This window comes from Bos taurus, chromosome 24 (genome assembly GCF_002263795.3).
Source record: "Bos taurus isolate L1 Dominette 01449 registration number 42190680 breed Hereford chromosome 24, ARS-UCD2.0, whole genome shotgun sequence".
NCBI classification, from domain to species: domain Eukaryota; kingdom Metazoa; phylum Chordata; class Mammalia; order Artiodactyla; family Bovidae; genus Bos; species Bos taurus.
The window spans coordinates 47426348-47487295 of NC_037351.1; the positions used below are offsets into that span (position 1 = coordinate 47426348).

The window sequence follows — 60948 nt, forward strand, 5'->3', positions numbered from 1 at the left end:
GCTTGCCTCCTGGCACCCAGGGATAGCTGGGATTGAGCCCAAAAGGAGGAGGAGGGCACGACAGAAGATGAGATGATTGGATGGCATCACCGACTGGATGGACATGAGTTTGAGCAAGCTCCGCGAGTTGGCGACGGACAGGGAAGCCTGGTGTGCTACAGTCCATGGGGTCACAAAGAGTCAGGCGCAACTGTGCAACGGAACTAAACTGAACTGACTGAGCCCAGAAAGTTCCGACCTGCTCTTTCCCAGGGTTAGGGAGGCCTGGGCGGGGCATCTCGGGGGTGTCCCAGGTACCAGAGGTTTTGGAGGTCCCCAAAGATGACAGTGGGCTGGGGAAGACAAGCCTGACTCCACAATCTGGCCTCGGGGCACCCTGAGGATGTCACTCAAGACCACTCGCCTGGGGAGGGGGGGTCTCAGATTTCTCACCCATCAGATGTGGTGAATCATTCCTTCCCTGCTTACCTCCTAGGTGTGTTCTGGGCACCCTGGAACACAAGGTTTGGGAGGAGTCTAGAGGAGTTACAGATGTCAGAGAGGTGACTGTCCTTCCCTCGGCCACGGGGGTCCCCATCTGTCCACCCCACCCGCCAAAGCCCAGGAGTTTTCCCGCAGCCCGCCTGAACGTTAACACGCAGGGAAAACTTCAAGGAAAACATACAGCTGATAAAAATTTAATGCTATATGTAACAAAGCAGAATGAATATTTAATCCCTGCTTTTATGCGAAACCACATAACCAACCGGCCCCACGCGGCGGCGAGGGCGGCGCGGCCCCTCCCGGCTCGCGGCGCCCCGCGCCGGCAGCGAAGCAGTTAAGCTGCTGGCAACAAGCAGCTCCTAATAAACACTCGGCTAATTCTGTAGGAAAAGCACTAATTAGAAAAGCAATAATAATCGGTGTAATTGCTCTAAATTACCCTCCTAACAGAGAAACTGCGCTCGGAGCCGGGAACGCAGCTGCCGCCGCCCAGCCCGGCCCCGCGCCCGGCGACGGCACCCGCGGCCCCGCGCCGTGCTGCCCCCTGGTGGCCGCCGCGCACCGCGCCAGCCGGGCCTGGAGGCGCCGCCCCCGCCAACCCCGGCGCTCGGGCGCCCCCTGGTGTCCGCGTCGCCGCGCGGCCCTGCGTGCACGGGGCAGGGGGCCCGGGAACCGGAAGAGCGCTTCTCCTTCAACTTTCTCCGCTCTCCGCTCTTGCATTAGGGAACCAGCGTCACACGGGCCTCGTTCTAGGAAGAAGAGAATGAGGTCAAAATGATATTGGAATGAGGAGGCCTCTGAAGAGACCTCAGGATGGTATGGAATTGGGGGAGTGGGGTTGGAACAGACAAGTTCTAAGAATGGGGACCTTCCTCAAAGTGGGAGCGTAGGATTCCAGGGGAGAGGGCAGGACAGCCTGAGAGCCCAGCCTCCCTGGAGCCATGGGCGAACTCTGAATGAGCAGGCCGGCTTTTTGATCTGGCCTGAAATGAATAAGGGTGCGGAGGGGTCCTTCTGCTGGGTTTATGGAGCCCTGACAGGTTTGCCTCAGAAATCATGCCACTCCCTGAGTCAAGCGCTCCCGGGGTCAGCCATAGTTTTCCGGAGTGAGGTGGGGCCTCGGCCTGTGTGTCTCTCCCAGCCCTCCTCAGACCAAAGCCCGTGCCCTGTCCTGTGGTCAGGCTCTCTGCTCAGTCCCCTCTTCTCCCCACTCCCCACACACTGGGGGCTGCCGGACGGTGGGCTTACGTCAGTGATGCTCCATGAACACGCCGGAAGCTAGCATGGAGGGGAACAGAGCATCCTCTGGGTATAAACCTGTAACCGAAGGTGCCCGCAAGAAGCAGGGCCTCCAGGGCTTAGGGGACAAGCACGCTGCTGGCTAGGGGTCAGGGAAGACCTCGGGAGGAGGCCCCGGTTGTTTGGATGGATTCTGGTACCGGCTTCTCCTCAGCACGGGGACAGCAGGGGTATGCGCCAAAGAACCCCGAAACACTGCTCCCCTGGCCCCCAGCCCTCACTCATCACCAGAGCCCATCCCATTGTCTTCTGTTCTTAAAGCGAGCCAAGGGTGTATGGATGTGAGAGTTGGGCTGTGAAGAAAGCTGAGCGCCGAGGAATTGATGCTTTTGAACTGTGGTGTTGGAGAAGACTCTTGAGAGTCCCGTGGACTGCAAGGAGATCCAACCAGTCCATTCTGAAGGAGATCAGCCCTGGGATTTCTTTGGAAGGAATGATGCTAAAGCTGAAACTCCAGTACTTTGGCCACCTCATGTGAAGAGTTGACTCATTGGAAAAGACTCTGATGCTGGGAGGGATTGGGGGCAGGAGGAGAAGGGGATGATAGAGGATGAGATGGCTGGATGGCATCACTGACTCGATGGACGTGAATCTGAGTGAACTCTGGGAGTTGGTGATGGACAGGGAGGCCTGGCATGCTGCGATTCATGGGGTTGCAAAGAGTCGGACACGACTGAGCGACTGAACTGAACTGAACTGAAGGGGGAAAGATTGAAGGCGGGAGGAGAAGGGGACGACAGAGGATGAGATGGCTGGATGGCATCACCGACGCAATGGACATGTGTTTGTGTGGACTCCGGGAGTTGGTGATGGACAGGGAGGCCTGGCGTGCTGAGGTCCATGGGGTCTCAGAGTTGGCCACGACTGAGCGACTGCACTGAACTGAAGGGTGAGGCAGGGTGAAGGGGGCCGTCCCTCCCGCCTCACGGTTGCCCCCACAGCTGTCTCCGCTCGACCTCTAGTCCCTGAGGCTCTTGCTCCTCCTGCCTCCTCCCTTCCAGCTTGGCACCCTCAGGAGTTTGGTCTCAAAGGAAACCTGAAGACCAAGGAGAGAGGGGCCCGCCTGCCGACCTCCACTCACTCTCACCTCCAGGCCTCGCACCCACCGTTCTCCGCTCCTCTGTCCAGCGAACTCCTCCCTGTCCTTGTCTCACTGGGACAGTTCCCACCCCAGGAAGCCTCCTCTCCCTGCTGCAGGCAGAGGCTGTCTGACGCCCTCCCCACAGCTCCCAGCTGACTTCACATAACATTCTCCTCCCGTGGTCATCTGTCTCCTTGTCCCTCCTGCAGGAGCCACGGGCACCAGGAGAGCACGGGGCTCTCTTTCACCTCCCCCGCACGTGGCCTCATTCTGTCCACGTGCTGATTTTACAGATGAGCAAACTGAGGCTCCGAGCCAACGGCTAGAAACAGCCAGTGAGTCAGAGCCAGAGGAGAAACCTGGACTCCCCGGCTGGCTCTGTGGCTTCCTCTCTCAACGGGCGTCACCGCCTCCAGTCCAGGGCAGGTTGAGGGGCAGCCAGGTGGCCGCATCTCCACAGAAGATCGCTGAGAAGGGTCCCTGATGAGGAACCCCTGGATACACGTGCACACACTCACATACAGAGGTACACAGAAACACACACACAGATACACTGACACACATACACAGACACTGAGATAGACACACACTCACAGGCACACATACACAGATACACACACACACAGAGACATAGACACACACAGAGAGACACACATACACACAGATATACATACACACAGAAACACAGACACACACACAGAGACACACATAGACACAGATATACATACACACAGAGACACACACACAGGCACACACAGGCAGTGACATTTCCAAGGAGGTCTGTGGGCACAGCTCACCTCTGGACCATTGCAGAAGCTTCCAATTGGCCGGCCCACCCCCATCTGTGCCCCTTCTCCTAGCACACCCTCCACAGAGCAGCCAGTGTCCTGGTAAAGCGGGAGTCACATCATGTCCTTCCTCACTCAAAATCCCGATGGCCCTTCTCATTCAGAGTTAAAGCCAAGTCCTTCCTTCCAATGACCCCAAAGGCACTGCATGCTCAGACCTCAACCTCTTCCTTGCGGCTTTGTTCCTGCAAAGAGTGCAGGAAGTTGGCCTGCTTGATATTCACAGACACCAAGCACAGTCCTACCTGGGCCCTCCCCTCTGCCCCCAGTGCCCTTTCCCCTGATAGCCACGTGGCTGACTCCATCCCAGCTTTTCGATGGCATCTGCCCCTCCTTAGAGGGGCCTGTCCTGACCACTGTGTCTAAAAGAACATCCTCATCATGCCTTATCCACTTACCCATCTTGGTTTCCTTCATAGGACTTTGTCATTTGACATGAAAAAAAAGGGAAAATGAAAGTCGCTCAGCTGTCAGACTCTTTGCAACCCCATGAACTGTAGCCAGCCAGGTTCCTCTGTCCATGGAATTCTCTAGGCAAGAACACTGGAGTGGGTAGCCATTCCCTTCTCCAGGGCATCTTCCCGACCCAGGGATCAAACCCAGGTCTCCTGCGTTGCAGGCAGATTCTTCACCATCTGAGCCACCAATACACATCTATTTACTTTTGTCTCCCTCACTGGACTGCAGGAACCATAAAAGCAGGCGTTTTGCCTTTTGTTCACTTATGTATCCTCACTTCTGAAATAGTCCCAGTCATAAAAGGTGAGTTTGGTTAGTGCTTAATAAATGCTCAGTAAATTGAACAGTCATAAAATCACAATGAAATGAATTTCTACTGGTGGAATTTCAAACGGTACATGAATTGCTATTAGACACAACACAGTAAGGGGCATACAGGAGGTACTAGAAACAATTTGCAGAATGATGGGCCTTCTTGATGTTCCTGTATGTGCCCTTTGTGTCCATCTTAAAGCAAGTGGTTGGCTTACCCCCTCGTCACTGGGAAATTCAACGTATTGTACAATTACCGTTTTTTGTTATTAGATGATTCATTTGGTTGTCTGTCTGATCCTGACAGTAGTTCCTATGGGCTCTTCTCTGTTTTCTCTCCCATGCGAGGTTCCAGGAAGCACCCACAGTTGCACCATCCCTCTTCGCAGCGGTCTCTCCTGACTTTAGGGGCCCACCCCAATTGTTCCTGGACCAGTCTAATGCAAAATTTAATTTCCAGCTAATTAACCCTGAATTTGGTGACCCTCCTCAAGTTATGGGACTGCCCCACTCCCAAGAAAGGCAGGCTCCCCACCCACATGTGGCCAACATTTGACACTGCCTCTGCAGGGAGGGAGACAAAAGCCCCCAGCCCCGCCATTGTCTGCGCTCGGGGTTCATGGGCAGGCAGACACAAAAGCCTGATGAATTCTTCATGACCCTCTGAAAGGGCGGTTCCCCCAGGCCCCTCCTGTCACTGGCCACAGGTGAGCCCCTGAATGGAAGACATTATCTCCTGAACCAACCAGTTTTCTTTCTTGAGTGTGAGCAGGGCTCCCTGAATCTCCTCTCCTTGGTGATGCCAACCCTGCAGTTTGACTGAAACCAGAGTCCCCACCATCAGGTCAAGGCAAGGTCACATCAGCTTCCAATGGAACTCCCCTTCCTTCCACACCAGCGCACCAGAGGGTGACTGAAGCTTCTGGGGTTCACAGGGTGAGACCCTGGTTCTTGGTAGGGCTGTTCCCTCCCTGGATCCAAAAAGGGTCTCTAGAAAGAGATCTGCCTCTCCTTCCACAGAGAGTCCTAGGGAGGAGACAGCCCCCAGGAGTCCTGCAGGACTGGGCCTGAACTGAACGGGCAGCACTCTGACTTGGCGCCCTCTGCTGGTGGATCCCAGGCCGTGCGAGGACTGCAGGTTTCACGCCCTGTCCTGATTCTTGAGTGTCCAACCCACACTGTCTTCTGACCTCAGGTTTCTCCCTCACCTAAGAAGATCCTTGAAGGAAAGAGGCAGTGGTTCTCTGGCCACGTCCCTTCTCCAGAAATAAGTGACGGGAGGAAGGATGAGGCCTGGGGGCGGGGCTGGATTTGAATTAATGAGCTATGTACTTTCCTTACCCTCCAACCCACAGCATTTGATGCTGCAGCCAATTTAACTTAGCCGTGGGATAATTTGTCATGAGGTTGTTAGGATGGCGAAGCTGGGGTGGGGAGAGGAAGGTGGAGCAAGGTAGGGCCAGGCAGAACAGGAGACTTTCCCAAGTCCCCTCTAGAAATCCTCTGAGGGGAGTCCATTCCATGTGCCAAGAGCCCGAGGGAGAGCGTGTGGAAAGGGCAGAGCTAGCACAGGATCAGAGAGTGGGGGGCAAGGCTCCATGCATCAGAGCGCCCCGGCCAGGCAGAGGGAGCCTTACCTCTCCTCTGAGGGCAGGAGTCCATGTGTTACTCTCCAAGGACTGGGGCCCACATAGAGTTATCGGATCTGTATAATCTAGGGATTGATGATTAGATGGATTGATTGACTGGATCCAGGGATCAGTGAGTGAGCTCCACCCAAAGCTTCTATGCATCTCACAGTGAGAGAACCAGAGCATCTGGCCTCGTTTCTGTTCCAGCCTCGTGCTTCCCTCAGAGGGAAACTCATCTTCAGATAGCTGGATGATCACAGGTCCTGCTCCACCCAGGGAGCTGCCCCAGTTTCCCCTGTTGTCCCAGGGAAATTGTCAATAATACTCCCTTTTACTCGGAAGACTGTCCTGGTGTGGACAGTACACTGCATGGTCACCAACAGAAGAGGAGGCAGGAGAGATGCAGTCATCACCCACAGCTCATCCGTGGTCATGCTCAGGTCTCTGGAAGTCCTTGGTTCTTCCCGCTAAACTGAACCATCCAAGCATCAGGGCCTGGCACTCAGCATCACAGAATCAGAACTCACCTGCCCTCTAGGACATTCCTCCTCCAGGAAGCCCTCCCTGCCAGGGCAGCCCTCAGGGATCTGCCCACATCTGAGCTTTGCCATCCCAACCCTGGGCACTGACTGTTTCTCCACCAAAACATGACTGGGACAGAGTGGAGAGTTTGCTCTGGAGGGGTGCAGGAGAGGAGCTGAGAAGGGCAGCAGGGGCCAGACAGCCAGGATCTAGGATCAACCACTGCACATTTCTCTCCTGGGACCTGACACTCAACAGTATCCTGAAAGCCCAGCTGAAAAGACAAGGATTCACACATCTGTGGGTGCAATGCTGTCGCTTCAGTTGTGTCCGACTCTGTGCAACCCCATGGGCTCTAGTCTGCCAAGCTCCTCTGTCCATGGGATTCTCCTGGCAGGAATACTGGAATGGGTTGCCATGCCCTCCTCCAGGAGATCTTCCCAACCCAGGGATCGAACCTGCATTTTTTATGTCTCCTGCATTGGCAGGCGGGTTCTTTACCACTAGCGCCACCTGGGATGGTGCTGGAATTCACAGGTTGATTGGGCCTTTTGCATTCCGTGGTCCTGTGGGTGGAGGGTGGGTGGGGAGGCAGAGGGGGTGGGAGGTGGCAGGCCCACTCTATTAAGAGTGCTATACATCGCTTTTCTGATAACATGTGGTCCTGACTTGTTTCCCCCACTCTCTGGTCATCCCCTTCTTCTGACTACCTCCTTTCTGGTGGGTAGCATCAAACACAAGATAGGGTGATGAATTTTCTCTCCTCCCGTCTCTTCTCCAAAGGTTTGGAGTCGCCCTCCTCACCTGCCCCAGCCTTTCCACTTCTGAACTTTCCCACTGCCATGAGTTCCAGGAAGCTTGCCTCTTGTAAGCTGAACTGGCCTCTGCCGCCCTGCCGTCCACTCTCTGGAATGTAGCACCACCTAGTGGCAGCCTGTGGCCTGACAATGCTACGGCGAAAATTCCAAGTCAACAAGTCTTCGTGGAACGTCAACCATACAGAGGCGTTATGCCAGGCCATCAGGGGCGGGCAAAGGATCGAAAAGAAAATCAAAGACACACAAACAAACACACATCTAAGCTGTGCTCCCTGTACCTGATGGGGCCTGCCTCGCAGTGAGGAACTGAGCCTAATAAAGGGGCAGTAGAAGCAGTACAATGTGGTGGTTCTGAGGGCCAGCTTCTGAACCGGGCATCTGGGGCTCAGAGTGTGGCTCCAGCACTCACTGCTTAGCTCCTGCGCCCGATTTCCTCTTCTGTAGCACGAGAATAATAAAAATCTCTCTCGCAAAGGGACACTGTAAAGATGAACCGAGTGGAAGGATGAAAGCACTTAACACAGTGCTTGGCAGACAGTACACGGGTTTTTAAGTGGATGCTATTATTATTGCGATGATAAAATGATTAATTCAGGCTAAGTGTTGTAAGAATTCAGGGAAAGGTCAACCCAATTAAGAACTGGAATTATGACAGAAAATTAATGGACAAGATAGAGCATTGAATTGCCTGCAGGAAATGCAAGGCCTGGGGCCATGGGCAAGTTGGTTAACTTCTTTTGGCCTCATCTTTAAGTGGGAATAAGGCAAGTACCTGGAGGTAGAGAACGCAGACACGGGGTAACATCCCTCAGCCATTAACACATATGGCACCGCTAGTGTGCGCCAGGCTTTGGGAGTTCAGGAATGAAAAGACAGTCGTTGGCTTCACAGTCACAGTCTGGTTCGTGTCACAGAGAGAAGTGGTGAGCTTCCTTGCGCCACCCTCTTACCCCAACCCAAGACCTACACCAAACTCTGAAGGCCAGGGTGAGGGCCCTTTGTCAGTGCTCTGCCCAGCAGGCAACACCTCCAGGGTCCCAGCCCCCAGAGGGGGCCAGGTGGTGGCGGAAATCAGATGGCAGCTCATCACCAGGTTGCAGACCCAGCTCCTCCCTCGCAGGCTGCTCCCCTGCAGGGCCTCCCCAGCCTGGCACCCTCCTCCTCCCCACTCTAGTCCAGAAACTATGCCTGAAATGTAAAGTTCCAACTTGTTCACCAATGGCCAGGCACAGCATTCAGCGCCTGGGATACTTGGTGTTCAAAAACATTTGTCATGTGGATGAATGAATGAATGAATGCTTTAAGAAAATAACTCATTGCACGACCCCGTCTTCCACAGCTTTTCCAGCCCTTAGAGTCTTCATCTAGAAATCCGGGTCCACTCAGAACCTGTGTTTCATCACTAGCCCCCAACTGCATACTTTTACTATGCTCTGTTAATCACTTTCCCTTGGGTCCCCCAAGTTAGATAAGTTTTCCTTGATAGGGAGGAGCTTTTTCTTATATGCTGAATTTACAGTTCACGGATTTTCCACCATGGCTGCACCATTCCTGGATTCCACGCTAAATTTATTTTTCAGAGTTTGTGTCAGAAGAGAATAAAGTTGGCGGTTTGTTGAGTCGGGGTTCTTTCTCCAGACCTCCTGACCTCCTTTTACAATGACAGGTCAAGTGATGATTGCAAAAGACCTGAACATTTTAGAATGATGAGCAAAAACTAAATAAATAAGATACTAAATATATGTTTGATGTGCTTTATATTCAGAATATTAACAGTATAAGTACAATGTGGTAGAGAACACAGTTTCCAGTAAGTCAAGGGAAAGGCAAGAATGCTTTTATTGTTCAATAAGGTAAAGATAAGATTTAGGACTTCAAAAAAAAGAACAAAAAAAAATTTTTAATTTTAAAATAAAAATTGTAGAAATGAAAAGTAAAATAACCCAAATTAAGAATTTAATGTATGAGTTTTACAACTGACTGATAAAGGTAAAAGAAGAATTAGCTAAAAGAAACAAAGGTCAAAAAAATTAATCAGAAGAAATCATAAAGAGACAAAAAGTGTGAGATACACATAGGAGTGTAAGAGAAATAAGGAATACAATGAGAAAGTCAACCACACACGCAAGTAGAATCCCTGAGAAAAGAGAACAGAGGAGAAGCAATATTTGAAATCTCAGATGACTGAGATTTTTCAAAAACCAGTGAAAGATTTAAAGCCACATAGTAAAACTGATTTAAAAAGAAAAGAAAAACCAAGGATAAAATCTTTAAAAGGAGCCAGAAAGAAGAGGAAGATTATCTTTGAAGGATCTCTTGATAGAAAGATGGCAGCCAGAAGACAATAGGAAGATATCTACTAAGTGCTGAAAGAAAGCGCTGCAAGTCTAGAATCTGTACCCAGAAAAATATCCTTCAGGGATTAAAGTGAAATATTATTTTTTATTTCATATATTCTTAAATTTAAAATGAAAGGCAAATGACCTAGAATTGCTAAATCAATTTTTTTAAAAAGAATAAAATGGAAGTAATTACTTTAGCCAATGTAAGGTTTACTATATTTCTACAGTAATCAAGAAAGGGTGGTATCAGTGGAGGGATAGATGCACAGATCAATGGAACACAATAGGGAACCCAGAAATTGACCCATGCATGTATGCCCAACTGACTTTTAACAAATATGTCAAACGAAGAAAGGATGATCTTTTTAACACATGGTGCTTAATTGGACATCCATAGGCCACACACATACAAACAAAAGAGAACCTCAAACTAAACCTCATACTTCATATACAAATCAATTTTAAATGCACTGTGGACTTAGATGTAAGATATAAAACTCTTATGGGAAAACATAGGAGAAGATCTTCAGGACCTTGGATTAGGAGAAGAGTTCTCAGACATGACATCAAAGCAGGCTTCAGAATAAAAAAAAGTTGACAAACTGGACTTCATCAAAATTAAAACTTTTGCTATGTGAAAGACTCATTAAGAGGCTGAAAGATGTGTCAAGCTGGGAGAAAATATTTGCAAACCACATATCTGACAAAAGTTGTGCAAAAACTCTCAAAATTCAACATTAGGATGGGCAAAATGAGTGAAGGAATCAAGGGGCCCAAACTTCTAGTTATAAAATAAATAAGTCATAAGGATGTAATATACAGCATGGTGCCTGTAGTTATTGTATTGCATATTGGAAAGTTGCTAAGAGAGTAGATCTTAAAATTTCTCATCACAAGAGAAAAACTGACTGGACTCATTTGAGTGGTCATTTCCTGGTTCCAGGAACTCCATTCACGGTTAGATACTCAAAAGTAGAAACACGTAGTAGATTTACGAAAACACGTGCAAAAGAATTTTCATTTTTCTATTCATTTTCTGTGCTAAAGACTGGAAATAACCTAAATTTTCATCAGTGGAAAATGGATAGAAAAACTGTGGCATATTCATACAATGAAATATTATTCGGCAAAACAAAAGGAAGAAAGACATAATAGCCTGGATGAATCTCAAAACAGACATGCTGTGTGAAAAAAACAGATGCAGAAGAACGTGCAATAGGTGACATTGTTTATATAAATTTGTAGAACAGACAAAATTAGGTGTTGGTGATAGATACTGAAACAGCAGTTGCCTTGAGCAGAGAGGGAGAGGGATGGAGGTGGATTGACTGGAAAGGAATATGAAGATTAAATTGAGATGGTGGAAATGTTCTGTATCTTAATTGCATTCCTAGTCTTACGGGGGTATACTTTTGCCCAGACTGATCAAACTACACTGAAAGTCTGTACAATTTATTGTATGTAAATTATAACTCAATTTTAAAAAGAAAACCAAATTATGCTGAGTATGTTTCTAACCACAATTAAATTAAGCTAGGAATTAATAATAAAAAATATAACTGAAAAGTCCCCATATGAATGGAAATTAAAGAAATACATTTCTAAAACACCCGTGAGTTAAAGAAAATAATTACAATGGAAACGTGATAATATTTTGAACTGCATGATAATAAAATGCTTAACACCAGAACTTGTTGGGTACTGCTAAAACGCCAGAGGGAGATTTAATAGGTTTATATGCACCAAAAAGAGAAAAAAGCTCAAGGAAAATCTGAGCTTCCCAGGTAGCTCAGATGGTAAAGTGTCTGCCTGCAATGCAGGAGACCCAGGTTCAATCCCTGGGTGAGGAAGATCCCCTGGAGAAGGAAATGGCAACCCAGTCCAGTATTCTTGCCTGGGAAATTCCATGGACAAAGGAGCCTGGTACAGTCCATAGGGTTGCAAAGAGTCAGACACAACTGAGTGAGTTCACTTTCACTTTCTTTCACTTTCAAAGGAAAATCTATCTCAAAAATTTAGAAAAGCAATAACAAAGAAAATCCAAAAACAAGAATTAGAGTTTAATAATAAAAGAGCAGAAATCAATTTAATAAAAATCATATTCAGTATAGATGATACAACTAAAAACTGGTTCTTTAGAAAGAAAAATTAAATTGATAATCCTCCGGTGAGACTAATTAAGAAAAAAGAGACAAGGACCAAATAACCAATATAAAGAATGAATACATTACTACATGTTGTTGTTGCTGTTCAGTCACCCAGTCGTGTCTGGTTTTTTGCGACCCCATGGACCGCAGCATGGCAGGCCTGCCTGTCCCTCACCATCTCCCAGAGTTTGTCTAAGTTCATGTCCATTGCATCAGTGATGCCACACAGCCAGCTCATCCTCTGACGCCCCCTTCTGCCCTCAATCTTTCCCAGCATCAGGGTCTTTTCCAATGAGTCAGCTGTTCACATCAGGTGACCAAAATACTATACCTCAGCTTCAGCATCAGTCCTTCCAATGAGTATTCAGGGTTGATTTCTTTTAAGATTGACTGGTTTGATCCCCTTACCGTCCAAGGGACTTTCATAAGTCTTCCCAGCACCACATTTCAAAGACATCAATTCTTTGGCATCCTGCCTTCTTTACGGTCCAGTTCAGTTAAGTCGCTCAGTCGTGTCCAACTCTTTGCGACCCCATGAATCACTGATGCCAGGCCTCCCTGTCCATCACCAACTCCTGGAATTCACTCAGACTCATGTCCATCAAGTTGGTGATGCCATCCAGTCATCTCATCCTCTATCGTCCCCTTCTCCTCCTGCCCCCAATCCCTCCCAGCATCAGGGTCTTTTCCAGTGAGTCAACTCTTCACATCAGGTGGCCAAAGTATTGGAGTTTCAGCTTTAGCATCATTCCTTCCAATGAACACCCAGGACTGATCACCTTCAGAATGGACTGGTTGGATCTCCTTGCAGTCCAAGGGACTCTCAAGAGTCTTCTCCAACACCACAGTTCAAAAGCCTCAATTCTTTGGCACTCGGCTTTCTTCACAGTCCAGCTCTCACATCCATACATCAGTTCAGTTCAGTCACTCTGTCGTGTCTGACTCTGTGACCCCATGAACTGCAGCACGCCAGGCCTCCCTGTCCATCACCAACTCCCAGAGTTCACTCAAACTCATGTCCATCGAGTTGGTGATGCCATCCAGCCATCTCATCCTCTGTCGTCCCCTTCTCCTCCTGCCCCCAATCCCTCCCAGCATCAGAGTCTTTTCCAATGAGTCAACTCTTCGCATGAGGTGGCCAAAGTATTGGAGTTTCAGCTTTAGCATCATTCCTTCCAAAGAACACCCAGGACTGATCACCTTCAGAATGGACTGGTTGGATCTCCTTGCAGGCCAAGGGACTCTCAAGAGTCTTCTCCAACACCACAGTTCAAAAGCATCAATTTTCGGCGCTCAGCTTTCTTCACAGTCTAACTCTCACATCCATACATGACCACAGGAAAAACCATAGCCTTGACTAGATGGACCTTTGTTGGCAAAGTAATGTCTCTTGTTTTGAATATGCTATCTAGGTTGGTCATAACTTTCCTTCCAAGGAGCAAGAGTCTTTTAATTTCATGGCTGCAATCACCATCTGCAGTGATTTTGGAGCCCCTCAAAATAAAGTTTGACACCGTTTCCACTGTTTCCCCATCTATTTGCCATGAAGTGATGGAACCAGATGCCATGATCTTCGTTTTCTGAATGTTGAGCTTTAAGCCAACTTTTTCACTCTCCTCTTTCACTTTCATCAAGAGGCTTTTTAGTTCCTCTTCACTTTCTGCCATAAGGGTGGTGTCATCTGCATATCTGAGGTTATTGGTATTTCTCCCGGCAATCTTGATTCCAGCTTGTGCTTCTTCCAGCCCAGTGTTTCTCATGATGTACTCTGCACAGAAGTTAATTAAGTAGGGTGACAATATACAGCCTTGATGTACTCCTTTTCCTATTTGGAACCAGTCTGTTGTTCCATGTCCACTTCTAACTATTGCTTCCTGACCTGCATATAGGTTTCTCAAGAGGCAGGTCAGGTGGTCTGGTATTCCCATTCTTGAAGAATTGTCCACAGTTTATTGTGATCCACACAGTCAAAGGCTTTGGCATAGTCAATAAAGCAGAAATAGATGTTTTTCTGGAACTCTCTTGCTTTTTCCATGATGCAGCGGATGTTGGCAATTTGATCTCTGGTTCCTCTGCCTTCTCTAAAACCAGCTTGAACATCTGGAAGTTCACGGTTCACGTACTGCTGAAGCCTGGCTTGGAGAATTTTGCGCATTACTTTACTGGCGTGTGAGGTAACGCTAGTGAGACGGTCCAGCTCTCACAAATGTACATGGCCATTGGCAAAACCACAGCCTTGACTCTTGACTCTATCACTCTTCTCGTCAGAGTGATATCTCTGCTTTTCAACACACTGTCTAGGTTTGTCATAGCTTTCCTGCCAAGAAACAGTTGTCTACACATCCTACCCATATAAAAAGATAAAAAGAGTATACTGAAAAACTTTGTGCCAATATATTTTAAAGTTTACAGGAAATAAATTTCCCGTAACTCCTACTAAATTTCCATACAACTACTAAAACTGACTCAGGAAGAAATAGGAAATCTGAGTAGTCCTATCACTCTTTAAAAAATTGATTTATTTAATTGGAAGCTAATTACTTTATAATATTGTGATGGTTTTTGCCATACATCGACATGAAGCAGCCACGGGCGTACCTGTGTCCCCCCTTCCTGACCCCCCTCCCACCTCCCTCCCCATCCAATCCCTCTGGGTTGTCCTAGAGCACCGGCTTTGAGTGCCCTGCTTCATGCATTGAACTTGTACTAATCATTTATTTTACATACGGTAATGTACATGTTTCTATGCTATTCTCTCAAATCATTCCACCCTCACCTTCTCCCACAGAGTCCAAAAGTCTGTTCTTTACATCTGTGTCTCTTTTGCTGTCTTGCACGTAGGGTCATCATTACTGTCTTTCTAAATTCCATATATATGCATTAATATACTGTATTAGTGTTTCTCTTTCTGACTTACTTCACTCTGTATAATAGATTCCAGTTTCATCCATCTCATTAGACCTGATTCCTATCACTTTTATAATAACTAAATCTGTAATTTAAAACTGTCACACATAGAAAATACCAGGTTCAAGTAGCTTTACCAGCAAATGTAGATAAGACATTAGAAAAATTATACATATGTATATATATGTACTAATTTTTTATTACTGAATAACAAATTACCACAAACATATCATCTTAACACCCATTCATGATCTCACCGTTTCCATGGGTCAGGCATCCCAGCACATAATAACTGGGTTCTAGATCAAGGTCTCACAAGACTGCAGTCTAGGAATCAGGAAATGCGGCCCCATCAGATGCTTGACTGGGGATAATGAGCTTCTGGGCTCCTTCGGGTTGTCAACAGAATTTACCTCCTCAAAGCTGTAGAACTGAGATCCCATTGTTCTGCTGTCTTTCAGCATTTAGAGGTTTCCCACCACGCCCTGCCACACTGCCCTATCTGTAGATGTGAACACATATGTTTCTTTGCCTCTTCAAGACTGGCAGGAAGCTCTTTCTCTTCAGTCTGCTAGGACAGAGTCCTACGTTACGAAACATACTCATGGGAGTGACATGACATCATCTTTGCCGTATTTTTTGGATTAGAAACAAATCACAAGTCCCACTCATACTCTGAGAGGATTATACAGGAATATGGGTCACTGGGATGTATCTGCCACAGTAAGTCAGACAGGAAGTGATTGGGATTAAGTCTATGGACCTTGAACAGGAGAGTAAATATACTGATCAGCTTTTATTTTTTTTAGATTAAGGATGCTTATCAAGGTTTCTAGGGTAACCACTAGAAGGGTAGGACTAAGATATATATTTCCAAACTAGTGGGGCATGAGGGATGGTAGCCCTCAGTACACAAGAAAAAAGAAAGAGGAAAAAAGAAATGAAAATTGGGGAAGTAACAAATGCAAAATAAGGTAACATAAATAAATCCACATTTATCAGTAATTATAATAAATGTTAATTAATTAACTTACCCATTAAAAACATTCATAAAACTGAATTTTTAAATAATCTAGCTATAAGCTATCTATGGGCTTCCCATGTGGCCCAGTGGTAGAGAATCTGCTACTGATGCAGGAGACCGGAGTTCAATCCCTGGGTCAGGGATATCCCCTGGAGAAGGAAGTGGCAACCCACTCCAGTATTCTTTCCTGGGAAATCCTATGGATGGAGGAGCCTAGCGGGCTACAGGCCGTGGGGTCACAAAAATGTCAGACATACTTAGCGAATAAACAACAAAACTGAAACTAAAAGGATGAGAAATATATGAATTTATATACCATCAAACTATTATTAAGAAGAAAAAAGAATGTATAAATACATTGTGATTTGGTCATAAAGTGGAATACCATCCAACATTGCAAATGAGTAAACCACAGCTGCATTTACCAACATGGACAAAGGCTCCAAAAATGTTAAGTAAAAAAACAAAAGTCAAGTCATAAAAAAATGTGTGCAATAGGATTCCACTTATATACATTTTTTTAAATATTCAAAACTAAATTGTATATTATTTCTGATATATACATATATGATAAATTATAAAAGGAAACTACAAACCTAAATTTTCCCTGGAGATGAGAAAGGAATTTGGAAGGCATACACAGGAAGTTTCAAAGATATTACAATGGAAAATTGGTGGTATTTTGAATAAAATAATAAGTGCAATATGTAAAAACAATTTCTTAACCTAGCTGCACAGTAGATATAGATTCATTTTACTTTTATTTTGTACATCTTTTATATGTTCATATGTATATTCCTTGAAATGAATTTAAAATCCAAGGACGGAGGAGCCTGGTAGGCTGCAGTCCTTGAGGTCGCAAAGAGTCGGACACGACTGAGCGACTTCACTTTCACTTTTCACTTTCATGCATTGGAGAAGGAAATGGCAACCCACTCCAGTGTTCTTGCCTGGAGTATCCCAGGGACGGGGGAGCCTGGTGGGCTGCTGTCTCTGGGGTCGCACAAAGTCGGACACGACTGAAGCAACTTAGCAGCAGCAGCAGCAGCAGCAGCAGCTATTTAAAGTTTACTGAAAACCTAATAGCTAACTGTTTTCTTGACCTAAAGAAAAGGTCCAGCAATGGCACCATGAGAAGAGAGGATTTCCCTTGGAATTGCCGTGAACTTAATGAGCATTAACTTGTAGCATCCAACAAGGTCATGTCTCCACTGACACACCCCAGCAACCTATATTGCAGCCAGGAGCCCTACTCTTGCTGGGGACTTAAGGCAAGACCAAGGGATCCTTGCTGCTTTTTGTCATTTCAGTGACCCTGACAGATATCAGCTCCACTCTGGTCACCTCAGAATTCTTGTCCAGGTAGGAAACTTCCCCATAATCCTATATAATACTGTATGATTGAGTCACTTTCTCATATAATGGGCTTCCCAGGTGGCTCAGATGGTAAAGAATCCACCTGCAATACAGGAGACCCAGGTTCAGTCTCTGGGTCAGGAAGATCCCCTGGAAGAGGTAATGGTTACCCACTCCAGTATTCTTATCTGGAGAATTCCATGAACAGAGGAGCCTGGCGGGCTACAGTCTATGGGGTCACAAACAGTCAGACACGACTGAACAAATAACACTACTACTCACTTAATATATTTTTTATAACACCTCCTATGTGCCACACTATGAACTAACTGCTAGGGATACAAACAGACTATCACAGTATCACGGAACCAACACGGTCCCACCCTCAGACACTCAGAGCCTAAGAGGGCTGCAGACAAGCAAATGGGCACACACAATAGAGAACGTCAAGTGCAAAGAGGAAGTGAATTCTGTGCATGAGAAGAGAAGATGGAAGGTTTCCAGTGGGCAAAGGAAATGGCCTCTGAGCTGAGAAGGCAGAGGACTCTGTGATGCCTTCCTCCCAACTCCAGCTTGACTTAGCTTCAGTAACATGTCACAGGATTCAGCGGAGAAGGCAATGGCAACCCACTCCAGTACTCTTGCCTGGAAAATCTCATGGGCGGAGGAGCCTGGTAGGCTGCAGTCCATGAGGTCGCTAAGAGTCGGACACGACTGAGAGACTTCACTTTCACTTTTCACTTTCTTGCATTGGAGAAGGAAATGGCAACCCACTCCAGTATTCTTGCCTGGAGAATCCCAGGGATGGGGGAGCCGGGTGGGCTGCCGTCTATGGGGTCACACAGAGTTGGACACGACCGAAGTGACTTAGCAGCAGCAGCACAGGATTCAGCCTTTCCTGGCTCCTATTGTATTCTTATAATATATTCAAGCTGGGGTGATAAACCCTGTTGCTGTAGGATTTTCCTACAACAGGTAGGATTATTCCTTGCTTTGGATTGTCCTAAAGCAACTACCTTCCAGCTTCAGAAAGGACCACAGTTTCCTGCTCTGCCCTGGCCAAGGCCCCTAGCAGTGGATCCTACTGACTGGCTGCCTGGCAAAAAGAACTGAAGAAAGTAGAACTCTTGGCCTTTCCGACCTGAACATCCTTCATCAGAAACATGCAAAGCCAGTCCAGGCTCCTGGCCTCAGTCAACCCAAGCTGTGGGTACCAAGAGAGGAGTCAGGGATACTGAGAAGACAGAGTGTTGATCTCCACCGGGGAGACTGGCTCCACAACTGTCTGTGTGGTCTTTGTGTGGTCTCTAGCAAATCATGTCACCTCTTGGGGCCTCAGTTTCTGCATCTTTGAACTGGTTGTAAACAGTGCCTGCCTCTCAGGATAGAAGTGGAGTGAAATAATTAGTTCAAGGGCAGTCCCCTGAAAGATGCAGAGCTCAGCCTTTATTCTAAAGTCAGGGTCAGGGTTGCTCAGCCCTTCCATCCCCACTTAAGCCTGGAACTACTGCCCTCCCACCCAAGGCCTCTCTTGGCACACCCTCTCACCCGACTAGACCCAGGCTCACTTGGTTCCTGAGTCTGGACTCCCAAGATCCCTTCCAAGGGGCCGCAGAGGAAGCTGAGTGCAGAGCAGGTGGGTGGGGAGGAGGTGATCCGATGGCCCAGGCCTTTCCTTCCAGCTTTGGACCAGCGCTGTTCTCAGCCCTCTGAAGGGGAAGGCAGATGCACTGAGATTCCAAAACCTCCTTTCCCGACCCTCTCTTAGGACTTGTCGAGCTGGACGTCAGCCCAGGGATTTTCCCATTGCCCAGAGGATGCTATGCACCCCAGCACCACCAGGTGGCCTCAGGGAATCAGGCCCTGCCTGTATCTCCACTCCTGGGTCTCTTGAGACTACTGTTTCAAAATTGCAGAAGCCTGGGAGTTGGACACGACTGAGTGACTTCGCTTTGACTTTTCACTTCCATGCATTGGAGAAGGAAATGGCAACCCACTCTGGTGTTCTTGCCTGGAGAATCCCAGGGACGGGGGAGCCTGGTGGGCTGCCGTCTATGGGGTCGCACGGAGTCGGACACGACTGAAGCGACTTAGCAGCAACAGCAGCAGCAAGCAGAAGAGACCTCAAGAGAGAATTCAGGCCAGGCTTCTCAACTTCTTAAAGAAACTGATGAAAACCACTGACCAGTCCCCAGGAAAATGCCCCAGCATGTACACTCAGTACTGTCGTACAACTTCAAAACAACCTTGGACACCCCTTCCCCCGCCCCTCCCACCAAACACCACCATGGGGCCAGTAGAATTTCTCACAACTCAGCCTAGGAGGCCCTGCCCGGATCGCAGCCACCTCCCTCATTATCTGGATGATAAGAGAGTCCCACTGCCTCCTCTCCCCAAGATCAAACCCCATGCCCACGTGCATCAGTGAAACCTGGGTAAACTGCTCCACTATGGAAACTGAAAAGAAAGTCACCAATGCTTAGCCCATTTGAAAGGAGGAGTTTAGAAAAATGAGGAGGGATTTTGGTGGTTTGGGGAATTATGGACTAATTGACTGTCCAGGAGCCCCAGGCATGAAAAGTTTTTTAATCAGTAACTGACACTCCTTTTCCCAAGAGAAACCATGGTTTCACTGCCACCTGCATATGAGAGCACAGAGATGGGGGTTGAATGGAGAGGGAGGAGGAGAAGGACATGGGGGAGACTCCCCCTTCCTGAGACCCTGGGGTCCCAGGGAACGAGTGCACTTTGGAGAACAGGCCCTAACTGTGTCAGGTCCACGCAGATACACCACCATCCCAGGTTGGCTGGTTTATCCCTAATAAAACTGTAAACTGACTAAGAGTCTAGGAGAAGGAAAAAAGCACAACAAAAACTTAAACACTGGGAAGAAGGTGGATGACAGAAGTGAAGGCCAGTAGAAACAGTTCCCAGTCACCTCCCCTCCTTCTCCTTGGCACCTTCCACAGCAGGTAACCCGGTCCAGGAGTCAGCTCCTGAGCAAGCAGGCCCTCGGGGCTGCGGGGTGTCAGGGACTGGTCCCTGTCCTTCCAGAGCTCCCAGCAGAGTGGGGAAGTCAGACACTAACAAAGAAAGAGTGTGGCGTGGCAGTGGCCGTGTGAGTCATGCCAGAGGAAGGAAGCCTTCCACCTGGGGTGTCAGTGAGCCCTCCAGTGGGATGTGACTTGAAGAAAGAAGGTCCAGAGAGGGTGGTGGGTGAGACTAGGGAATGGCGGCGCAGAAGCTGGAAGACAGGAGGTGCGAGCGAGTGCTGAGGGCGCCAGGAAGCAAAAGACAGGACCCAGAACGCTTTCCACGTTACCAGCCACCTTTGGCATCTTTCTGCCATAGAATCTTGACTGTACTCTGGTCCACATCTTTCACTCTCCCCATCCCCCAGCCACCAGTACCCCTCACAAAGCGTGTGTTTGGAACTCACTGGAGGACGGAAGCCCGCCCACTTCACGTTCACTCTTTACGCTTCTCACATGCGTTCACCACGTGCCCGGCACCACTGGGGGCGCTGTTCCAGCACAAGACACACCGCAGGGCAAAGGGAAACAGCGCTGTGCCTCTTCTGTTCCTGGCAGAAAGCTTCTTAGAGCTGAATCTTTGTTCCCAGCTCCCCCTCGGGTTCCCACCTTCCGCGGTCTGTTATCAGATGAAGGAAGGAATCGCTGGGTCCAGCCTGAGTCAAAGTGCTCACCCCTGGGCCTGACAGTAGCTGAGATCAGGATGAGACCACGAGTCCTAACACGACTTCATGGATGGAGTTGAGGAGAAGTCGTTCAGAGCAGACGGCAGTCTGACCAGTGTCCAATGTGGGCCCTCGGGGAGCTAGTCTAACCTTCCATGTTTCAGTGAAATAACTGCACCCATAATTAATCCCAGTTGGGACACAGGCCAAGAAATGTGACGCTCTGGGGACATATAAGGGGGGTCGAAAAGAAAGGGGAGGAAGAAAGGCTTCTTTGAGGAAGTGATGTTTAAGCTGCAATCAGAGGGGGAGAGTAGGAGGAAGCAGGTGGAGAAAAGGGGAAGGACAGAGCATTTGGGGAGAGGGAGCAGCAAGGGTGAGGCTGGCCCCATAAACAGTGGTCATCAGTCTGCACCATTTCAGAAGTGCTCTCCAGGCTACTGAAGACATTTAGGGACCAGGCAGAAACACTACCACCTTGGAAAAGGTGGGCAGATACCTGCCCTGCCAAACCCCAGAGAGACATCCACTATTCGTGGAGTGTTCCCCAGTGTGGGTAGCAGGTGACAGAACTCGCATGGGTTAAGAGAACGATATTCTGTCAGGCTTATGCTATTCAGAACTGCCAAACCCACAGAACAATAGTTCTGAAGAGCAGTTCTAGGGCAGGAGTTGTGGTCCTGGCTGTACAAGTGAATCACCTGAGACACTCGGAAAAACACTTGTTTTTCCAGACCAAGCAAATCACGGTAGCTGAGCACAGGACTTGGTCATGGGGACTTTGAAAGTTCCTGCATGTGTGCGTGCTCAGTCATGTCCGACACCTTGCGACCCCACAGACTATAGCCCTCCAGGCTCCTCTGGCCATGGAATTTCCCAGGCAAGAATACTGGAATGGGTTGCTATTTCCTTCTCTATGGAATCTTCCCGACCCAGCGATCAAATTTGCATTTCTTGCATCTCCTGCATTGGCAGGCAGATTCTTTACCACCGCACCACGTGGGAAGCCCTTGAAAAGCTCGTAAAAGATTTTTATTTCTAATGAGCAGCCAGGGTTGAGAATCACTATCCTAGCGCAGTCCTTTTTTAAAAAACAAATGAAATAACTAAGACCCTTCTACATATTTATTTTAGAAAATGTACCCACATTTCTAAATTCACATTACACACGTGTAGAGAGTGAAGACGTGGCAGTGGTCATAGAAATCTCATGTTTAAAATAGGGTTGAACTTCAGGGAAAGTGGGTCCTACTGTCTCTTTCTTAGTCCAGGAAAACAGTATATTAAAAGTTGATCTATAAGGTTTATCATTTAAAAGAAAATAGTGCTATGGATTACCACAAGCAAAAGAATGAAGTTAAATCCCTTCTTTACACAAACACAAAAATTCACTCAAAATGGATCAAAGACTTAAATGTAAGAGCAAAAACAATAAAATGCTTAAAGACAAAAAACACAGGAGTAAATCTTCATGGTCTTGGGGTCTTGGGCTGAACAAAACTTTCTTAGCTATGACACCAAAAGCACCAGTAACAAAAGAAAATATTGATTAAATAGACTTCATCAAAATTACTAACTTTGTGATGCAAACAATATCATTGAAAAAATGGAAAAAGCACTCACAGAATAGGAAAGAATATTTGTAAATTGCATATATGATAAGGCAGTTGTGTCCAGAATATATAGAGAACTCTTACAACTCAACAATTAAAAGATAAATAACCCAAATAAAAAGTGAGCAAGGGATGTGACTAGACATTTCTTCAAAGATTTATAATAGCCAATAAGAACATGAAAAGATGCTCAGCATCACCAACCATCAGGAAGATGCAAATAAAAGCCAAAATGAAATACCACTTCACACCCACAAGTATGGCTAGAATCGTAACGACAGAGGATGTGGCAAAGATGTGAAGAAATTGGAGCCTTCATACATTGCTAGTTGGAATGTAAAATGGTGCAGCTGCTCTGGGAAACAATTTATCAGCTTCTCAAAATGCTAAACACAGAGTTACTTACCATATGACCCAGCCATTCCACTCATATAGATCCAAGAGAAATGAACGCATATGACCACATAAAAACCCGTATGTGAAAGTTTATATCAGCATATTTGTAATAGCCAAAAAATACAACAGCCTAAAAGAGCATCACCTGATGAATGGTTAAGTAAAATGAGGTATATCAAGGCAATGAAACATTATCCAGCCATTAAAAGGAATGAAGAACTGATACATGCTCCAGACATGAATGAATCATGCAATCATTATGCTCAGTGAAAAAAGCCAATTACAAAAGCCACATATTGTATGATTTCATTTATGTGGAATGTCTAGAACAGGCAAATCTGTCTGAGATAGACAGTATATGGGTGGCAACCTGTGGCTGAGAGGTTGGAGGGAGATGGAGAGTAACAGCCGATGGATACAAGCTTTCTTTCGAAGGTAATGAAAATGCCCTAAAATTGACTATGGTCATAGTTGCACAACTCTGTGAATATACTAAAAAACATTGAGTTGCACAATTTAAGCAAGTGGATTGTGTGGTATGTAAAGTATATCTCAATAAAAATAAATCTTTTTAAAAAAAACAGCATTAGTCCTCACTTCCTTATTCCGGGTAGGCCTGGGCCACTGCTTTCTTACATCTCGTGTTTTCCATCCCTTTACTCTTTCTGTATTCTTATCCCACTCGTCTGTCTGGATTTATGCCTGCTCTCTCTCTGATTTTCTGTCTCTCCTCCCTCTCTTATCCCTCCCCTGCTTCATTTCTCACTCCCCAAGAATTCCAGAAAATTCTCAGAAGTGCTGCTTTTGCAGGTTTGCTCATGCAGAGAGTCACCAAGCTGGTGGCTTTCCAGTGAGCCGACCAGCTTCACAGTTGTCCCCTTGTCACAGTTATGAGTGACCCCGGTATGCTTTGCACATCACCTGGTTGTGTCTTCAAAGGAAAAGCAAAGCGGGGGACCAAGTCCGGGGAGCTTCCTATGTCAGATAGAGCCTCTGGCCACGTTGAATCCCTGGGAAGTGGAACAGTTCAGGAAACAGGCTTTTCTGAAATCTCTTAGCCAGTTACCTCTAAAGGGGACCAATGAGAATAAGGCAAAGCATGACAGAGGGGACACCTGAAAAAACCAGGAAGACTGAGTGCCCCAAGCATGAAGATCGCATTTTCAGAAAACGGCTACGGCAATAGTTCTGATCCTGCCGGCTTGTCCAAATTCTTGGTCAATCTTCTTACAGAAGATAGGGTCTAATTCCCCTCCTTTTCTTCACTTTAGAATCTTTCTTCTAATGAATGGAATCCAGAGGAAGTGATGCTGTTTGATTTCTGAGGCTGGGTTAGAAAATGTGACGTCTTCCACCTCTCCCTCTCTCTCTCTCTCTCTCTCTCACTCTCTTGGAAGCCTGGGCCTCCTAGAAAGGCCACGCATGTGTTTCAGTCAACAACCCAGAGTCTCAACCCAGAGCCAGCATCAGGGAGGGTGGGAGGGAGGGAGGAAGGAGCCTTCACATGCTTTCCGTTCCCAGAGTCCACACCCAACCAGCTGACAAGTCGAAGAGGGATGAGCTATCTCCAAGTCCTCCCCATACTGCAGATTCTTGAGATATTAGTGATCTATTAGTGCACAACAAATTACCCCATAACTTTGTGGCTTGAAACACCTATTTTTCCACAGCATCTGTAGATCAGGGGTTTGGGCATGGCTTGGCTGAGTTCTCTGTGTCAGAGTCTTTCAAGGGCTGTGATCAAGACATTGGCTGGCATCGTGAGGTGCCACTGGGGAGGCTACACCTCCAAGCTCGTTCAGGGGGTTGCTAGCAAGACTTGGTTCCTTGAAGCCTATGGAATTATTGCCTTCAGTTCCTGGACAGGCGGGCTTCACGTCACGTGGTGGCTTACTTCGTGCAAGCCAAGAAGGCAACAGAGTGAAAATGGAGCAAGCAACATCACAAGTAGCCTCCCATCATGCTTGCCGTATTCTGTTCGTTAGATGCAAGTCATAGCAGAAAAGGCTTTCACACTAAGCAAAATTAATGTCTTGTTATTTTAATCCACTGAGCCTTGGGATGGTTTGTTACACAGTGTTAGGTAATTAGAAAACACCAAAACACAGGGAGAGGGGAGAACTGAGTAGGAAAACTGTATTTATTGAATATTTGCCATGTATCAGGATCACTTGGCAAGACTGAGGCTTAGACAGGTTCAGGGAGTTGCCAAAGCTATTAATGGCATAAGGAAGATGAAACCAATTCTTTTAGATTCCACAACCTTTTCACTTTTCCACTCCACTTCTTGTCCTTTGAAGAGAAACTATCTCAAACCATTTGAATATCAAATAGTGTTTTACTGATGGCTTTTGTGTTTTCCAAATTCCTAAATTTAACCAGCAGAGACTATTTCTAGGTATACTTCCCCTCTCCCACCCCTTCAATTCTCAATTATGAAGAACTTTTCCTGTTAATCTGTATTTTCCTCAAATTCTGTATTTTATAAAGCTGGCAGGACCAGCCCTCCAACCTTAGCTAGATTTTCCTCCATAAAAACAAGCTTTCTGGAATACTATTGCTTGCCCGTGGTGAGGACATAGATTCCAGGAAGTTGCTTTTAATGCTAAAAAAAGAACATGAGGCAGACATCTGCTTGAACAGAGAAGAATGTAAAATCCAACTGCTCCCACTGCTGGTGTCTCTGTCAGCACCCACAACCCCCTCCAGTCCCGCAAGAGGGGCTTCAGGCTGAACGCATAAAAACTGTGTGCTCACTGATCAGGGACCCAGGATCGGAGGGAGGTAAACTTTTCATTGCAAACCTTTTTGCATGGTATCTGCACACATAGTGTGCATATAAATTACCTTAAAAAAAAAACTGCTTAAAAATTAATCTCAGATGAGAGATTTTTGTTAAGAGAAATGGGGGTATTTATCAGGATGGATTCAGTGATCACTGTACCCTCTCCCCGGAGAAGGCAATGGCACCCCACTCCAGTACTCTTGCCTGGAAAATCCCATGGATGGAGGAGCCTGGAAGGCTGCAGTCCATGGGGTCGATGAGGGTCGGACACAACTGAGTGACTTCACTTTCACTTTTCACTTTCATGCATTGGAGAAGGAAATGGCAACCCACTCCAGTGTTCTTGCCTGGAGAATCCCAGGGACGGGGGAGCCTGGTGGGCTGCCGTCTATGGGGTCGCACAGAGTCAGACACGACTGAAATGACTTAGCAGCAGCAGCAGTACCCTCTCCCAGGGCCTGCTTCTGGGCCACCACATGTGTGATTAAGACCATACTGAAAGCTTCCAAAGTGAGCTCAGGCCTGGGAACACAGCAGAGATGGAAAGAGCGTAGAAATGTTCTCATCAGAGTCTCCTGCCTGTTGAGGAGACAAGGAAGGTTTTTCCAAAAGCAGTGTTGCATTAAGGGAGACCTCTCCCAGGGCCCAAGAGTGGACTCTTGTCTAACACTCGGAAATGAATTATCCGAGGAGACACTCGAGTTAATAAAACACAAGACTTTATTGGGAAGGGACACCTGGGCAGAGAGCTAGAGGGTAAGGGAACCCAGGAGAGCTGCTCTGCCACGTGGCTCGAAGTCTTGGGTTTTATGGTGATAGGATTACTTTCCGGGTTGTCTTTGGCCAGTTATTCTGACTCAGGGTTCTTCCTGGGGGCTCACACACTGCTCAGCCAAGATGGATGCCAGGGAGAAGGATTCTGGGAGGTGGTAGGACATGTGGTGTCTCCTTTTGACCTTTCCCAAGTTCTTTCAGCTGATGATGGCTTGTTAGGTCCATGTTCTTTACTAAGACCTCCTGTCATAAAATAACGCACGCAAATGGTTACTATGGTGCCTGGCCTGGGTGGGTGGCTTCAGTCAGTATGTTTCTCCTAAGAGGAGCAGATAATTCACAGCCATACCCTAGATGCTCAGGGGTTGAATGATAATCTGAAAGAGGAGTCAAATCAAAGGATGGTCCCATTCTTTTACAGTCTAAGTCATAATGACATTAATGATAATGAGAATTACTATTGTGAGTGCTTAGTCCATTAACATTTAATTAAATTAATGATAAGATTGGAATTAGATCTACCATTTTATTATTTGTTATCTGTTTCTTGGTTTTCTGTTCCTCTCTTCCCCTCTCCCTCCTAGTTTAGACTATTTAAAATATATTTTAGAATTATTTTATGTACATCTTGGCCTTTTAACTAGAACTATTTACATCATTTTTAAAGGTTACACTAGGGATTACACTCTACATCCTTGATTTTTCACACTGTTATTATTGTACCATTTCATATAAAAATGCAGAAAATTTGCAGCTGTATTGTTCCATTTATCCCTCATACTACTCCACGCACAGCACTTTTCACTGTTGCTGCCGTGTGCATTACAACTACATAACTGTAATCTGTCAGCAATATTATAATTTCTTTTTAAAGAGTCATAAATATTTCAAAGAAATGGAGAGAAAAAACAGTTTTATATATTACCCAGATATTTACCACTGCTAATGTTCTTTAATCCTTCCAGGCAGTTCAAGTTTCCCTCTGGTATAGCTTCCGTTCAGCCTGAAGAAATTGCTTTGTCTTTCTTCCAGTGAAGCTCTGTAGGCAATGTAAAAGAACATCTACTTTGCCTTCTACTTTACAGGATATATTTACTGGATATAGAATTTTGAGCTGACAGTTCTTTCTCTTGACACTTTAAAGATGTTTTTCCACTATTTTCTAGCCTCCATGTTTTCTCTTAAAAACTTGGTGGATGTTAAAATTATTGCTGTCCAGTATGCCATGTGTTGTTCTCTGGCACGTGAAATTCTCTTTTGAATTTCTCTTTATGTCCAGTTTTAACTCTAACGAACCTAGATGTGATATTCTTTGCCTTTGTCCTACGTGGGCTACTCTAGGGTAAATCTCCAAATTTATGTCTTTTACTAAATATAGAAAATTTTCAGTCATTATTTCTTCAAGTATTTTTTGAAATATTCTTTCTTTCTTCTTCCTCTGAGACATTTATACAAGAATTTTTGATATTGCCCTAGAGATCCTGGAGACTTTGATCATGTTTTAAAATCTTTTTTTTTTCCCCTCTCTTTCTTCTTCAGATTAGATCATTTCTATTGGTATACCTTTACATTCACTGACTTTTTTCTGTCATCTCTATTTATATTAGTCCTGAGAGTTAGATTTCTCATTATTGGAAAATGAACATACAAATAAGCAAGAGAGGAAGGCTAAAATGAACAGGTTGATTCCTGTCACACTGAATTAGTGTTGGACATCAGTAGAAACTCATTTATTAGGATGATGGGAAACAGAGAGAAATAGATGTGTTCACAAAAGTTAGTGTACATACATACATTCCCAAATCTATTCACTGACTTAGAAACAATGACATCCTCATAGCAATGAGTGCACCTCGTGTCCAGATCTTAGTTTGAAAGGAACAGGACCCCTTGGAGAAATGGTTCATTCCAGGCCTAAGGCAGAAGAAATAAAAGATGAAGTTCTGAGCATCTTGTGAAATAAGGAAGTGCTCAAAAAAAAAAAAAAAAATTATGGGGGCTTCCCAAAAGACACAAGACCCTGGAAGGGCTCCTAATACATTAGTTTTGAATTATATCCCAACTAACAAAATAAATATGCTTTGTCCCATAGTAATATAAATCAGTTGCTGACTAAATAAACGGGTGGAGGATGAGACAATTTCTCCCTCCTAAGAATTCCAACTAATCAGTGTAGAACAAAAGAAGAAAACGGAAAACCACCGTGAGACATTTCAGTAACAACGGTTGCAGGCAAGATTCAGCAACGAACGCTGAAAAAAATGGGTGAAGGCTTAAGAAAACACAGGGTGTGCCTTCAAAATATCTTCTTCAAATATTTATTAATTCCTGTAGTGGAATATGTTCACAAATTCTTAAACACTTCTCCCGCCAGGAAGGGGACTTTAATTTTTCTCTCTCTGAGTATGGGCTGGATGTAGACTCTCGGTTAACAAACAGTTTAAAATGAGAAAAAGATTAACAGTATAGCGGAGAAACCTTCAGGCAGCCCTAGAACAAATTGCTCAAAGTCAACATCACCAGTAATAAGACACATTGGCACCACGTACCCTCTGAAATGATACAGTGAGGACATGTCACCTCGGCGGTAGTCCTTCCCAAGTTGTTATTTAGTCGCTGTCATGTCTGACTCTTTTGCAACCCCATTGACTGTAGCCCAGCAGGCTCCTCTGTCCATGGGATTTCCCAGTTAAGAATACTGGAGTGGGATGCCATTTCCTTCTCCAAGGAATCTCCCCAACCCAGGGATCAAACTTGTATCGCCTACATTGGCAGGCAGATTTTTTACCACTGAGCCACCAGGGAAGCCCCAGGCCTCCCTAGGATCTAATCCTGAGAAAGCTTTAGACTAATCCAAATTGCAGGAAATTCTGCAAAATATCAGACCAGCACTCCTACACAGTGTCAAGGTCATGAAAGACAAGGAGAGAGTAGGAGTCTACCACAGATTGGAGGTAACTAAGGTAAATGTGAAGATTAATGCAATGTGGTGTCTTGAATTGGATCCTAGAACAGAAAAGGAACGTTAGTAGAAAATTGAGATAAACCTTCCCTTTAAAATGTATAACTTCTTGAGCATCAGGACAGAGTTATTCAACTCCCAGGCCTTAACGTAAAGCTTTCAACACTGACTTTTGATGTGTTCAAGTCAGACATACCGATAATAATAACAGTGCCATTTATTGCCTCTTAATGGAGGCCAGATACTCAGCTCAGGATTTTACATACAGTGTGCCATTTAATCCTCCAAACAGCATCATCAACATCATCAACTCCATTTTACAGGTGAGATGTTGAGCACAAAGCAGGATAGTAATTTGCCCAAGGTCACACAGCTAGTAATTGCAGGAACCAAGATGTGAACTCAAGGAGTTTGGCTTCAGCCCTCAGACGCTTTAACTACTATGCTTGGTCTGTGGGAGTGTTTACTAAATTATTGCCTTGAGGAATTAGGAAACTCCATTACAGGGATACTGTGAATCATCCAAATAAGAACCATAAAATATTGGAGGAAGAAGTGTTTATATAATTCTTTCTGAAGCAGCAAAATCTATACCCTTGTTTTCCAAGCTTTAGTCTTCCTCCAGCCAGCTCCCCGATTTCTGCCATGGCTGACATAACCTGTGCTCTTAGTCACTTAATATCTTTTAAATTGACTCAATTGTTTTCGCTTAAGTAAATTATTCAAAAAGGAAAGTGACCTCATGCCACTATTGTAAATGGAAAAGCAGTATCATTTACCTTAAGTAAATGGTAACCTAAAAATAAATACCATAGAAACAAAACAATCTCCATAGATTACAGTTAGATACTGGCGCTTGCCAAGGGCCTGAGCCTGAATGAGTTGTGCTCTCTCTTTGCTAAAACAAGGAAGATTTAACGAATGTTGGAGACCTGTCCATGGCAGACCAGCACCTAAAGGTAAGCAGAATTACCAAAAAAACTGAAGTCTTCTTTGTCATTTTGGAATTCAGTGACAGAGACCCCACAGAAACTTAAACAAAGTAGAAACTATTGGTGTCTCACACAAAAGCCCACAGGCAGGAGGACTGGCCAGTATGGCACCCAACAGCGCTGAGAAGAAGCATGCGCCAGCTTGTGGTCCCATCAGGGCAGCCTACACAACCACTTCAAGGACCAAGATTGCTGTTGCAATACCAGCCATCACTTCTGCTCTCCAGGGAACAAGAAGGAAAAGGGAATACCTCTTTGAGAATACGTCTCCACTTTCGCTTGCATCTCATTGGCTAGAACTTATTTACATAGACTGGGAGACAGGGAAATGTAGTTTTTATTTTGGGGCAGCCAAGTATCTAACTTCAAAAAAAGGAATGGGAATTCTATTATTAGAGGAAAAGGGGGAAATGGATAGAGAGTAGCAATGTCTGTGATTTTATGAGTCTCCATGCCCCACCTATTTTCTTCCAGGACTCGTCTTAGGAGAATCACCTAAGTGATTCCAGCCCAGGCCTTCAGCTGACCTCTCCACTTGCTTCTGAGGTTGACCTTGACCCTGCTGCTCCTTTGCCCATCTTCTGAGCTAAGGAAAGTACTTCTCTCCCCCTACTAAGGTCACATTTTGTTATTAGGCACCTTAAAGCTGCCCTGCCTCTGAGCCCATCTCTTACAGGGCTCCCGTGCTAAGTGGGCTGTGAGAGGAGCACTGCTCAGGGCGTCACCAGACCTGGGGTGCTTTCTGGCTGCCCCTCTCTGGCTGTGCTGCCATCCCTGATTCACGCTCAGAAACGTTTCATCACTGAAAGTGACACTGCAGAGCCAGAGGCAGAGTTCCTGGCCGTGGGCTGGAAGAATCCATGGCCCCAGACTGAGCTGTGGGCTCTGATAACTCTGCCCTGAAACTTGAGAAGTTTCACACATTATAGGAAAGTTACACCACCTCCAACACAAAGACATACACAAAAGGCCTTCTCAACACGAAGACAGAGACAAAACTTGCCAAGGATGGTGTTGGCAACCACTAGCAAGTTGGAGATGGAAATCCTCTTATATCAAATGACCTTCAATTATAGTCTGAAGAGGAAAGATGTGACCTGACCAGGGAAAGGAGGGAAGTTACGGGCACTGCCATTGACAGCCTCAGAGATGAGTCACAGATGCTGGGGTTACCATCCACCTGGACCACTGAGACCAGGACCACCACTCCAGGCAGGGTTGAGATCATAGGGTTTTAGAGCAGAAGGCCATCTGAAGACTCCCTGGCCCTATAAGTCTCCACATTTCCAAAATCAAAGACATTTTTTAAAAAGCATCAACCCAACAGACTTTTGTTTTAATAGTTCTGTGACAATTAAGTTGTACAAATTAATAATTAAATCACGTTTCTTGTATTTTGTACCTAAGACCCATATCTGCTGGTCAGAGGGCCTGGTGAGCATGGGAAAAATGATAAGACCAAGCTGAGCTTCCAGATGCTTGACATTTGCCTCCCACACAGGCTCAAGCTGCAGAAAAACCCATCGCTTTAGGTGGGAGGTTGAAAAACACCAGGAAAGAACTGGTAAGCCAACCCCACTCTTGGCATCTTTGCTGGTCTCCAGGCTCCTACCAGGTTGAAAAGAGCTAAACCTCACAGTCAATCTCTTCAACTTACTGGTGGGAAAACTGAGCCCAGGAGGGGAAATAGCTCAGCCAAAGTCACCCAGTTACGGATGGTGAGCCATGTCGCACACCTCCTGACTCATGACCACTGTCCTGCCCACTTCTATACCCTCCCAATTGCTCAATCCCCAAACTCCAGCCAAGAGTCTCAGAGCACAGTGTGGGAACCAGCTTAGCAGAGTCACAGGGAAGAGAGGGGTTGCTCCCAAAGAAAGGTGAATCATCCACACCCAAGTGTACAAAGTAGCAGGGACGCCTGGATCAGAAAGCCAAGCCTGTGCCAGAATGCCACGGATGCCATAAACAAAGCAGCCAAACGTGCCAGACTCGTTGTGATTACCCAGCAGGCTGACGGTGTATCTGAAGGCTGCAGTCTGTGACGGGTCCCAGGACACTCACCTGGCTTCTTAGATGGCTTCTTAGATGATCTTGTGCCAGTGATAAGAGAAAGCATTGTTTTCCCCAAACACTATCCAGATCTAACTCAGGAACAGACCACCCAGAAAGTAGTTGAAACCTGTCATGCCTAATAGGAGAATAAATTGCGATATGTTTGTATTCCCAGGGCCTGATGAAGTCACTGAGTCTCTCAGATAAAGTGTCAAACCAGCCTGCGACACCAGCCGAGAAACCAAATGTTAGCCCAGTTTTCTGAGTAGCCGTGCAGCCTTGAGCTGGCTCGCGGGGGTCCTCAGTGCCTCAATCGTAAGTGGGAAGGTTTGTCCCTGTAGTGGTTTGCTAGGACTGCCAAGACAAAGTAACCACAGATGGGGATTTAAACAACAGAAATGTATTCTCTGTTTGTTCTCAAGGCTGAACGTCCAAGGTCAAGGTATCAACTGAGTCGGTTCATTTTAACGGCTGTGAGACAATTTCTGTTCCTTGCCTCTCCCCTAGCTTCTGGCGGTTTGCTGGCAAATTTTGATGTTTCTCCCCTTGTAAATGCATCACTCTGACCTCTGCCTTCATCTTCACATAGCATTCTTCGTGTTGTGTGTGTGTGTATGTGAATCTGTCTCCAGTTTCCTTTTTTGGTAAGAGCATCAGTCATTTGTATAAGGAGTCCACCCTAGTGACCTCAACCTAATTCATTACATCTGTAATGACTCCATTTCCAAAGGAGGTCATGTTCTGTGGTGCCGGGAAGTAGGACTTCAACATATGAATTAGGGGAGGACCCAACCCAACCCAGAACCGTCCACAGCCCCCCATCTCAGTACCAACTGTAAGGGTCACAGAAGGCCTCGCATGTGAAAGCACCTAGAGGCAGATAAGGCCAACAGGATGGAGAAGTCTGTGTGGTCCCTTCGGGCTGTGGGGGCCACTGAGATGTGGCTGTAACTCTGAGAAGCAGAAACCTGGAAGTCCAAGGGTTTCCTGGCTACTCTGGACAACTCGGCAGACAGGTGGTGGCCGTGTTTCCATAAAGGCTTGGTATAAAAAGGCAAACCCAGGCAAGCATTTTCACAGAGGCAGGGCCTCTCGGCTGGTCTGTGACTGAGGAAACTTTGGTTTCTTTTCTGCTCCATCCAAGGGTCTGCTGCCATCCACAGCAAATTTGCTCTAAGTGGGACTGCCTTTCCTCCATCCCACTCATGTTAGAACTGAAACAGAAAGAACTGAGGCTAAAACTCAATGCCCTACATGGTTTGGGGTGAGTGGACAGAATGTTGCCATTTCCTATTGCCGTGTGTAAATAAGCACTGATCACTCTGTAGGAAGCAGCAGATTTCCACACAAGACGAGAATCACCAGCCCCGCGGAGCTGCCCCTGTTCACCTTGCCAGCTGCCTGGGCCACCCTCTCCTCCACCCATGCTCCCTCCATCCTATGGCACAAAGAATTGGAGTAATTCATCCAAGGCCCCTCAGGTAAGTAGCAGAAACAGCATTCAGACCCAGTCGGTCTGGCTCCGAAACACCATAATTCCTCATGTCAGACTGAAGCTGGACCACTACCCAGACCAAAGGCTCAGATGCACGATGTGGTATTGACTCTGGAGACAAGCTTGGCCCGGGGGGCGAGTAGAATTTTCCACATTGTGCTTTAGAGTTTTTCACCTAAGTGTCTTGAAGAAGGGAGGCCAGTGGTGGATGCAAAGTCTGGACCATCTGGAGTGAGAGGGAGCCTTCATGTCCCCTTCCCTTGGGGAGGCCTAAGTAGTTTTTTTCATTAATTGATTGAACCTATTGGAAAACATATCAAGCATACAGACAAGGGTAGAGTATTAAAATGTACATACTATTTGGCTTTATCAAATTTAACACTAAGCCATTTTTGCTTCAGATGTTTTACTTTTAAGAAATAAAACAGGAGATGAGTTGAAGTTTCCTGCACATTGTTCCCCTTTCTTCAGAAGAAACCACCATCATAAGGTTGTGTTATCATTCCCATGAGTATTTTATACTCTTAATACCCACGTGTGCATCCATACATATCTTACAGTACTGATTTTCAGGTCCTAAAACTTTTTCCCAGTGAAATCATACTGGACATTCCTTACTCACTTCTTTCCACTCCACCATTTGCCTTTGCTTATATCGTGTTGATCCCTGTGGCTGCAGTTCATTCATTTTAACTTCTATAAAAATATGCCACAATTTTAAAAATTAATTTTCTGGTTGCTTTGCATTTTTTTTAATGTTAGGAATGACCTTGTAAGAAGATTCTTGTACCAATGAGGCTCTCACGCTCTTCTGAAGCATAATCTTAGAAGTAGAATGCCTGAGTCATGGGGGAGGAGCATCTTCAAGTCTTCAGACAGTCACTAGACTTCCCTCCAAAGTGGTTCTACCGATGTGTCCTCCCATCTGTAGAACTTTGAACTCTCCACATAGTTGCCTACACTTGGTATCATCAACCTTTAAATTTTTTGCCAAGCAAAATGAAATGGTATCTCCCTGAGATTTTAATTTGCATTTTCTTTTACTAGCAGTGAGATGCAGCATCTTTTCATGGCTTTATTTTATGGGCATGAGTCTTTGGGTGTCTCCCCTAGTGAGCTTCAAGGGGAAGTGCAGAGTAGCCAGAGCTTAGATCTCGGGCCTGGTGCTTGTTAACTCTAGAAGCTCTCCTGACTCCTGGGTAAGAAATTCACTGTTGCCTGAATAGCCTGGAGTGCCTTGTGAAGGGTGAAGGGAGAGAGTAACGGAAGAAGTGGCCTGTTTTACCCTAGATCAGATCAAATCAGATCAGTCGCTCAGTCGTGTCCGACTCTTTGCGACCCCATGAATCGCAGCACGCCAGGTCTCCCTGTCTATCACCAACTCCCGGAATTCACTGAGACTCACGTCCATCGAGTCAGTGATGCCATCCAGCCATCTCATCCTCTGTCGTCCCCTTCTCCTCCTGCCCCCAATCCCTCCCAGCATCAGAGTCTTTTCCAATGAGTCAACTCGTCACATGAGGTGGCCAAAGTACTGGAGTTTCAGCTTCAGCATCATTCCTTCCAAGGAAATCCCAGGGCTGATCTCCTTCAGAATGGACTGGTTGGATCTCCTTGCAGTCCAAGGGACTCTCAAGAGTCTTCTCCAACACCACAGTTCAAAAGCATCAATTCTTTGGCACTCAGCCTTCTTCACAGTCCAACTCTCACATCCATACATGACCACAGGAAAAACCATAGCCTTGACTAGACGGACCTTTGTTGGCAAAGTAATGTCTCTGCTTTTCAATATGCTATCTAGGTTGGTCGTAACTTTCCTTCCAAGGAGTAAGCGTCTTTTAATTTCATGGCTGCAGTCACCATCTGTAGTGATTTTGGAGCCCAGAAAAATAAAGTCTGACACTGTTTCCACTGTTTCCCCATCTATTTCCCATGAAGCGATGGGACCGGATGCCATGATCTTCGTTTTCTGAATGTTGAGTTTTAAGCCAACTTTTTCACTCTCCACTTTTACTTTCATCAAGAGGCTCTTGAGTTCCTCTTCACTTTCTGCCATAAGGGTGGTGTCATCTGCAGATCTGAGGTTACTGATATTTCTCCCAGCAATCTTGATTCCAGTTTGTGTTTCTTCCAGTCCAGTGTTTCTCAGGATGTACTCTGCTTATAAGTTAAATAAGCAGGGTGACGATATACAGCCTTGACGAACTCCTTTTTCTATTTGGAACCAGTCTGTTGTTCCATGTCCAGTTCTAACTGTTGCTTCCTGACCTGCATACAAGTTTCTCAAGAGGCAGGTCAGGTGGTCTGGTATTCCCATTCTTGAAGAATTTTCCACAGTTTATTGTGATCCACACAGTCAAAGGCTTTGGCATAGTCAATAAAGCAGAAATAGATGTTTTTCTGGAACTCTCTTGCTTTTTCTATGATGCAGCAGATGTTGGCAATTTGATCTCTGGTTCCTCTGCCTTTTCTAAAACCAGCTTGAACATCAGGAAGTTCACGGTTCACATATTGCCGAAGCCTGGCTTGGAGAATTTTGCGCATTACTTTACTAGCATGTGAGATGAGTGCAATTGTGCAGTAGTTTGAGCATTCTTTGGCATTGCCTTTCTTTGGGATTGGAATGAAAACTGACCTTTTCCAGTTCTGTGGCCACTGCTGAGTTTTCCAAATTTGCTGGTATATTGGGTGCAGCACTTTCACAGCATCATCTTTCAGGATTTGGAATAGCTCAACTGGAATTCCATCACCTCCACTAGCTTTGTTCGTAGTGATGCTTTCTAAGGACCATTTGACTTCACATTCCAGGATGTCTGGCTCTAGGTCAGTGATCACACCTATCCGTCTACTAAACAACTGGAGTCCGGCACAGCACCCCGGTTGGTGACTTACTGTATGACTGCCACAGGGCCAGTCCAGGACGGCAGGTGCCCTCTTCTCTACAGAAGCCTTCCGGGGAGGATGTGAGCAAGAGAAAAGGTAAGATCAAGAGACAACTGCCCTCATAAACCACAAGGTCATATTGTACAGCCCGGGAACTGCCCTGATCGTTCTGTGACAACCATAATGGAAACGAACATGAAAAAGGGACTCAGAGGGCGAGACTGAAATGAATGAAAGTCACTCAGTCATGTCTGACCCTTTGCGACCCCATGGACTGTAGCCCGCCAGGCTCCTTGGTCCATGGAATTCTCCAGGCCAGAATGCTGGAGTGGGTAGCTGATCCCAGGGCTGATGGATGTTTAATTTTGTCCCATAGATTTGGCAACACACAGGTCCTGGGAGAGCTCCACAAGGCAGTGCCGAGAGAGCATGTTCAGGGTCAGGGTCAGGGTCAGAGACCCACCCGGAGTGAGCTGAGGGACCCGAAGGGTGTGCAGATGCGTCTCTTGACAAGCTCAACTGCGAATGAGAGCAGAAGGGCAAGGAGTTGAGGAAAGGTTTTCTTTCACAAAGAGACAAAGCATTTAGATCCGAGAGAAAGAGATGCAAGGATGGAGCTGTGAACTACTGGAGTGAGGCTTCGGGTGAGCCACCATCCACCGTCACAGGAGGTGGGGGAGGTCGTGTAGATGAGGCTGGAAGGCTTGGAGGCCAGTGCCCATCTGATGGCTGTTCTGCCCTCTTCTTGGGGCAGGATGCTTGGTCATCAGATGCTCAGGTAGGGGGTCACATAGGAAAGTTGAGACTGAAGCCAGCTTGAAACAGTCCTGGAGAACAGGAGGGTGAGCTTGTTAAAGTCTGCCACCTCCCTGTCGCCACCTTGCGAACGCCTGTTCTAATTCTGCTGTCCTGACTGTGCTTGGATGCTCAGGAGGGCAACAGATGAGGAAGCCACGAAGTAAGGCAACCCTGCGCTCAACTTGGAAGTCCCTGAGACACTGAAGAGAGAGGAGAACTATCTCCCTCAGAGCTGCAGGCCACCTCTGAATAAGAGGCAAGGTCAGGACTTGAAGCAAGGACCCAGGAGTGGCCAGTGTTTCTGCGTGAAGATGCCTTCATGCCATAGGGAAGACATGGAAGGATCAAGGACCAATGATGACAGGCTTGATTCAATAATTCAGTGGTTTGCTTTCTCTTGATTCCACAAGTAAACATTTTTAATGTGTTCTCTTTTTCCATCAACTGAGTATATAGTATGGCAGAAGAAAAAAAAGTGGCTGATATTTTTTGGTTAATTACTAACACTTCTCTCCTGATTTCTCTTTATTGCTTAAAAAATTAATGTTGACTTAAATATTTTTCACTGCCTCTCTGTTTAAAGTTTTCTCATCCCCTCGCTAACTGTCAGGAGAGACGGAGCAGCGGTTTAAAATTTTTTTCTTTTTCATCCCCATTTAACAGACAAAGAAGCTGGGGCCCTGCAGGAGATGTGATTTGCAAAGACTACCCAGCTTGTGAAGGGCAGGGTTTCAGCTACAGGCTATCATCTCTGGCTCGCAGGGCTGGGATCCGACTGATGAGGGACTGGGAGTTCCAGCGCTGGCAGACAGGATACCCGGTGACTCCTTGGGCGCCCTCTCCTGGTGGTCGGTGTTCGAGCAGGATATCTTCTCCAAAGAGGGCGGCCCTCTCAGGGCAGAAAACTGTGGAAAGCACCTCTGATGCCAGAGAAAACCAGAGGCCTGCCAAGCTCGGCCTCTGCTTAGACGGCACCAGGCCAGAACAGAACTTGGCTTTCACTGAGCCATGAGCAAAGAGCCAAAGAAAACAATGAGGGGACCCACAGCCCCTAGAAGCCAGCCCCCTGCCCCCAGCCCCTCTGCAGACAGCTCTAGTGACTCACTCCTCCGCAGGGAGCGGCCTGGGAGGAAACAGTCCAGGAGCGCATGGGAGAAACTCTATGGACGGACGTCAAACAGGTCCTGGTCTCCAGGAAGGAAAAACACCACTGAAATCACCACGGTTGGCAACGGTGCTGCTCTCCAGGGTCCCAGGGTGTATGGTGAATGGCTCGCAGGAAGGACAGTGAGAGAAGGGGGCACAGGCTCAGCCACACCCAGGAGCCAGCTCCCCGGCCACGGCTGGACAAAGTGTCTGCTGCGACAAGCCTGGGATCGTGGACCGTCAGCCACCACAGGGCCAGGCATGATTAAGATGCTATGGAGAGAATCGTTTAGATTTTGCCTGCGCCAGGCTAACGGTTTTAAGGACCATCATTTTGAACTTCTCACCAAAAGAAGAGTCTGAGGCCTGATTCTCCTCTGTATGAAATGCCATCTTTGCAGCAAATAACAACAACAACAAAAGATAATGAATCAAACAAAGAAACAATGAAGATATTCAAACCCATGCTCTCTTATTGCTAGAGCCACAGAGCTTCAACCCCTGATGCTCAGAATGTTACCTAAACACACGTTTTTGCTTCTCAGTGTTGGCACAGTTAGGAAAGGAGAATGACCGTGCTGGCAGACCAGGCTCCCTCGAAGCTCCCAGGTGGTCAGCTTCTGGCTGGAGAGAAGGGTGTCCAGGGTTGGAGTTCCTGGGATGCAGGGCACTTGGCTGAAACTAAAGGCTCTGCTTTTACTGGGGCACCCAGGGACTGACTCTCTACAGTGTCCAGCACAGGTCCAAAAATTCACTCTTCACTCCCTTGGTCCATGCATTCATTCACCTGCCATCCTACAGGCATGTGCCAATGGCCCTCTTGTGCCTGATACAGAGTTGGGCTCCTGGGTGGATTCAAGAGCAAAGAGATGGTCTCCGCCTTGAGTAACTGCAACGTGATGCAAAACAGGCCACAGAGCTGTGCTGTGGGGACACACGCACACCTCGGGTTCCTGGCCTCCAGCCCCTCTGCCGGGACACCTGCTCCCTCACTTCCTTCGGGTCTCTGCTCACATTCCTCTGTCCCGGAGGGCTTCCCCCATCACACGCCATCACTCCCTGTCCCCTGACCCGGCCTTATCATGGCACTTACTCTTCCTGATCTCGCATGTATTGATGGTCTTGCCCAGAGTGTCGGCTTCATCGAGGCAGAGACCTTGTCCTGCTCTCTTTCGAGTTCTCAGCCCCTATACAGGGCTTCTCACTGACACTGAAAAGTAAATGTTGCGAGGAGAAAGAGCGGGAGGGACGGACACTGCTGTGACTCACCAACCGTGGCACATGTGAGAGGGCTTCCAGCTGGAGGTGTCCTAGGGCCGGGACTTACAGGAGGATTTGCCTGGGGTGGAAAAGAGAGGACCAGACAGCCAAGCAAAGGAAGTGGTACCTACAGGACTAAGGAGGTTGGAAGGAGGCGAGGCTGGGGGCAGGTGGGAATACGGCTGAAGGCCCTTGAGGCCAAAAAGGGGTCACGGCCTCGTCCCTGAGCTGTTGGGAATGATCCAGAGTGATTAAGCAGAGGACAAGAAAGGGACGGGTGTGCTGGGCTGGGGAGAGATGGAAGGAGGCCTGTTGGCCAGGAAGCACTTGATTTCGCAGTTTTCAGGTGGCGCCAGCAGGGAGGCAAGTTCTGGGGAGGGGGCAAGGGGTCCCCAAGTGCAGCCCAGTTGGGGCCTGGAGGGTTTCATGGAGAAGGTAAGCCCGGTACAAGGCTCTGGAGCCCACACCAGATAGTAGGATGGCCGGAAAGGGGAAGAGAGCAGGGCAGGACGCCAGGCCAGCTCCCCATGGCTGACATGCCCACTCCTCCCACCTCTGCCTCCCCGTGATCACCAGCACGTTCACTCCAAACAGTCAGCATGGACTGAGGCTAATTATCCAGCCAGGAAATGCCTGCGTGGACAAGGCCACGTCTCCTGACAGCCCCAGCCCCGCCCGGGCGGCCTTGAGCGTTCCCTGCCTGCTCTCCTCGTCTGGTGCCAGCCCAAGGCCGGGGACTCACCCTAGACACAACTCGGCCCTCACCCTGCTCCGGACCTTCTTAGCTCCACCCTGACCCTCCACAACCCTGGCCCCCTCCCCATGACTGACCCTCCCCACCCTCAGAGGAGGCTTGGGGTTTCAGTCTCTCTGGGACCAGCAGGGCCTGAGCGAGAAGGGATGCAGGGCTGGGCTCCTCCTGCTTCTGCCCTTCAAAGGCCCCGCTTGGCTCCATCTCCCTCTCTGCCCTTCCTTCCACCTGCACTCAGGGAAGGAGGGCAAGGTACACCCACACAGGGCCCCCTGGTGACCCACCAACAAGCCCACGCCAGGCCTTGAGGAGGGAGATGAAGTCCGAAAATTAGCACGTCCAGAGATGCCACCCACCTCGCTCGGGGCTGGGGGAGACACATCATACTTACACAGCACTGCTCCTTATAGCTCCAAAGTCACTTTTTGGTGCAAAAGCATGAAAAATGTATTATGTATGACTTGGTATCACATTTGATATATTTAGATAATTTTTCAGAAATGAAAACTAGCAAAACCTCTCTGGGAAAAGAAATTCCCATTCCCCGCCCTCCCCCCCCACCACCACCACCAAACTTTCAGGGTATTTTTGTGCCTTCCTGGCTCTGCTCTGGGGAGGGGAGGAGCTGGAGACACCACCACCACCCCTGCCAACCCGGGAGCCCACCCCTGGGAGAGGGAAGCGTGCAGCTAGCTCTTCCCGGGTGTGTGGCCCCACCAGGGATGTCAAATTGATTAACTTCATCATGGTAGTGAGCTCCCTAATGTTTTTCTTTGCAGTATCTCGGCTCTAAACGATCGTGACCCAAGGCAATTTACAGTTACTTCCATTTTTTTTAATGAAGTCTGATTTAATAGTCGGAATGGTTAATGGCCTCGTCTGTCACACATAATAAAACAGAGCCTAATTGTATTTTAAAAAGGCCCTTTTGGTATGAACAGAAGCAACAACTTGATTGCCTTGTGAGAGAGGGCTTTGCTGTGCGCTGAGATGCCTTCCCAAGGGCGCCACTTTCTCCCTGGGTCACCATTTCACCCTCCCCCACAGTTTTTTCTTCTAAAAAGGAATTCCTAATTCCCCAGCCAGTTAAAACCCTTGGCTATCCTGCTAGCTTCCTCAGGCTGCCCCATCCTCAGGCTCCCAGGGTTTTATACCCCTGCATAATTACAGCCCTTCAGGCCCTCCCCTTAGAAGCAAATAGCCTAATACCCATTTTACAGCTGGGAAAACTGAGACTGGCTTGTCCTACTATCCCAGAGCCCCAGGGCGGTGAGTCAGGGCCTCTGTGGTCTGGCTCTGTTACCAGCTCCCACCACTGACCCTCCCCTTTCAGACAGATAGCCCATGCCGGCTCCTCCCCTGTGACAGAACAGGGCCCCTGTGAGCAGGCCAGAGCCCTGGGCTCTCAGAGTCACTGTGCTCTGTGGGGAAACTGAGGCAGGGACGAGTGATTCCCCCAAGAGCCTAAGGCTTGTTCAAAGGGCCCTGAGATCAAATTTTGGTCCTTGAGCAAATAACACGCTTGCCTCCTATAAAATAAGAAAGTTTGGGAAATCCTACAGAAACCTGGCCATAGCCACTCCCCCAACCCCGCCCCCCGAGTCTCCTGGTCTTCTGTCCTCAGCGGCCTGTGTTCAGAGCCCTGCTTCCCCCAGCCTCAGCACCCCCTGAGCGAGCCCACTCTGGAGCCTTCAGTGAGGTTTACCAGTTGGCCAAGCAGGTGTCCCAGGGAAGCCAGAAAGCTTAGTTGATACCACACTGAATGCATAGTAATCCTCCCCCTGGAAGTGAGGGATATCTAAGACAGGACCATGGACTTTGTGTTGTGAGCCATGTGACTCTGAATGTGAACTCCCTCTGTGAAACACAGTCACATCTGTCTCGCCCTCCCCTTGACAACCTCTGGCTGTGGGGGCATCTCCACAGTCCTGCCTTCAGTGGGCTCTTTGTTGAGGGCGTGGGGGTGCCAGTTAGGCCCATAGCGCCCCTGTGGGCTGGAGAGAGGCCAGAGTCCCATAGATGAAGTATCTGGCGAGGGGAGCGGCTTGAACCAGTCACAGTGTGCAGCCTGCAGGCTTGGGAAACAAGGCCTGCTGGACACTCCTGCCCTTCATCCTGGAGCTCCCTTCAAGTGCCCAAGCCTGAGCAGAGGCCGAGGAGCAAAGAGCTTGTGGGCTCTTGTCCAGTGTCTTGGGCTGGAGGCGGGATGGGTAAGCTGGGAGATGTAACTGCTGCTGCCCCTCTGAGCAGGGCGAGGGCTGGGGCCTATCTGGCTTCTCTGAGAAGGGGAAGGAAGTTGTGGGAATGGGGACCCTTCTAGTCCCTCGAGGTAAACTACGGGGAGAGGTGGGCTTAGAGTCGAAGGACCAGGCTCCAGCCTGCCCAACTCCTGTTTGGAATGGACAGGCGGTGATTGTCAGGACCTGGAGGCTGTGGTCAGACCACACAGGACCATCCTCACCCACGCACGTGGAGAATCCACGGGAAGCAGAAGTCCTCCCTTCCCAAAGGGCAAAATGGGAAAGGAACCTGTGTCTCATTCGCTCGCTCTCTCCCTCCTGTCAGCTTCAATCTGAAAAGGACAAAACAAAAGTCGGTACCTAGAATAGCTGTGGCAGAGGCTCTGCTGGAATGAAAAATGAAAATGAGCCCTCGCAGAGAGGAAGCTCAGGGCCCCCACTGCTGCCAGAGCTGCACCTGGACACGGGGCACCCCCTCCTCGGGGATGCCAGGAGGAGCGCTTCGTCCCGACTGGCTCTGGCCACTCTCACAAATACCAGGGAGGAGCCTTGGGGTGAATCTAGCATCTCCCTTATCTCCCTCGTCATCCAGCTCAGGCTTCATTAAGCACACCCTCAACGTCCTGCCTTCCCTCTCTCAGGCCTCCCTAGCAAAACCCCAAGAGTCTGTCCTCCCTGGACCTGCACTGGGTGAGATAATACAGTTGGAGAAAAGCAAGCTGTATCAGTCAGCAAAGGTCGTTTGTTGATCGGTTGCTAAGTCATGTCTGACTCTTGGTGATCCCACGAACTGCAGCACTCCCAGCTTCCCTGTCCTTCTCCCAGAGCTTGCTCAAATTCATGTCCACTGAGTCAGTAATGCCATCCAACCATCTCATCCTCTGTCACCCCCTTTTCCTCTTGCCCTCAGCATAAGTTATGCAGCAACAACAACAACCCCAGGTCTCAGGGCCGACAGAGAGCAGCTTCACTGCAAGTTGATGTGGCTCTGATCGCCAGCAGCAGGTGACACCATCATTTTCATTCCATGCTCCCTGAAATTGTCTCACGGACAACACTTTTCCTTTGTTCTCCTCCTACTTCACTGGTCATTTCCTGTTAATCTTGTGCTGTGCTGTGCTGTGCTAAGTTGCTTCAGTCGTGTCCGACTGTTTGCAACCTTATGGACTGTACTCCACCAGACTCCTCTGCCCCTGGGATTCTCCAGGCAAGAATACTGGAGTGGGTTGTCATGCCCTCCTCCAGGGGATCTTCCCGACCCAGGGATCAAACCCACGTCTCTTACGTCTCCTGCATTGGCAGGTGCGTCTTTACCCCTAACCAGAAGTTTAAGATGAGTTGAATCTCCTTACTAGGAGGTTTGCTGTGGGTGTCTTTAACTCATCTTTCCGACCCTTAAACCTTGGAGAATCCAAGGATTAATCCTCATACTCCCTTACTGCCCACACCCACTTCCTCAGTGGGCTCATCAGGCACAAGCATTGAGCATCACCTTTGTCAATATCTCCTCCACTTATATCTTTGCCCAGTCATCACCACTAAATTTCAGATTTGTACATCCAGCTGCCAAATCAACAGCTCCACTTGGACAGGTGAAAGGTGTTCAAAACTAAACTCCTGATTTTAACCCCCGAACCTACTACTCCTGACCCCTGGTCTCCCATCCTAGGTATTGGCAACTCCATTATTCAAGTCATTCAAGTCAGAAACCTCCAGGATGTCTTGACTCCACATCCAACTCATCAGCAAACTGTTTGCCCTGTCTTCAAAATACACACAGAATCTGAAATTTTCTCATCACTTCTGCTACCACCCTGATTCAAAACAACCAACCTCTCTCTCCTGGGCTATTACTGCAAGAGCCCTTTAACAGTTCTCTGCCCCTGGCCTTGCCCTTCTTCAGGATAGAGTGATTCTTTAAGTTAAATCAAGGCACTCCTCTCCTCAAAATCCTCAAGGGCGTCCATTGCAGAGTAAAATCCGGTGTGCTCACCACAGCCTACGAAGACCTACGTGACCCGGCCCATTGCAGCTACCTCCGTGGCGTCACCTCACACCATGCCTGTGTCCCCAGACTCACCAAGCAGCTTCCACATCACTTTGTACTGGCCCTTCCCTCCTCCTCGAATGTACTTCTCCCAGAGACTCACATGGCTTGCTTCCAGGGGTCTCTGCTTAAATGTGACTTTATTAGGGAGGTCTTCCCTTACCTTCTATACAAAATAGGATCCTCACAATTTCAGACACTTTATATTCCCCTGTCCAGCTTGATTGATTTTCATATTAGTTGTCATCATGGCCCTTTTCTGTCTCCCCAGAATACCAAAGAGAAGTGATTTTATTTGTTTTGTTCATTGGTGTAGCTCCAGCCCCTATAGCTCCAGCCCCTAGAGCAGTGCCTGGCATGAAGCAGGCACCCAATAAATATTGTTATTTGTCAAATGAATGAATGTGTGAATGAATTAATGGGGGAGAGAGCAGAGTACAGTGGCAGGAAGTCACTTATGCCCTTGCAACACAGGGCTATTTTTGGCGTCTATTTTGTGAGACATTGAGCTTCTTCACTATTTAGTCTAGTTTCAATTGAGTTTCTGTTCTTTTCAGCCAAGGATATCCTAGATGAATCACTGCCATTCAGGCCAACTGGCAGGGAGCAAGAGTGCACGGGTCCCAGCAGGAGACTGCTGCCAGCCGTCCTTCTGCGGCAGCATGGGGTCAGGGAGCTGCCCCTTCCAGTACGCTTCCTGGGCCCCTCCCCTAGCTTCTCATCTGATGTGGTGGGACAGTACCTCAGAACACGCCACCAAGCTGGCTGTGCACCACAAAACCTATGGCCACCCAGCACTCCAGGTCCCGGGGTAAGAAGCTTGCAGATGGGGAAAGGTTATAATAGAACTCTGGTACTTTTCCTTGCACACCTATGAACAGCCTCCTCAGCCCTTGCCCATGCTATTACAGGGACCGGGTCAGTGCCAGTCTTCCCTGGAGAAAGATGGAAGCACCAGGCAGTGCAGGCCGCTGCTATGAGCCAAGCATGCTAGTGCGTTTTACCTAGAAAGGAGTCTGCCATAGTGTGCTGGCTGTATCTTAACACCTACCCCTCTTTTTTTTTCTGTTGTTAAACTTCTCTTCAACTCACCCTGATTAGGCTTTCACCCCCTTAACTTCATCCATTAGCTCCTGTCACCGTCACCAGTGACCTCCAGGATGCAAACCTGGGGATGACTTCTTGGTCCTTGTTCAACTTGATCTCTCAGCATCAGCAGTGCGCGATGGTCTGACCCTTCCTCAAAGAACCGCTCTCACTTGATTTTCTTTCTTCCTCTGGCTGTTCGCCCTCCATCTGGCTGTTGGCTCCTCCTCACTTTTCTAATCTGTTGATATAGGAGTACTTAGAAGTACTGCTGTCTCTTCATAACCACTTCCTTGAAGCTCTCGTCCCATGACTTCGTATTAACTCACTGCTATGGATTGAATGTATGTGTTCTCCCCAAATTCATATGTTGAAACCCCCAGTGTGATGGTATCCAAAGATGGTATCACCTTTGGAAGGTGATTAGGTCATAGAGGTGGAGCCGTCATGATGGGATTCGTGCCTTATAAGATGATGAAGAGACCAGAGCCCTCTTTCACTCTGCCTGTTGAGGACAGGTCAAGAAGGTGGCCATCTGCAAGCCAGGAAGAGAGCCCTAACTAGATCCTAACCCTGCTGGCACCTTGACCTTGGAGTTTCCAGCCTCTGGAACTGTGCAAAACAAATTTTTGTTGTTTAAACCACCCCCACTATGGCATTTTGTTATTGCAGCTCAAGCTGACTAAGACACTCTTATATTTACCACTTCCAATATTCTTCATCCTTGTCTACTGCTATCATTTCCCTTCAGCCTGAAGAGCTTCCTTGAACATCTTTTCTGGTATGGGTCTGCAGAAACAAATTCTCTAGGCTTTTGTTTTTCTGAAAATGTCTTTATTTTACTTGCATTTGTTTTTGAGATATATTTTTGTAGGATATAGAATTCCATGTTGACACATCTTTTATCTTTCAACACTTCAAAGGTGTATTCATTGTCTTTTAACTTTTATTTTTCTGATGAGTCAGCCATCATTCTCACCGTTTTACCCCTATATGACATGTCTTTATCCTCTTGCTGTTTTTAATGCTTTTCTCTTTATCTTTAATATGTTGTTTTAACTGTTAAACGATGTGTAATTAGTATTGGTTTTCTTTGTATCCATCTGGCTTAGGATTCACTGATATTCCTAGATCTGTCAGTTGCTGTTATTGAAGAACCTTGGAACGTTTTGGCTAATATTTCTTCAAATAAATATTTTTTCTGTTCCTTTCTTTCTCTTTTCCTTCTAGAATTCCAATTACATACAGCCCACACTTTTTTATACAAGTCACTGAGGCTCCGTCCTTTTTTTCCGCCAATATCTTTTCTTCTCGGTGTTTTTATTTAGATGATGACTTGTCTTCAAGTCATTTGTTGTAACCAATCCTCTGAATTTTTTATTGCTTATATCGTACAATCCAGTTCTCTGGTTACAATGTAATTCTTTTGCGTTTCCATACTTCTCCCGAAATTTCTTATCTCTTTACCAGTTAATTCATTATTCCTATTGACTCTTCAAAAGACTTATCAAGTTTATTTAGAGTTCCTGTCTGCTGATGGCAACATATCTGTTATCTGTGTCTGCTTCTGTTGACTGATTTCTCTTTGACTATGGGCTACATCTTCTTGTTTATTTGAATTTTTTGTAATTTCAGACTATATATAGGCTATCATAGGTGATTGTAGAGACCCCAGATTCTGTTATCTTCCTCTGAAGAGTATTGTGTGCTGGTTCTAACTGTTAAATAACTCTTAGATCATCTTTATCCTGAGATGGCTGAATTTTACGATCTGTTATGGTGAATCTCTTTCAGTTTTGCCCTTAATCGTAGAGTGAGTCCCTTAGTCTTGGGGTATATCTTAACTACCGGAGTCTGGGCTTTCTGGAATTTCAAAGGGAACCCTGAGATCAAGCCCCTGTACATTCAGTGGGAAGCTGCAGCCTCTGCTGAGTTCTATCAGTTTTCCAGTCATCGTCTTCCTCTGGGCAGCTTGGAGTTTTGACCGCCTCATGCTTACCTAAGGAGTCAGGCAGGGGTTTGAGAAGAGCTCGTACACAGATTATGGGACTCCCTGCTCTGTGACTTCTTTCCACCTCAATTGCCAGCTTCTCTAGAAACTTCAGCCTAGTATGACCACTAATTTCTGCTTTAGTTCTATTCACTATACGGTGTATGGGCCAGGGAGTACCCTCAGGAAAATAACCTGTATAAATGTGGTTCTCACGCACCATGCTTCCCTTCTCTCAAGGGCTGAATCTCCTCTAGTATCTGTCTGTTGTAGGTCACTCTCCCATGCCCCCAGAGTTTATAACTATTGTCAGCAAAAGAGTTAGTCTGATGCAAGCTACTCTGTGGTTACCAGAGGCTGAAGCTGTATTCTTTTGGTTTCAGACACTCTATCATCATACAACTCCTGAATGTATGTCTATAGGCTCAGTCTCTCCCTGGTATCCAGACTTGTATATCCAATATCTTCTGAATTGTCAAGTAGGCATTTCAAACTATACAGAAGCAGAAGTAATCCTTTGATCATTTCCCCTGCAAGATTTCGCCCCCTGCAGTCACCCCCATCTCAGTAAATGGTACCTCTGTCCTTCACACAAACTTTGAACACATCCTTGGCTCTCCTTTTCCCTTACATCTCACAGCTAATCCATTAGCAAAGTCTTATGCATATCCAGAATGAAGTAATACCTCTGATGTTTACATAAAAATAAAATGATAGGAGTGTAATGAAACAAGATCAGCCATAAGGTGATAATTGTAGCAGCTGGGTGACAGGTAATGATTATTTGTTATCCTGTCCTCTCTGTTTTTATAAATATTTGAAAAGAATACACACAGACACAAAATCAAACCACTTCTCACCACTTCCATTATGACCATCCTATTTCAAGTCATCACCACTACCTGGATTATTGCATGTGGTTTCTATTCCTTACCTCTGTATAGGGATAGTACTCTCACCTCAAAATCTATTAACCCATTAATTGCTTTCCAGTATATTCACCGAAGACCAGCTTAAAACCCTAAGATCTCAGGATAGTCAACAAGGCTCATTGTTATCCGTCTTCATCTTACTCAATTCTCTACCATTTGATCATAATTATTTTGTAGAACGTCCTCAATTTTGCTTTTTCTGAAGCTTCATCATGATTTGATTCAGGTTATATATTTGGTAGAAAACCCACTCAAACCAATGATCACTTAAAAAAATTTTTTTTTAAATTTTTAATGTTTCTGGCTGTGCTGGGTTTTTTTCATTATGGCTAGCAGGCTTCTGTTGTTATAGTATTCAAGCTAGTTGCCCTGCAGCATGTGGGATCTTAGTTCCCCATCCAGGGATCGAACCTGCGTCCCCTCCACTGGAAGGTGAATTCTTAACTGCTAGACCATGAGGGAAGTCCCCAATGACCACTTTTTAAAGAAGGGTTCCACCAAGACTCTCCACTGTAAAGATACCATTTTCCTTCTTGTAATTGATAATCTGTGAAAATATGCCAACCCCTGATTAACTTTCACTCAATGGTTTTAGTGCCCAATGACGGTCCTTATGATTTAGTCATTACTCTGTTGGTTACATAATGGTGATTTTCTGCATTTACTGGCTGGTATTCTCTGTAAGAAGTGCTCTCCCCTCTCAGGGTGGGTACTTTTCTAGCTGCTGCGGTTAGTGCTGGCTTCGATGAAGTCTGAGGTGGTAAGTTTCAGTCAGAGACTGAATCAATGTAAGAAAAGTGAACCAGCAACTCCAAGGATAAGAACATGGTCAGCAAAGGAATAGACAAAAGTAAACCCCTGGAGGTGCGCATGCCTCATGCACCCGAGAAAGAGTGAGAGGGTCTACAAGACTAGAGCAGAGTGGATGGGAGGAGCGAGGTGGCGATAAAGCCAGAGCAGTAGCAGGGCCAAATCTTGAGCACCTACTGGGCCATGCTCCAGGAGCTGGGATTCTAAGAACACAGAAAAAACAGTGATGATCTTGAGCATAGGAGGGCCATAATCTGATTGACCTTTTTAGAAGATCAAGTCCTCTTACCATTGTTTTCACCTTTCAGATGGAAAAGCTTGAACAAGTTTGATTAATACACTGGGTTGATAAGGGCATGTGGCAAAAGAAATATTCACATTCATAACCTGTGGTAGTACACACTGATAAAAATTTCATGGAAGGTAAGTGCAATAACTCAAAATTATAAATGGAATTTGATTCAGCAAGTCTACCACTGAGAATGTGTCCTACAGATATACTTGTGGGTGTATAAAATGACATAGGTCCAATGTTACTCTTTGTAATATAGTATATAATAGTAAAACACTGGCAACAACCTAAGAATCACCAGCGGCCATTAAATATGGTAGAGTATCCATAACAGTGGATGCAAAAACAGAAATGAGAGTGGACTTTGCTGACTAACATGGAATATTCCCAAGAAATTATAACTGACAAGATTAAGTTACAAAACATTTAAAATGTAGACTCTAGATGGTCATGAACTATATCTTGGAAGGATATAAAAGAAGCTGATAACATTGATTACCTCTTAGGAAGAAGAAAGTAACTTTGATGTCTACCCTGTTAGGCTTTTTCAATTTTATACTTTATCAGTTCTGTTTCCTGTTCAAAAAGAAGATAAAACTAAGAAGACCACTCTGGCTTCTATGTGGAAAAGAGCAGAAACTGATAGACCAGCTGGGGCTGGGGGCTGTGTGGTCCTTCGCAGAGAACTGATGGTGCCTGAGCCCAGCTGTCGTGGGTGAACTGGTGTATCTTTCACAGCCAGTAGAGCCCCTTTTTCTCTAGAAATTCCGGGTGTTACTGTCTCTCAGAGACTGTTTCTGAAAAAAAGGAATAATCCCAATAGAATCTCCTTGTTGGGCCCAGAGAAGAGAAGGGCCTCGCCCAGACCACAGAGCTAGCTGGTGATGAGTCGATAGGAGATTGTAGGCCTTTTGAATCCCAACCCAGTGCTGACTCATTCTAATTACTAGAGTCTTGAAACCAAAGCCCACTTGCCTCCTGTCCCACTTTCCAAGCCTCCACCTTTTCCACACCCTCCCTGTGACCCAGAGGCATCACAGGTCCTGTGGCTTCTGCAGTCTTTTCTCTCTCTAGCCTTCCTTCTGGCCTGCTGCCCACCCCTGCCTTGGACCTCAGTTATCCTCCCCTCCTCCTCTCCGGAAGGCCCTCCACTACACACACACACACACACACACACACACGCGCGCGCCTGCACACAGGGCTGAACTCTTTCAAAGACCACCACCAAAGTTTCTGCACCCAAGCGACCTCCCAGGATGAGCCATCAGACCCCTGGCTTCTCTCCCATGCACCCACCAGCATCCTCTTCCTCCCATCAGGCTCCAAACTTGCCCATCCTATATTCCCACCTCTTTGAGTCCTTTTGGCTAATCAGTGTAATTAATTTCAATCCTACCTTCCACTCTCATAGAGCGTTTCTCCTACCAGTGCCCTGAGTCAGAGGCATAAGGGGCAGATATTTCAGGCGGCTTGCATTCAGATCCATCAACCACAGAGGTAGGGCACTCCCTATCACACCCCCCCTCCCCACATGTCAGAATGGGACCCAGGCCCCTAAACCCTGTGCCAGCTTTATATTCCTCATTCTACTCATTTAGTCTAATATTTAAAGTCAGAAGTCAATGGATTAATCCTACCCTGGTTTATAAACATCTGCATGTGAACTAGAGACTCTGGGAGCCACTGAAGAGAATAACTAATTCTTCTGTTAGGGAATGACAGTGACTTGGCAGCAGACTGGGGTGTTTTTCCGGAATAGGCTTTCACCTAATTCCAAAGATATTAAACACAAGGTCTCTCCATTCTTTTCCTGGAATGTGGTTGGGCTTGAGGGGTCTATGGCTTGGATACAGTTTTGTACTCTGGAAGCCTTCCTGTACAGACCCTGTCTTGCTCATGCATGGCGACACTTTGGCCCCATGACACCACATGCACCCATGAAGAAAATAGAGCAGACAGGCTTCGGCATAGGCAAGTAAAAAGCAAGTAAAAGCCACAAACCTCAAAGTGGAAATAAGTTTCCCATGGGCTCAGAGGGACCCTGCCCTGGGCGCTAATGCCATCCTCCCTTGTCCAGTGGGTTTATGCGGCACGGCCACAGAGTGACGTAACAAATGCTTTATTGACTATTCAACACACACTGTGCCATTCCCTGATCTGTTTAATGTGCTGTCCTTCATTAGCAAGGTGTGTTTCAGGGTGCTGTGCAAAATCACAACCAGCTCAGGGCACTAACATGACATTTCCATCCAGCTGTCACCATGCAGCTGGGGTAAGTGGGCTCACATAGTTTGTCTCGCTGGTTTTCACTGAGTCAGTATGTGACTACAGCATGTGCAGAAGAGGTCATCTCAAGAGAGCTCAATCAGGATAAGTAAATAAATGAATGAATGAATTTATCTACATTTTAAAACTTTACAGCCCCTCCTTAGTTTGCCAAGCACTTTTGCAGTTTGTTACCCCTGGCGATCCTCTCCTGTCAGTTACAGCCCGGAAAGAGGACCTAAGATTCACACAGACAGGGCCCTGAAGACATCGAAGAGCATCAGGGATCCCCAAGGGCTCCTCTTTTTTGTTTATTTGGCTGCACTAGGTCCCAGTTGTGGCATGAGGGATCTAGTTCCCTGACCAGGGATTGAACCCAAGCCCCCTGCAATGGGAATGCAGGGTCTTAGCCCCTGGATCATCAGAGAAGTCCCCCAAAGGGCTCTTCTGTCCGAAAAGACTAGAAACCATGAGGGTATGTGCTGCACTCCCCTTTTACATTTGAGGGCACAGCTCTATAGAGACACAAATTAGAAGACAGAGCCCCTGCCCTCAGGGAGCACTGGGAATGTGACTATAAAGTACAGTACTCTGCCCTTATCCATGGGGGATTCTTTCCAAGAATCCTCCTGGATGCCTGGAACAATGAAGAGTGCCAAATCCTACATACAAACATACCCATGATGAAGCTTGATGTATGAATTAGGTACAGTAAGAGAAACCACTACTCTTGTACCTTGGGGCCAATAGCTAAAATAAGTGTTACTTGAACTGCTATATAGCCCTGCTATCTTGAAACAGTTCACCTGATAACCTAACTGGCCACTAAGTCAATAAACAATGGGGTTTTTATAAGAGCCTCTTGATGAAAGTGAAAGAACAGAGTGAAAAAGCTAGCTTAAAATTCAACATTCAAAAAAAATCATATCATGGCATCTGGTCCCATCACTTCATGGGAAATAGATGGGGAAACAGTGGAAACAGTGTCAGACTTTATTTTTTGGGGCTCCAAAATCACTGCAGATGGTGACTGCTGCCATGAAATTAAAAGATGCTTGATCCTTGAGAAAAAAGCCATGACAAACCTAGACCGCATATTAAAAAGCAGAGACATTATTTTACCAACAAAGGTCTGTATAGACAAAGCTATGGTTTTTCCAGTAGTCATGTATGTATGTGAGAGTTGGACCATAACGAAAGCTGAGCACTGAAGAACTGATGCTTTTGAACTGTGGTGTTGGAGAAGACTCTTGAGAGTCCTTTGGACTGCAAGGAGAGCAGCAAACCAGTCAATCCTAAAGGAAATCAGTCCTGAATATTCATTGGCAGGACTGATGCTGAAGCTGAAGCTCCAATACTTTGGTCACCTGATGCGAAGAACTGACTCATTGGAAAAGACCCTGATGTTGAGAAAGATTGAAGGCGGGAGGAGAAGGGGACGACAAAGGATGAGATGGTTGGATGGCATCACCGACTAGATGGACATAAGTTTGAGCAAGCTCCAGGAGTTGGTGATGGACAGGGAAGCCTGGCGTGCTGCAGTCCATGGGGTCACAAAGAGTCAGACACGGCTGAGCGACTGAACTGAACATTAGACAAAGGAATGGTTTAATATCTCAGGTAGGATGGAGTAGAATGGAGTGAGATTTCATCAAGCTACTCAAAACATGTGCAATTTAAAACTTCTGAATTGCTTATTTCCAGATTTTCCATTTAATATTTTTGGACCACGGTTGATATGGTTAGCTGAAATCATAGTAAGCGAAACTGCAGAAAAGGGAGGATGACTGTACCACAAGTATTCTTAAATCAGTGGATCTGTTATGTTCTGGTGAGAGATGCCCTTCAAAGTCAAGAGGGGCAAGGCATTGTCAGGGCTTAGAGCTCAAGCTCTGCTCCTCGAGCCCTGGACTCAAATCCCACCCCACCACTCATCGGTCAAGGGGCCTGGGCAAGATCCCAACCTGTATGGTTTTCAGTTTCCCCAGCTGTGAAGTGAGGATGTTACCAGGAGTGTCGCAAGGATTCAGGGAGATAATGTACATAGAGCCTTTAGCGCAGTTCCTGACACACCAGCTGCACACCTAAGACAATATGCCTCTGTGAGCCTTGCTTTGCTGGAAATATTTCTGGACTCTAAGAATTTATATCAGGGCTTCCCTGATGGCTCAGTGGTGAAGAATCCACCTGCTAATGCAGGAGATTTGGCCTTGATCTCTGGTCCAGGAGGATCCCACATGCTGAGGAGGAACAAAGCCCGTGGACCGTAACTACTGAGCCTGTGCTCTAGGGCCCACGTTCCAGAACAAGAGAAGCCACTGCGAGGAGAATCCTGCCCGCCACAACTGGAGAGTAACCTCCACTCACTGCAACTAGAGGAAAGCCTGCTCGGCGACGAGAATAAATAAAGAAAACAAATAAAGCTCAGACAAAAATAAATAAATAAATAAATGTAAATAAAGAAATTTAAAAAAATAATTGATATTGGGGTAATTTACAAAGACAGAGAAAGGAAGTCCTATGGCTTTAGTTCTACTTCTGCCTTTATTGCTCATGACGAACAGCCCCTTACGTGGTCATCAACTGGGTCCTTTGGGCTGTTTCCAACGATGAGCCCTCTCCTAGTCAAGAACTGCTGAAGGTGTCACAGGCAGAGCTCAAAGGAGGATTCTCAGGCAAGCCTTCAACAACAGCATCACAGGAGTCAGTCTGTCCTCTGCGTCTTTGTCCTTGGTGGTGGCCAGCGGGGAGGGAGAAGCTCTGTGTTGCCATGGGAACAGGCAGTCTCTACACTGCAGGTCAGGCCTGCAGATCCTCTGGTCACCCCCACCCCCTTCCTTTTATTCAGTTCCCTAAAGCAGTGGTGGATGTCAGTGGGTGGTAAAGGGAAGTCAGTTATCCTGGCTAGAAGCAGGCAGGGTCAGGGGACAGGGGTAGGGGGACGACACCCTTCCATCTGGAAACTGAACCAGGGAGGAGGTTCAAGAAACCCACAGGAGGGGGTTAAAGTAGGCGAGTCAGTCTAGATATGTGCTGTCATGAAGAACAGCCCACCCCTCGCCCCCCTTCTCTGGGGCTAAAGAGCAGCCAGAACCAGAAAGACAATTAAGCACTCTTTTGTCTGTGTGCCAGGTCTCCCAGACCTCCAGGTCCAGGTCAGAGCTCAAAAACAGGGCCGTGACTGCAGTCTTTTAAGAGCTTTGCTGGATGACATCCAAGGTTCAGCCTTGTCTGTCTGCAACTCTCTTAAATCTTCTGAGGCTTCCCCACACAGAGCACTCCCCCGCCCCCTCCTCACCTGATGACTAAGTAGTGAGGGAGATGTCATGTGTTCCTACCACGTACCTGTTACTTGGGTGGAGAGTTCTTCTTAATTCTCAACCCCGAAGAACAAGCTACCTACTTCCTTTCGCTTTCTGGTCTGAGATGTACTTGGATATGGAGTGCTGTGGACTTGCTACAGAAAACATTCTAAGAGGAGACTAGGTACAATGTTTTTTTTGTTTGTTTTTTTTAGGTATAATGTTTTTAATCAATTCTCTTTTTATCGAAGGATAGTTGATTTACAGTGTTGTGTTAATTTCCGCGGTACAGCAGAGTGACCCAGTTATACACATACATACATTCTTTGTCATTCTTTTCCATTATCATTTATCCGAGGATACTGAATATAATTCTCCGTGCTATACAGTAGGACCTTGTTGCTTATCCATTCTATATGTAATCGTTTGCATCTACTAACCCCAAACTCTCAGTCCACTCTCTCCCTACTCTTCCCCTTGGCAACCACAAGTCTGCTCTCTATGTCTGAGTCTAATGATTTAAATGTATGATAGATTTCCACCCCATTTGCCAAAAGCCATCCTAAAGAGGGCTGATAAAAGTCTGCTAAATGCTGGTAATTATATAGTGGAAACACGTACCCTTGCAGACATGAAGTCAGAGGGCTCCTACCATCCTGGCTGCCTAGACCAGTTCATCAGAGCACAGTCAGTGAGGAGCCACTGCCAAACACCACAGCCAGATATTGCAGGGCCTTGGAATGGCTTCTCATCCTAGGAAGAAGTAACCTGATGCCAGAATTCGAGGAACCCAGCAAATTTCAAATTGTACACATATGAAAAGAAACTAAACGGCCACCATTCAAGTCATTTCCCAGGTCTAGGACCTCCTGGGTTTTCTCTTTGCCCACTCCTGCTCTCTAGCACTCGCCCCCTGCACCTCCTTCCTCCACGCTCGCCATCCCCACTGCACCTCTGCTCAGGCTTTGTTCTCAAAGGCAGTGCTGCCCACCCTCCCCTCCCCGCCTTGGTCCACCCTGAGTGCTCCTTCTAGGATCCTGAGGCATTTTGTGCCCTCAGACTGTGCTTTTGATCTGATTCCACACTGCTTTATGATCGGAACTGGCTACATCCATGACAGCATCTCAAAGGTCTCTCAAACAGGTAGAGTTGTTCTCCAGTATCCACAGTAACCAGTGTTTCAAAAGACTAGTTGATCAAGCACCATATTTGATGTAGAAATGTAAATAAAAATAGCCCCAGGCATCCTCAGGCGCAGCTAACTGTGCCTGGACCCTCCCTCTGGCACCATCTTCTAGAGTCTGCATCCTCCTCCTTCCCTTGATTTGAGGGGTGCCGCTCCTGGTTTTCTCATGTCAAAACAACTTCTATGTTCTCCAAAGACATAATTATCGACCTGGAGGCTTTTCTGTGGAAGTGAGTACCACTGTCTCCTTAAGGTTTGGAGTGCCCTAGGGTGTTCCTTAGGACCACACTGCAGTATCTGCAGCTTCCACTGAGACCAATCTAACTCCTATTCCCCAGCCCTGAATAGAAGGTAAGGACTAAGCCAAGTTCACTTGGTTTCCAGGGGAAGGACGAGAACCACAAGGCTCATGGCCCCTGTTGCTTTGTAAAAGGCTGCCCTGGAACCCAGAGACGTGCCTTAGCACCTGCAGGTACAATTCACTTCCATGAACTGGGTTGGACTGACCCTCAATCCCAACCTCTCGCCCTGCTCCTACCCCAAACTCAGTCTCATTTCAGGGCTTGCCAGAACCTGGAGTCACCAAGGGAAAAATGAGAACAGCTGATCAAGAGGGAACCCCGTGGAAGGCAATAAAACCAAAAAATAAAAAAAGTGCTGCAGGAAAGAAAGAAGCATACTAAGCATCTTGAGGAAAACAACTTAAAAATTAATGGGCTCTCAAGAAAGAAAGGCATCATAAGAGGATCAATCAGGAGATTTTTTTCTGAGCCCCTGTCAGTTGGTCAAGAAACATTTATTGCATGCCCACTGCTGGAAATGTTGAAGTGGACACAGTGATGTAGGATAGATTTTTTTTTTAAATGTTTGGGAAAAACTGATTTTAGCCTCTGACCCCAAGGAGCTTATAACCTAAGTGGTGCTGATCGAATCTAAACCATTCTTCCCAAAGGCCCTGGTCCTGTTAAACTGTCGAGGTTCCTCTCACGTGTGCCCGTGTCACCCCACGTGCTCCCATGTGAGTTCTCGTGTATCTAATTCTCACGAGGTTCCAAGCGCTGCTGCCAGTTGTTGCCATGGTGGGAGGGAATTTTCAGTCTCGGTGGTTGGGGAAGACTTCACACAGGAGAGCACATTTAAACTGGGTCAAGAAGAGTGGATAAATTTGGAAGTGCCGAGCGAAGGCTGGAGAGCTTTCCAAGGCAGAAAGGAGCTCACGATTTAGCAAGGAAGTTGAGTGTACCTAGGCCTAATTATAACATGATAAATGCTCTCCTACCAGTACAGACACATGACAAAGGGAATGCTTAGGACAAGGAAGTTTGGAGCAAATAGAGAGGTCCATGGTGGGGGTGAGATGTGAACCAGACTTTGGAGGGATGACTAGTGTTATATCAGATTGAAAAGGGAAGGACATTCAAGGTACCAGGACCAGAACAGGCAAACACGGAAGCCAGGAAGAGCAAGTCTGAGGTGAGAATGTCTATGTAGAGCCAACACTTTGCTGATATTAAAGAATCCATCTTCCTCCTACAGTCTTCCTCCTGTGGTCTTCCACTAAAGCTAGGCCCTGAGGCTTAATAATGGCAGGACAGAAAAGGATATATACTACATTAGTAGTAGCATAACTGTGACATTTAGAGTCTTTTTTATTATTTTACTATTCTCCGGCATCTCTAGGATGAAGATAAGGAGTTTTGAATGTCAGGTTTTATTGAGAATGAAAAAGGAGATCATAATTCCAAGAGTTCCATTCACATATCAAAAGCAAAGGTTGGACAACTGAATGCGGAGTTTTCTCTAGAACAGAGATGGGGGAACTTGGGATGTGAAGTAAGGAGAGTCATTTCATAAGGGAGAAAGTGGAATGACTCCTAGGGCAGGGACAGAGGAGGAGTCAGAAAGGAAGAGTAGGGTGTAAAGAAATTAGAACGCCCAGAACTTCATCTTCCTTCCTCTCAGAGTCAAAACTCGTGTGTGTGTGGAGGACGCAGGGTGAGGATGGAGAGTGAGACAGAAACAGCATGATGGGTAAGAGGACCGCTTTCCTAGGCATAACCTGGTGAGCCACTCAGAGAAGTCCTTCTTACGACTCAGAGGCATATGTGCAACACAGCACAGCTTGGAGGCACGAGCTCGGGACTGGCAGAGGGAACTGACCAGATAGTCTGATAATCGCCTGTTGACTCCCCAAACTTGAGCAAGATGCTCAGGACATCCCAAAGTTCCAATCTCCTCCTTTCCCAAGAGTCAACCAGATGAGTTGTCCTAAAGCTGGAAAATGAAGGCTGCTGAACAATGGAGACCTTGAAACCAAAGGCAATGGCAGACTGGGGTCATCAACAGGTTATACCAACATGTGAACAAAAGCCACGGAGTCACTCACATGCACCAGCAGATTCAGTAAGGGCAATAGCCACTGAACAGACAGCAGGATGGATTGCTGGCAGCAAGCCTGCCCAAGGAACTGAGCACACGCACTGGAGAGCTGCTTCCCTGTCACCCACCTGCTAAAGTCACCTCAAGGAGGAAAACTGGAAGATGCCTTGAAAAATGGAGCATTTATTCCAAAGGGGCAATTAGATGCTCGAGAATAAGAGAATGAGTTATCTTTGATTGGCAAGTGTAAGGTCATTTCCCACTTCCCACACCCTCCTAAATAAAGCTAGATGGGGCTCATGAGGAATTTTAAATTAATGATATGAAATGAAGAAAGTGCGACTTTCTTTTGCACGGACTGAGACACAGTGTGTGGGAGGTGGCAAAAGAGAACAGCATGGACAGGGCAAGTCTGAAAGCCCACAGGGGATGCGCTCTAAAGCCGGGGTTTGCTCACTGACCATCACTTCGGGCTTTCTAAAATGCAGCTCCCACGCTCCTTTCCAGACCTGCTCAGTCAAGATTCCTCAGGGGAGGCCAGGGAAGCTACATTTTCAAAGCTCTCCTTGTGACTCCATTTGGGAAACTGGTCATCGAAACCCTGGTATTAATTCAAGAATTAGCCTTGGACAGGACATGGCTTCCTTCCAGTCAAAGGGAAAAGAGCAGTGCAGCATCCAGAGGCAAGTGGAACAGAAAGGTGACTTCAGTAAGACGGTCAAGGGTGGCTGGTACAAACGAATCTCAACACACGTGGTGGGAACAGCGGGACAGTCCTGACAGGGTTGCAAGGACGTCTGTCTGCATTTCCTGTTGTCTTTTAGAGTGGGAGTTACTGGATATGTACAGGCTGTAGGAAGGGGCAAATGGTGACTGAGAATTGAAAATCTGAGAAGGAATGACTGATTGGAAGCCCTTTAGAGAAGCCACACAGAACCACCTGGGCTTGGAGCCCATGGCTTAGTCTTGACACAAGACAAGTATTCCTCTGCCATTGGACTGAGGAGGGGAGGGGAAGGAACTGGTGGTGAGGAGAAGGAAAATTCTGGAGCCTCACGTGGTACTAGCAGGGGGGACATCCAAGGGACAGTAAAGACACCTCTCAGCACGGGGCCTCTCAGAACCTGGAGATAAGATCAACTTTCCTTGCAAATTTTAGCTCCTAGTCCATGTTTAGCAAAGACAAAAATACCAAAGGCTTTTTTCAGGGTGGGCTGTGAAAGTGGATTGGAATGGAAGGAAATTCTCTCTTTTTTTTTTAACCATATCTATGTATTGTTCAGAAGTTTTGATTTTTTTATGAAAAAAAATATCCTTATATAAGTGTGTAGCTTTTTAAAAAAAAATACCAAAGCATATTGTGACAGTTTTAGATTGTATGTAAAATATATACTTTTGGATAATACATTTTTAAGTTGGAAAATAAGACAGAACTTCACCTAATAACTGCCTAAGTGATTTACCAAAACATGAACAAGAAAGTAACCACAAATGGTAGTGTGGCATGTTTAATATGTAAGTCCAACACATTTTCTATGTTCATTATATCTGAACACAATGCTAGTTGATCAACAAAATTCCTT

At 46.7% G+C, this 60948-nt stretch overlaps 1 long non-coding RNA gene across 2 annotated transcripts; it reads right to left on the reverse strand.

The window, feature by feature from the left end:
* Window positions 1–25739: 25739 nt before the first annotated feature.
* LOC112444163 (uncharacterized) lies at window positions 25740–41383 on the reverse strand. Of its 2 annotated transcripts, XR_003032393.2 has the most exons (4): window positions 32513–41383; window positions 28289–28408; window positions 27432–27533; window positions 25740–26737 (listed from the first exon to the last, which is right to left on the reverse strand). It is a non-coding gene; the product is annotated as an uncharacterized lncRNA (long non-coding RNA). The 2 variants fall into 2 exon arrangements; XR_003032395.2 differs by lacking the exon at window positions 28289–28408 and having other exon boundaries at window positions 26399–26737; window positions 32513–41376.
* Window positions 41384–60948: the final 19565 nt, after the last annotated feature.